This window comes from Pongo pygmaeus, chromosome 23, assembly GCF_028885625.2.
Source record: "Pongo pygmaeus isolate AG05252 chromosome 23, NHGRI_mPonPyg2-v2.0_pri, whole genome shotgun sequence".
Lineage (NCBI taxonomy): Eukaryota > Metazoa > Chordata > Mammalia > Primates > Hominidae > Pongo > Pongo pygmaeus.
The window spans coordinates 41245761-41308906 of NC_085931.1; the positions used below are offsets into that span (position 1 = coordinate 41245761).

The window sequence follows — 63146 nt, forward strand, 5'->3', positions numbered from 1 at the left end:
ACAGCCAATCAATCAGGTGATGGGTGATTCCAGGCCGGCAGGAAACCACCGCCCACTGACACAGGGACTGCACCATCCATCCTCGGTTTGCATGGTTCCTGCCATGCTTCCTGTACTACTGTTAAATACACCGGGCAGGCCTTTGGAGGATCCCAATGTTTTAAAAGGGCAATATGAATATGATTCTAATACATAAAAAGTATGAGGGCAGCAAGAATTTAGTTACAAAACTCAAAAATCCTCAAAGAGAAGCCACATAGCACTGTGCAGTGTTACTACTGCCTCGAGTCTGGACAGGGCACAGGTGACCAAGAGACAAGTCTTATTTAACTGATTTCACAAGAAGGGTCCGAGAGTTTTATTAGACAACCCATGTCAAGGTACAAAATGATTAATGACAATATCAGCCATATTCTATTAGCCAAGTGCCACTTGTCACTATGAAACTATCCTGTAGGACATCCCTGGGCTCTCAGTTGCTAATGGGCTGCTGAAGAAATGAATGCCCTCAAATCGAGACCCTAACACAAAGAGACTCCAGAAAGTGGCTTAGAAAACCCAGCTACTCTTACCAACGTGGGGAAAGGGTCAGGGGAATGAACCTCTACAGGACAATTTGAATTCCCAAACTGAGTAAGAGTGAAACAAATATGCAGGCAGGGCAAGGCCTCAGGGGGGCTCCTGGGTCTGGGGCAGGGGGTGGGAGACAGGAGAGGCAAAATGGCAGGGACTTGACAGCAGGTTTCTCTTGTCTACTTCTTCCTCCCGCCTCTCTCTTTGAGGGCCAGGTGGATGACTGCACCATTGGCCATGTTGTAGTAAGCCAGTGAGTTGGAATCTTTGATGAAGATACCCTGGAAAACAGAGAGCGTGCCTTAGCATGGGGCAACCCAGCCTTGGGCATACCACTGCAACCTTACAACTGTGCACTTGGTCTGTTTGCACTCTAGACTTAGCAAATACAGGAGCTTGTGAGAAGGTAGAGTGTTGGGGACTGGAGACCTCTCATTCCTCCCACTGTTTCCTTTCTTCCCACCAATTATGCTCCTCCCCTTTGTCAACATTTGACTCAAAAGCTCAACTCCCCAAAAAGTTGGCCTCTCACCAACTCCATGGAGCTCTGACTCTGAAATCACAAGACCTTTAGGGATCACTTAGCCCAACAGCCTCAATGTATAGAGATAACTGAGGCCCAGAGCGGAGATTTGTTCAAGTTCAGAGAAGAAGAACATTAACACCTCCATGTGACCTGGCATCAGGTGGGGCTAGACTATCACCTCCAAGTCAGACTGCCTGAGGTCATACTGGCAGGGATGGCCCAACCACTGGATCAGGAACCCACCAGAGCATGCCTAAGTCTTGTCCCTAAATCTCTATGCCCAGTCATTGAGGCAAAGAATCTTACAGATCCCACACAAGACTCTACTGTGACCCCACCAGAGCCTTGCATTGTTGGGCACACCTGCCCCAACACTCCCAGCCAGCATCATGACTTCTAGGATGGATTCAGATGGCCACACCCAGATATCACTCCACTCCCCTTTTAGCTTCCATGAGAGATTTAGCTTCTGTGAAAGCAGAGGTGTCAGGACCCAAGGGGCAGGTCTGTGGACAAACTGACTCACCTCATACTGTAGCTTCTGTTTCCCTGCAGGCATGCCTGTGGCTTCATGAATCTTCACCTTAATGACAGAGACCTATGGGATCAAGCAGCGGTCATTCAACTCCTTGGTAAGGCCAGATAGAGGAAGCTTTCCCCTGAACGCTTGGTTCCCATGCACCTGATGCCAGTTTGTGGCAGCACCCATACCTGGTCCGTGAGTGGGAGGGTGAAGACCAGCACCTGCCCATTCAGTTTCCATTCCGTCTTATCTTGCATGTTTGGCACCTGGACTTTGATGGACACTGGACCCTACAAAACAGGAGGTGGTCATTATGCCTAGGGAGCTCTGAGCCAATCAAGAACTATGCTCTGCTATCCCTAGGCCTGTCCAGACAATGTCACCTGTGCATCTGGGCTCCTGGATTCTGGCCTGATTCACCACTGATACCACTTGTGAGGTTGTACAAGTCACCCCTCTTTGCAAGATTAGGTTTCTTTTCTTTAAAACAATCTCTATCTTGTCTCTTGTTGAGTCTGGAGCTAAAGTGAAGAACTTTAGTGAAAATACTCTGCACACCCCAAGGGAAAAGAATATGACCTGCAGGGTCAAAAGACCTGGATTCCCAACTCAGCTTCCCAGCTAACAAGGTTTGTCTGAGCCTCAATGTCATTATCCACCAGACAGGGTTCATGACTGTTTTGAGTATTGAGAGGAAGTGTCTGTAAAGTGCTTAGCTCTATCCTGGTACTTGAGTTAAGCGTTTAAGAAATGGGAACTATTATTAAAAAACAAACAAACAGGGTGGGTGCGGTGGCTCACGCCTGTAATCCCAGCACTTTGGGAGGCCAACGTGGTGGATCACTTACGGCCAGGAGTTCAAGACAAGCCTGGCCAACGTGGCGAAACACCATCTCTACTAAAATACTAAAAATGCAAAAATTAGCTGGGTGTGTGGTGCACACCTGTAATCCCAGCTACTCGGAAGGCTGAGGCATAACAATCCCCTGAATCCGGGAGGTAGAGGTTGCAAAAACAAAACGAAACAAACAATTTGGTCAAATACATTGGGAGAGCAGAGGCCGGGGCTGTTTCTTTCTCTTTACTGCAGCCTGACAGCTTCCCTAGGGACTGGCAGTGACAAGGTCCCCACCTCCCCTTATTCCAGGACCCCAACAGGATCCCACCCAACAGGCAGACCTCCTAAGGGCTAGAGCCAGGGAGGAAGACCACAGTAAATTTTAAACCACCACACACAATTTCCTCTAGGGTCCCTCTCACACGTGAGTTGTGCTGCCCGTGCAACTGGGTCTCCCTGTTGGCCTCTGTAAGTCTACACCGGAGGGACCACCACAGTCACCACCTCTGCCACCACTACCATCACCATCACCACCAATGCTCTCTGCTCCTCCAATTGTTGGCCCCACATTCACTGTGTGCTCAGAAGCCCTTAGATGTCTCCAACAGCTGACCTAGGCCCCGGAAGCCAAGACTGGGAGTGAAATAGGGTCAGTTTTGGAAGTGTACGACAGGGGCGGGACTAAACCCTCCAGCTAGAAACTTCAGCAGCATTCTGAGATTACATACCTTGTTTCTGCGCAGGAACTCCTCCTCTGGCATGAGGCTGTCCTCTGTCTTCAGTTTTTTGGAGGTGGGCTCATCTTCCATGGGAGGTGGGGGATGAACAGGGGGCATTGGGGCTGGAGCTGGGACAGGTGCCACAGGTGGAGCAGGCACAAAGGCTGCAAAGACAAGAATAAGCAGCCCCATGAGATGGCAGAAGGGGCCCAGGACTCAGGGCTGCTAAGAAGTTGAGAGGGAAGGTTGCAAAGGTTTCCTCTAGTCAGAGGTGTCAAGTGCTATTTCCTGCTGAGTCTGGCAGCCAGCAGGTTCCCTGGCAGGGGGACCTGGGAGGCTGCCCAGGTTGGACAGCAGAGGACTGCAGGAGGGGCAGGACTGATGGATGGAGCTAGTGCCAAGCAACAAGCATCTCTCAGGCCTCTGAGCCTGTCAGGGACCTGATCCCTGAATGCACAGACACTGGCTACACCATTTCAGCCTCTCATTTCTATCAGGAACGGTGGCTCCCAGCTCTAGGGTTGCGGATCTTTCAATGGGAAGCCAGGGCTCTCCTCTGGGCTGGATACCCTGCTGGAACAGCTGGCACTAGCATCAGCCACTGCTCTGTTGACAGTACTTGGCCCGTGGTCCCTGAACTAATGGCCTGGAAAATGATGCAAGGGATACTGACCTGTTGGCACAATCATGGGGGGTGGGCGGGGGGCCATGATAGGAGGGGCCGAGGGAGGCATGGGCACCACGTTGATTCTGGGCGCGTGGATGATGGGCGGCATAGGGGCGATCACTGAGCCTGGGGGCAGCCGGACCACAGATGCCATTGGGGGCCGGGGCATGACGGGTACTGCGGAGACAACTGTAGTACGAACTGGAGGTGGCATCTGTGCAGGAAAGAGACCCACAGGTTACAGGAAGCCAAAGTTGGACTCCAAGGGCACACACAGTTGGCAACTGGCCACCTGCAGCTCTGAGGATGGAGGTTAGACAACTCCGTCCTGGCCCCCTGGGACTGAGAAACTGTGGCCTCACACTGGGCGTCCAATAGGAACTGAGCTGCTGAGAGCCCGAGGATGACACTCTCTCTACTTGGGACTTGGCGGGTCAAACTCGACCAGCTACTTTGGCAAACACTGAGAGAGTCACTAAAGAGGCTGAGACCTTGGCTGGGCACAGTGGCTCATGCCTATAATCTCAGCACTTTGGGAGGCTGAGGCGGGCAGATCACCAGAGGTCGGGAGTTCGAGACCAGCCTGACCAACACGGAGAAACCTCATCTCTACTAAAAATACAAAATTAGCTGGGCATGGTGGCACATCCCTGTAATCCCAGCTACTTGGGAGGCTGAGGCAGGAGAATCACTTGAACTCGGGAGGCGGAGGTTGCGGTGAGCCAAGATCATGCCATTGCACTCCAGCCTGGGCGACAAGAGCAAAACTTCATCTCAAAAAAAAAAAAAAAAGAGGCCAAGACCTCGACTTAAGTCTCCTGGAGACAAGCCAGCAGTCCTCAAAGACCTAATAAGCCCTGCAGCCCTTCTCTGACGCTGTTTCTCATATTTGTCACTCACCTCCCTCCCTGTTCCAACCCCCCTCCACAAACAGATCAAGATAGAGGTTCCCATTTGCATTTAAAGGGCCCTTTCTCTTTCAAACTGACCCACCCAACACACTCAGGCCCCACTATAAGGCAGCTGCCCTTCTCAGCCAACAGTGTCCGACCTCAAGAATGAAGCTCTAAAAAGTCAGTTCCAGGGTAGATGCTGGCTTACTGTGGGTGGTCGGGGCACTGAAGTGATGGGTGGGGCCGAGCTGGGGATGTTGGTGGCTGAAGATGGTGGTGGTGGCTGTTGAGGGATTTCATTGGGCTTGCTGGGGCCAATCTTCTCTTTAGTGTCATCCTCTGGCACCAGGCCTTTGGCCTTGTGAATGGCCTCAATCTGCTCCTGGAGGGTGATGTTGGCCTGGGCAGCCTGCTGGGTCCGGGCCATGCTGCCTGAGTGGCCATCCCAGGTCACCTGCAAGTGAAAGCAAAGCCACAATCCTCCTGGAACTAAGCCCAAGTGTGGAAGACGGGAGGCAGACAAGGCACTAGGTTCCACTTTAGCCGTACCTTTTCCTCTGGCTTCTGGATCTCCTCCTCACCGATCTTCTTACCAATGGCTGTTTCCTCTACACCGAAGATGTCAGTACGCCGCTCAGCCAACTGCTTCAAGCTGCTCTCAATATCCAGACCTGTACAGTCACAAAACAGAGGCAGAGGATAGAAAGAGAAAATAAATCAGGTGTCCTGACAAGAGAGCAGCTTTTCTGGTGTGCAGGGAGGAGGCTGGTCCCATGGGATGAGGGTGACTCAGGGCCCCAACTCTTGCCCTCTGGGCTCAGGGAAAGCTGCCCAATCTAAGCCTATAAACCCAGTGCTTGTGCAACCCCTCTGACTTATAAAAGAACGGTAGGCCAGGCACAGTGGCTCATTCTTGTAATCCCAGCACTTTGGGGGGCCAGGGCAGGAGGATCACACCTGAGGTCAAGAGTTCGAGACCAGCATGGCCAACATGGCGAAACCCCGTCCCTACTGAAAATACAAAAATTAGCTGGGTGTGGTGGTGCGTGCCTGTAATCCCAGCTACTTGGGAGGCTGAGGCAGGAGAACTGCTTGAACGTGAGAGGCAGAAGTTGCAGTAGCCAACATGGAGCCACTGCACTCCAGCCTGGGAGACAGAGTGAAACTCCGTCATTCATAAATAAAATAAATAAATAAATAAGATGGTCAGAGAGGGCAACTGTGTGGAAAGGGCCACATGGTGTAAGTGGCAGTCAAAACTAGAAGCCCAGTCTCCCACCTGTGGCACAGTTCCTGCCCCATTCCAAACAGCTCAGGGTACTCCAGCCATCAGTGCTCTCCTTCTAAACAGCCACAGGAAGCCCTCCCAGCTAAAGCCAGAGCTTGCTCTGGGATGTCAACAGGCACATGGCATCTCCTTCAGGTCTGCCTTTGGGGAATTTCTATGGGGAGTCCTTCTGGAAAGTGGGGAGTTCTCTTGCAATATCATAGAGTGCAAATCTCCTCAAAAGCTTTTGTTGACCTCAATTGTTGCTTTCTATGTTTGCTTAGAAAAAGTTAACTGTAATACGGAGACCACCATGGGCTCTCCTGGAACCCCCACCTCACCTGGTGCATACACCTCATCATCACTCTGCTTCTCACGGATGGAGCGATCCCGCTGCTCCAGCCAGCGAGGGTCAAGAAGTCCAATGCGCATGTGTTCCTGCATTTTGCTGGCGGGGATCTTCTCCCCAGTAATGGGGGACACAAGATACTCATCTGGAGCAGGGGCTGGAGGCAAGGGCTTGGAGGCTAAAAGGAAACAGATGTTTCAGTAAGAACACTGGTGGTCAGCCACCTGAGTTAAGAGGGTGGTATTTCATGCATGCATCATTCATCAAGGCATCTATTCAGTGCCACTCTTGTACCTGGCACTGTGAAAGGCACTAGGGCACCAGAGATGACTGGGCCCTGTTCCCAACATGAAACCTGTAACAGACGGGTTTGCAATGCTTTCACAATAAGCTGCACCTCAAGCCCTCCTAGAAAGACGGGTGTGAGGAACACATGAGGGCACACAGGACCTTCCTGGGCAGCCCGAGGGTTGGGAAGCAGGCCCTACCTTTGGGATCATAATCCTTTCGGACAATGACTTGGTCTGGAGTTGGGGGCAGAGGTGGAGGCATGGGCGTTTCTGGGGGTGGGGGCACTTTCTGCCCTTCTTCTTCATCATCTGAACCCTGAAAAGCAAAGCAATGGCAGGACTCAGAGAGGGGCTGAGGCCACCTCCCTGTAGCTGAGCCTGGCAGCTCTCTGGGTGGCAAGGAGCCTTGGCCTCTGCCAGCCAGCATCCATGTGCTAAGCCTCCCAGGGCAGCTGAGGCCAGCCGGCAGCAGGCCAAGCTGCTTCCTCACAGCATGAATGGGAGTGCTGGGGCCATGGTCCTAGCACTCCTCCCAGGCATTTCCAGCAGCTGGCACCAGGCAGTCCCAAGAGGCCAAGGGCACTTAACATGCCGGGGGGGGCAGTGCCCGGGGGGTGGGGGCGGCGAGTCGGCAATCAATGGTAGCCGCTCACACAGCAATGCTGGGAGGGACAGAAAAAGTCATTTCCCACCGACAGGGGCCCTTTCTTCTCAGGCCGTGCACAAATTATTTCCGAGTGGGGGAGAACAGTCTGGTTCTGGAGACTCCATGCCTGCTTGGAGGGCCTGGCTTGAAGGGGGTAGGGATGCCTGAAAGGAAGCGTGGGCTACATTTAGAAAAGCTCTGGGAGCTTGGAGCCCAGCTGACAGCTCAAAACAGAACAGGGTAATGCAGTGAGTTCCCTGAGGGCTGGCACGAGGCAGTGAGAGCAGGCTGTCCGGGCCAGGGAGAAGGCCACAGAACAGGTCAGCACAGCTTTTAGATCCTTGCCTATGAATGAATCTTTGTTGCCGGAGCTGGAAAGAGGCTCTGTGCTGCCTGGGCTTGGGCAGCTATATGGCCTTGTTCAGGACCCACGCCTCCTTTCAAGGCTCACAAGGGAGCTGGATCTGACTGGTGGAGAGCACTTTGATCTCCTGGGGCTTCAGAGGAAAAGGTCATCCCGCAGGTCTGCCCAGCAGCTTACCTCATCCATGTCTTGTACTTGGGTGTCCTGGTCCAGCTGGGAAGGAGGCTCCTCCGCCTTCTCCTGTTTGTCATCCTCCTCATCAGACTCGACCTCCATCTCAACTTCCTCACTCTCCCCAAACTTCTCATAGCGCTCCTGAATGAGGATTCGGGCCCCCAGCTCCTCTGGCGTGGTGGGGGGAGGGAAGTTCCCTAGAGGGTGAGCCAGAAGCAAAGGTATACATTATCAAAGGGTCCTTATCAAAGACCCATCTATTTGCCCTGTCTGAGCTCCCCAAGGGCTGGGGCTATGTCTGTTTTCTCTCCAGCTATCTCCAGAGGCCCATCTAGGGTCTGGCAAGTACGTATTGAATCTACGCTGGGCAAAGTGGTAGAACTGAAGTCTTTTGGGAGCAGGGAGGAAACAGCACTGATAAAGCCCTCTGAGAGATTCTGCTGCTCTCTGGGAACACCTGCACAAGGTCTCCCGGGAAGTCTCAGAGTTCCTGGCTCCTCATCTGGAGTCACTCCTCACAGACCTACCTTGCTCATTGGGTTGGAAGTCCACTGTTTCCACCACCACAAAATCATGCCAGTCGATCTGAGCATAGGCCACCCGCTCCTTCTCCTTCTCCTCTTCTTCCTTCTTCCTCTCACGTTCCTGGAATTTGGCCCATTCCACTCGGTAACACACCTGCAGAGATGGGAAACAGCTCGGTGCTAAGCTGAAGCAGGGTCTGCTCCTGATGAGGCTACCACCTCCAGGGCTTTCATCAAAGTCAGTGCCTCCTTCGGAACAGAATGGCAGTATGGTTCCAAACTATGGCATTTGCACCTGGTTCTACCCAGATGCAGAGTTTGGACAGAATGAAAATTCCACCCTCTGATCTGCTTGGGAGCTGGCCTTCTGCCTTCTAGCTAGAGTGGAAAAGAGGGAGATATATTGAGGCTGAGAGCAAAGCAGAAAGTTGTGGTATGTTGGGAAGCATCCGGACTCCAGGTTTCTTTGGCCTTTGTAGCCAACAAAGCCTTTTCTCCCACCATTCCCATGACTGGAACATAACAAGGTCCTGCCTCAGAGACTGTTTTCAAATATAAAACAGAACCCACCACCAGTAACTGGTTGCAAGAAATGCTATTCAGTTTACCTGATCCAAAACTTCTCGGGGGTTTTCAGCCTCTTTCTTGAGCTTTGAAAATAAACCTTTGGGTGGAATCAAGATCTGAAATACAGAAGAGTTAAAGCAACTGTCAGTGCTTTACAACGCAGTACAAAGAGGCAGCCTTCCTGGGCCTGTGATAAAGCACAGGAGATGAGGAAGCATGGGATTCTGTGTCCCAATCCCAGCTCCACTTGGCTGTGGGACTTTGGGCAAGTTACTTAACCTCAGTAACTTGATTTCCTTCTCCAAAATAATGGCACCACCACTCAAAGTTGGCACCATGAACTTAAAAAGGTGGCTTCGAGGATTAGCAGGAAACCATGCAAAGCACTAGCAGATTACCCAGAACACGGTCAGTACGAGATGGCTGCCTTCATGACATTGACTTGCTCTTATCCTTTCAAAAACACTACGCAGATCTCCCCTGACTATCCTATTTAGAACCGTAGCCTACCTGCCCCACCTCCCTCTATTTCTGCTCCCTGCTTTCTCTCTATAGTATTTAGCACCATGTAACAGACACTAACAATGCACTTGACTCCTCCTCACTAGACTAGAAACTCCACGAAGACAGGGATTTCTCTTTTGTTCACGATTACATCTCCAGCCCCCTGAATAATGTCTGACAATGTATATTTACTGAGAGAACAAATGCTGCCTTTGTTCTAAACAGCCCCAACAGCTTCTACTGCCACTGGCAAAGTGGCTCAGCCCTATCCCAATCCTCCTTCTACCTCTACCCCAAGAATCTATCTGCTCAGTCTTCCATGGCTAGAAACAGACAGCAGGAACCTCAAGTCACAGTGGTAAATGCCAATACCCAAGTTCTGAAGAAGAAAAAACAGGAAAGTAACAGAACAAAAAGTGATCTGGGACCTTTAACCCTGGAAGCAGTCCATTGGGAGAAATTAACCCAGGGCTCACTTAAAATTGATATTGCATATTTATAGTAACCCTTGGGCCTTGGGCCTTGAATGACTGTTATTTTAGCTACCATACTAGCTTCTGGATTTGGTCATTTTCTAAACACACGCATTTTTACAATTCTAATTATGTACTTAAAAGTGAGTAGAGTTAGGAAATTCTCAAGTCCTTTCAAGTCAGATCTTTGAGGTGTTGTTTCTGGATATGAAGAAGAGATGTACAGACCATCCCACTGAAAAGGGAAGGAAAACAACCTCCATGATATGTGTAGCAAGAAAAATGTGCCACAGGCAAAGCTATACCAATGCACTTTGCAATAAGTTAATAATCTGATTATTTTAAATGCCCAAACTGACTTCTCCTGATTCTTGACTGCAGCTCTGTCAAATGAATTGAGTTTTTAGGGTCTGGAGTAAAAATGCCAGAGCTCAAGCCCCAGCCCTGCCACCTCCTAGCTATGTGACCCTGGCCATGCTAACTTCACTGCACCTCAACTTTTCTCTTCTGTAAAGTGAACATAGCAATAGTGGCTACCTTATAGGCTACTGGAGATTAAATGAGAAGATGCTGCATACATAATTTCTTAGTGATGTTAGTTATACTGACTTATATGACATCAAAGTGTCTCTCAACGCCTATTTAAACGCTATTTCCAATTTAAGGCACTTTATAAGCTGAAGAACCAAAGTTTTAGAGTCAAATATGGTTTAAATCTCAGCATAGCTACTTACTAGCTGACAGACCTTGAGTACGTGACTTCACCTTTCTGAGCCCGTTTCTGCTTCTAAAAGATGTGGGGAAAACACCTCATGGCTTCTTGTGAGGACTAAGTTAGGTAAAAGGAGGCAACTGTTAAAGGTTGGCTTCTTCTCAGGGCCTTACTAGGCAACTGAAAATGGAAATGTACTTAAAAGCAGCAAGCACCACATGTCCTTGTCACATAGCAGGCAATCGCCTAATGGTAGTTAGCAAGCATGTGTTTCCCTTCTCTTTAGAAACCAGCAGTCTGTGTTGCACTTAAAGAAATAACTGAATAGAAATCAAGGTTTTACATTAAACTGGGATTCAAAACATTTGCTCAGAGGCCCCATGGAGAAGCGATGTGCTTGTAGACAGTGAGTGGACACAGTGCTTCCAAGGGTAAGATGTTTTCCTTCCCTGGGCCCAGGACCCCAGCCCCATCCTGTCCAGGCACCTTGGTGTACTGTTCCACTAGCTTTGTGAAGTAGTTGAAGAGGCTGTGCTGTGGGCGGAGAAAGTCAAACTGGTAGTTGCGCTGCTCCTTCTGCATCAGCTGGGTCAGAAACTGGCGCCCATTCCTGGCCACAAACTGAGCCGTCAGCTTCACCACATCCAGGTCGAAGGCTGAGATGGAGGGAGGATCAGCAATGAACTCAAACTCAGGAGGAGGCTCTTTGGGCACGATGGTCTCTTGGATTACTTGGGCTTGGACCTAAGATGCAAAGGGAGTATGAGTCGAGAGGCGCAGGGGTGAACAGGCTCCAGGGGAGGGGAGGGGACATGGGCATGCACCCCTCAGCAGGATGCTGTGAACCTCTAGACTTCTGTTAATTATGCACATAACACTAGTACTTGGTGTGAGAGAATTCTAAATCACAAGAGCATTGATTTCCCAGGCAACTATGGCCTCAACTTCCTGAATGGCTGAGTGAGAACCATTCCCCTCTGTATCTCTGCTCCTGCCTTGAAATTGAGGGCCAAAACTGGGTGACAGAAGATCCAACAGGAATATGACTTATTAAATCCCATCCAAGAGGGATGGATGTGCAGAAGGCCTACATGTATGCAGAAAACCCCACTGTACAAAGTGTTTCCATGACCTCCGCGTGAACCATGAGGCAGCACAGGTACTGTGAATCCTCTTTATAGATGAAGAAACTGAGGTAGCCTGAGGCCCTAGGCCTCACTGCAACGCAAGGTCTTAGAACCTGACTTCAACCTTTATATCCCATTGCAAAAGGAGGGGCTGCCTTTTCCACCATGGTTCAGGAGTGCAGAAGGCAGGTCTGGACAGGAGGAAAAACATGTCAGCCTCTCTCTTCATTCACAACCCTAATAGCCCCTAGTGCTGGGCCTCAGCACAGGGAAGGTGGTATTAGGGGAGGCCAGATGGAGGGGTCCTGGGAAGAAGAGACAGAGGGAAGGGATGGCACAAGGAGGAGCCCACAGGCCACACTGCATCCTTCAGCACAGCCAAGTAGGAAGTGCTGCCCTCACATCATGGCACTGCCCTCACACCCTGAGCAAGGCCTTGAATAAATTACACTTCCCCCAACTCTCAGATTCCTCATACAGCCTCTGTGAGGAGTCAATGAGACAAGACTCCTTAAGTACCAAGCACAGAGCTTCACAAGCGGTGCTTGGGAAATGCCAACTAACATTAGTACTTTGCTGTCTGGGCCTCAGTCTGCCTCTGAGAGATGGGGATAACGACCTCACTTCTCTCCCTGGGTGGTTGTGAGGTTTGGAGTTAATTGTGTACCCCCTCCTTATCCCTGCTTCCCTCTCAAGCCCTGCGTAAGTGAAGGGGGCACTGGGCTCCAAACCTTCTGGGGCAGCTGCTGCTGGGTGGCCTGCTGCTGCTGCTGCATAACCTTGGGGATGGCAGCGGACGGCTCCTGAGCCTTCCCCTCCTTGAACTCGCTGACCTTGTGGCGGTAGTAGGCATGGTAAGGGTCATTGGGGTTCAGAAAGTTGAACTTGGGGTTGTTGATCTCATTCTGTCGGATCCTAGCTTCAAATTCAGGCCCGTTTCTGGAGGGAGAAAAAACAGCAAGAATAAACACCACTCCCTCGTGCCTGCTGAGATCTAGAACACCGCCCATTGGAACGTCCTTCTTACCACCCACTGCTCAAACCAGCCCAGCCCTCAGCAGACATCCTCCTCTAGCCTCCTGGCATCGATGATCAGTGCCGTCTGCCTCATTCAGCTTGAACCAGGCCGCCTCTACCACAGGGTCTCCCTGAACCCAGTCATTCCTTAGCTCCTTTTCCAGTTCTGCCATTTCCAAAACCATCTAGGCTATCGCTCATTTCTTTTAATAAAATTTACTTTAAAAAAATCTATTTAAAATGGAGAATACATATTACTACTTCAAATAAAAAAAATCAGTATGCCTTTATCAACAAAAGGTAGTCAAAAGTGAACATAATGCAAACAAAGTAATACCGTCAAAGTTTAGTTGGAAGTTTGCTGAGACTAATTCTCTTAGTTCAAAGGGGTAGCAAGTGCTGGAGAGGTGTAAAAGGTACATGAGCACCAAACCTAGACTTTGTCCTCTGAGTAACGAGAAAGACTGAAAGACATGAAAATTTAGTTGATTTGAGCCTGGGCAACAAGAAAAGACCCTAACTCTACAAAAAAATATAAAAATAAATTAGCTGGGCATGGTGCTGTGTGCCTCTAGTCCCAGCTACTCAGGAGGCTGAGGTGGGAGGATCACTTGTACCCAGCAGTCTGAGGCTGCAGTGAGCTAGAATCGTGTCACTGTATTCCAGCCTGGAAAACAGAGTGAGACCCTGTCTTTAAGAAACAAAAACAAAAAAAAAAACAAATAGTTGGTTTAATGCCTTGCCCAAGTACTCCCTAAAACCACCCCAATTATACTGGTGAGGCCCACACAGGAAACATGCTCAGCAAGGACCCAGACTCGTACAGCTGTATAAGGCACCTTCAGATGACAGGGGTGTGGTAAGATCAGCAGGGAGGTCTCCAACCACTGTCTGTACCTGGGATGGTTCCCCAGATATGCCCCATGTCCCCAGCAAGCCTTCAAAACCTCAGGATAATGAAAAAACGTCCCTGTAATGATGTTTAGGGAACCCTCATTTTAAAAATGTCCCAACAGTAATATTCAAAGTGCCACACTTATATACAACACCTGTGTCAGTCAGAAAGTGCACGGACCTTAAAGACACAAGATATGAACACATTCAAGTCTCAGGTTCACTACTGACTCACTCTGACCCAGAGCAAGTTACCAAACTACTCTTTGCTTCCATTTTCCCATGTGTAAAATGCAGCTAACACCAGTTTCCCTTTCTACCTTGAAACATTATTGAGGAGATGCCAAAGTCTTTTTGTTTTAGAGACAGGGTCTCACTCTGTCATCCAGGCTGAAGTGCAGTGGTACAATCTCAGCTCACTGCAACCTCCACCTCCTGGGCTCAAGGGATCCTCCCACCTCAGCCTCCTGAGTAGCTGGGACTACAGGCATACGCCACCATGCCCGGCTAATTTTTTTCTTACATTTTGTAGAGATGGGGTTTCACCATGTTGCTCAGGCTGGTCTCAAACTCCTGCGCTCAAGCGCCTTGGCCTCCCAAAGTGATAGGATTACAGGCATGAGCCACTGAACCCAGCCCTCAAAGTCTTTTCAAATCATACAGTGGCCTGCAAATGCAAGGGGCTAGGAGGGGTTGTTCCATAAACATTGTCTGTGGGGTCTTCCATTGCTCCTCTGGCGAGAACCTTGTACTTAGAACTGCCCCAAACACACCAAGGCATGGCCCCGGCATCTGGTGCCAGCCAGCTGGCTCCACTCTCTTCAGACTTTCATATCCCTGGCCTGTGAGTTTAAGAGGGGGTGGGAGCCCGGCACAGTGGCGCACACTTGTAGTCCCAGCTATACTCAGGAGGCTGAGGCGAGAGGATCACTTGAGCCCAGAAGATCATACCCAAGCCTGGGCAACAAAATAAAATTTCATCTCTAAAAAAAAAAAAATTTTTTTTTTTTTAAATTTTTTTTAAGAGAGACAGCAGGAGACAGGGTGCAGGCAGTGCTGTGCCCCAGATCAACCACCACAGCAATATGTGCCACACTAGTGATCGACACCCAGGCTGGCTCCTCAGCAAGTCATGGTCATATCCTGCCGTGTAACTAACACCATGAGGTCTCAATTTGACAGTATATTAGTCTAACCGGAACCTTATGCTTTGGAAAAAAAATTCTCCCTACTCCTTAAATAATGTAAACCACACATAAGAATGAAGGTGAATGCACACTTAAATCCTGCTAAACTAGGCCACTATACCCAGCAAATGCCTCGGGCAGACAAAGGGCTCCTGGAAAAAGGGGCCCTGGTTGTCTCCTGTACCATTGCCTAAGCCATAACTTTACCCCATCTGGGAACAATCTGAAAAATAAAACAATGAGAAGGCTTGGCATGTTCATTCCAAGCTATTCTGTTGCTTTAAATTAGCTTAACGTTAATTTTAGAATCATACTCTCCACCAGAAGGAATAGATTTCAACAGAAAAAGACATGATTCTGACTCAACCCAGCTGGTGGGACTTTTTAAGGGTAATTTCCACTTCAGTTTCTTGACAGGAACATGCAGGAAACGAAAAGGCCTAACCTAGTGAAAAAACTTTTGGAAAACCGCTCAGTTGTGCATTTCTACTGCATGCTCCATAAATACACGTGAACCCAGGAGAAGTGAAGCACAGAGTTCTGCATGCCTGCTTTAACTCGGATATTGGTCTCTTTGTTGCAATGTAAACGATAAGTTCGCAGATTTTATTTATTTATTTATTTACTTTTGAGGCAGAGTCTCGCTCCGTCACCCAGATGGGAGTGCAGTGGCACAATCTTGGCTCACTGCAACCTCTGCCTCCTGGGTTCAAGCGATTCTCCTGCCTCAGCCTCCCAAGTAGCTGGGACTACAGGTGCCCGCCACCACACCTGGCTAATTTTTTGTACTTTTAGTAGAGACAAGGTTTCACTATGTTGGCCAGGCTGGTCTCGAACTCCTGACCTCAGGTGATCTGCCCACCTCAGTTTCCCAAAGTGCTGGGATTACAGGTGTAAGCCACCACACTGGCTCACAGATTTTAGAAATACCTACAAAAGCAATCACCGTAGCTAAAAATCAATCTAGGGATGTGCATGGTTTTGGATTTTTCTTTCCTTTTTTTTGAGATAGGGTCTTGCTCTATCGCCCCAGGCTGGAGTACGCTGGCATGATCATACCCTTGACCTCTCAGGCTCAAGTGATCCTCCCAAGTGGCTAGAACTGCAGATATGCGCCACCATGCCCAGCCAATTTTTTTATTTTTTGTAGAGACAGGGGTTTCACTATATTGCCTAGGCTGGTCTCCAAGTCCTGGGTTCAAGTGATCCTCCCACCCTGGCCTCCCAAAGTGCTGGGATTACAGGCGTGAGCCACCTAACCTGGTCATACATATTTAAAGGGACCTTGGACGTACTCTTATTTCTTTAGCAGCAAAGGATGGCACAAAATTATTGGAAAGCTACTTGGCAAAATGTTTAAGAAATCTTTTAAGGATGCTCTTTTAGCCAATAATGAGCCACACAGAATTTTCTTTTAAGGAAACAATCTAAAAGGGAAAGAAAATGCTCAGAGATATCCCCACAGCTTAATTTGCCAAAATGAAATGTTGGGAACAGGCCAGGTGCGGTGGTCACTGCCTGTAATCCCAGCACTTTGGGTAGCTGAGACATGAGGATCACTTGAGGCCAGGAGTTCAAGACCAACCTGAGCAACACAGAAAGACTCCATCTTTACAAAAAAACTAAAAAAAAAATAAAATAAAAAAAATTAGCTGGGTGTGGTGGCAGGCACCTGTAGTCCTAGCTATTCAGGAAGCTGAGGTGGGAGGATAACTTGAGCCCAGGAGTTCGAGGCTGCAGTGAGCTGTTATCATGCCACTGCACTCCTGCCTGGGTGTCAGAACAAGACTCTGTCTCTAAAAAAGAACGTTGGAAACCTCCTCCTCTAAGGAAAATACAGAAATGGTGGCCAAGCCAAGGAAAGCCTTTCACCTCTACATGGTGCATCCCCTTAATAAAGGACCCCAGGGCATTATGAAGACCATGGAGCAAAATGGAAAAATGCTTACAACACAGAGTGGAATATCTTTACTAGTATTACAAGGATCTAAAAAAGGATGGAAGGAAACAGAAAAATGTGAAAACAGCTGGTAGACACTACTCTGGTAATGAGAATATGGTGATTCTTCACCCAACTCCCCTTTTCTGTATATTCTGTTTTTAAAATATCAGGGGAAAAGGGGAGGCATGAATCTGCTAAGAGCCATTAAACATTTATCTTAAACACAACAGTGTCTAAATCTGACATGACCCAATCATCATCATCACAATGTTCAATCAAGCACAGAGCAGCTTTCAACCCAATACTCAAGGTAATCAAAGCCCTTGAAATATAATGAGATGAATCTGCAGAGCTGACACAGTGAAAGTCTAACCAAAGTAGGCTGGTGCCGTGGCTCACGCCTGTAATCCCAGCACTTTGGGAGGCCCAGGTCAGGGAATCATTAAGTCAAGAGATTGAGACCAGCCTGGCCAACATGGTGAAACCATGTCTCTACTAAAAATACAAAAATTACCTGGGCGTGGTGGCACACACAACGAGTAGTTGTCCCAGCTACTCGGGAGGCTGAGGCAGGAGAATCACTTGAACCCAAGAGGCAGAGGTTGCAGTGAGTTGAGATTGCACCACTGCACTCCAGCCTGGCAACAGAGTGAGACTCCATGTCATTTAAGAAAAAAAAAAAAAAAGAAAGTCTAACCAAAGTAATCTTTATGTTTAATTTTATTAGGTTGGGAAAGGAAGGAACACCCGTTAAATGATGCATACTGACTGAGACACTGCCTCAGGGGAGTGACGTGGTCCCTGGAGAACACATGCTGATTGAGCCTGCTTCCACACATGAAGGAACTGTCCAGAAATCCAGACTGATTGTGAAATCTCATTTTTACTTGTTTTTTTTTGAGACAGGGTCTCAGTGTCACCCAGGCTGGAGTGCATGGCTCACTATAGCTTCAACCTTCTGGGCCCAACTGATCCTCTTGCCTCAGCCTCCTGAGTAGCTGGGATCACAGGCCCATGCCACCACAGCCAGATAACTTTTTATTTTTTGTAGACGGGGTCTCGCTATGTTGCCCAGGCTGGTCTCAAACTCCTGAGCTCAAGTGATCTTCCCACCTTGGGCTCCCAAAGTGCTAGGATTACAAGCAAGAGCCACAGCACCTGACCTCCTCATTTTTAAATAGTAGCAACAAATCTGAGTTTCGAAAAAATTACTGTGAGGACAAACAAAACATCTGTAGGCTGGACATGGACTGAGGGCTGCCAAAGGAATACCTTAAATACCCTAGAGGATGTACTGACCTTTGGAGTCAAGGGGCCAGTAAAAAAATTCCATCTAAGGATGTGAGGGTAAGTACAGTGGGGAGAGACAGGGGGAACTCGGAGCAATGCCCATTCCATCTGAGGCGGCGGCTAGCACCTGTGTGATCTGTGGGGAGAGACAGGGGGAACTCGGAGCAATTCCCATTCCATCTGAGGCGGCGGCTAGCACCTGCATGGAACTGTGGGGAGGGAGAGGAGGAACCCGGAGCAATGCTCATTCCATCTGAGGCGGCGGCTAGCACCTGCATGGAACTGTAGGGAGAGAGAGGATCTCTGACCAATGCCCATTCCATCTGAGAAGCCAGCTAGCACCTGCACAGAACTGTGGGGACAGACAGGAGGAACCTGGAGCAATGCCCATTCTATCTGAGGCAGCGGCTAGCACCTGAATGGAACTGTGAGGACAGAGAGGAGGAACTCGGAGCAATGCCCATGCCATCTGAGGCGGCGGCTAGCACCTGCGTGGAACTGAACTGCATGCAGCCCCATGACCTCGCTCCTGCCTCACAACAACTCTGAGATGGCATTTTGTTCCGTTTTGCAGATGGGTCATTTGAGGCTCTTGGAATGTGGTCTTTGTACAATGAGAATAATAAACTCCCCTTTTTATCTTCCTCAGGCCAGCAGCTCAGGCACAGACACACACCATCTGTGACGAAGCAGCTTTCCAGGCATTTCCTCAGGCCAGTTTTGGAAGCAGAGGCTCCTGGTGACTGTGGGGCTAAGTGTGATTCTCACTTTGGCCACTGCTATGCTGTGTCAGGGACACCAGTCCTACCTATTGCCTACCCCAGTCCTACCTATTGCCTACCCCAGTGCCATACTGTGGTTTTATGAACTAAAAGGCCCAAGCCAACAATGTCTCTTTAAAAACCCTTGTGCTGATTCAGTGCTGAAATCTCTTCATGCTGAAACCCACCTCTGACCCACCCAAGTAGCTCTGTTACCTGGCCACAAAGCTGGCAGTCTTGTCAACAATATTTCTGACCTCTGGAGGAGGGTAAATAATCCCCACAACTGGCTTAGAAGGTGCAGAATCCTCCTTTGAAGATGCTTCTTCTTCTGTGGGCTGTGAAAACAGGAAAAGAAATAAGGTTTTAAAAGTCCTTGGTTCGGAGCAGGTTCTCCACTGTTAAACTCCTCTAGGATATCACTCAGAGCAGACTTTCATTCACAGACTTCCCTCAGGTTAGAACCCTCTGCTTCAGAAAAGCAGTTCTCTTAAGTTCACTGCACCTGCAGGGGCTGCTCCTGGGGACCCAGGGAGAAGAGCAGCTTCCCTGGCTCCTCTCTAGCTGGACTATCTCAGTGAGACCAGGAATCTGCATTTTTACTATGGTATGAGACCACCACTTCTCCTGTTGTCCTTCCCAGTTTCTCCCCAAACTCCCCTTTTCCCTAGTTTATAAGACAGGAGAAAAGGGAGAAAGCAAAAAGTTGGAAACAAACAGAAGTAAGATAAATAGCTAGACGACCCTGGTGCCACCACCTGGCCCTGGTGGTTAAAATAATAATAATATTAACCCCTGACCAAAACTACTGGTGTTATCTGTAAATTCCAGACATTGTATGAGAAAGCACTGTAAAACTTTTTGTTCTGTTAGCTGATGTATGTAGCCCCCAGTCACATTCCTCACACTTACTTGATCTATTATGACTCTTTCAAGTAGACCCCTTAGAGTTGTAAGCCCTTAAAAGGGCTAGGAATTTCTTTTTCGGGGAGCTCGGCTCTTAAAACACGAGTCTGCCGATGCTCCCAGCCGAATAAAAAACCTCTTCCTTCTTTAATCCGGTGTCTGAGGAGTTTTGTCTGCGACTTGTCCCGCTACATTACCAAATGCCCAGTTGATTCAGATGCAGGGACTCCGACTACATTCTGAGAAACCATGTTCCAGAATCCAGGCCATGTCTGTAACCCTGCACCCAGCGATGGGCTTGGCATGGAATTTTTAATGACTGTTTGCTGAATAAAGAAATGGGAAACTATCTGCTGACAAATTATGCCCTGAATGCCCTCTCTGCCTCTACTCCACTGTCTTAACCAACACTCAATGCTCAAGTGTTTTGTGAAATTCCACTGGAAGGCTCAGCATTAACTATCCCGTAAGTACCAATATTTTTTCACCAGCAGCTTCTTCCCCTTAGTAAACAAAGGTTCAAGTCTCTTATCTTAGAAAAATGAAGTTTCTCCTCCGCCTTCATGTTCCTTTCTGCCGCTGCCTTCTCCCACCCCTTCCTCTGGCAGCTAAGCATCCTGAGTTCTCTTCAGTCTTGCTGGTCCCACTTCCCTGCCTCCCATCTGGTCCCTATTCATTTTAAGTGCTCTTGACAAAGTCAGAAACAACTGCCCACGGCCATTATCTGGGTGTGAATGGTAACCACTCCTTCACAAAACTCTCAACTCCTAGGCCCCATTCTTGCCTGTCTTCCCATCTTGCTCACCATTCCATTCAAGTTTCCTTCCTGACCCGTTTCACCTCCTGCACTGTGAAGCTGGAGATCCCCGCTCCCGCCGCCCAATTCTGTTCTTGGTTCTCTTCTCAGTTTTTGGTGTCCTCCACTTCCCCTCCCGCCTCTAGACTAAACAATCTGGCCCAAACTGATGTCCCAGAACACTCTTTTGTACTGAAAAGCTTCAGGTCCAGCTAACTACTGGGCACTTTCATCTGTAACCTCTTTCCTCAGGAATAGCTACCCAGTCATCCACGCCAGAAAGTTGGGGGCTCCTCTCTCTTCCTTAGCTTCCACACTTGATGATAATAACGTTTATCAAGTTGGGCACAATGGCTTGCACCTATAATCCCAGTGACTCAGGAGGCTGAGGTAGGAGGATTGCTTGAGCCCAAGAATTCAAGGCTGCAGTAAGCTATGACTGCACCACTGCATTCCAGCCTGGGTGACAGAACGACACCCGGTCTCTTAAAAAAACTTTTATCAAGCAATGAGTAGATCCCAGGTATTTTTCCCAAGCACTTTAAATATATTAACTCTTATAACCTTTATAAGAAGCCTATAAGATTAAGTACTCTTTTTTTTTTTTTTTTTTTTTGAGACAGTCTCTTGCTGTTGCCCAGGCTGAAGTGCAGTGGCATGATCTTGACTCACCACAACCTCTGCTTCGTAGGTTCAAGCAATTCTCTCCCAAATAGTGGGGATTACAAACATGCACCACCACACCTGGCTAGTTTTTTATTTTTAATAGAGACAGTTTTGCTATGTTGGCCAGGCTGGTCTCAAACTCCTGACCTCAAGTGATCTGTCTGCCTCGGCCTCCCAAAGTGCTGGAATTACAGGCGTGAGCCACTGGACCCGGCCAAGAACTCTTAATATCTCCACATTACAGATGACAAAACTGAGAGATGGAGAGCTTAACGTCCAACTGGCAGAACCAGGATTCTAACACACCACTCTGGCTGGAGAGCCCGCCTACCCGCTCTGCCCTAATCTAGGCCAGGCCTTCAGCCTCTTTGGAATAGCGTGACTGGCCTCCCCTCCTCGTAGTGATTCTCCACGTCTGCCTACCCGAATTTCTGAAACACAAATGTCACTATTTGGCTTAAAACCCTCCCTTTTCTTCCCATTGTCTACAAGGAAAAGTTCAAATCCTAAGTAAGAATCGCCATCTCCTGCCACCACGCTCTTAAGTCTATGCTTCAACATTGTTCATTTACTGTTGATCAGAGACACCGTTTGATTCTTACCTCGGTGTCTTTGCGCATATTATCTGGCCATTACCTTATTTTCCCCCAATGCCTGGGAAAATGCCAGGGACACAGGGGCACTTAAATATTTGTGGAAAAGGCACGGCTTCTTCAGTCACGTCCCCCCCCATCCCTTATTCTGAACCCAAAGCAATGATCAGCGTATGTGCTCAATAAGTATTTGCTGGATGAATAAAGGATGCTATTTCCCTTCCCTAGTCACCTACCTGGCAAACTCCTATTCTTTCTTCTAAAAGAAATTTACCTCTCACTCCTGTGGACTTCCCTACCTTAATATCCCTTAATACCCCAGCAAGCAATGTTCATTAGATTTGTACCTGAAACTTCTATCACAAGGCATATCACACCACACTACAATGGTTTGTGCACATTAGAAATTGGAGAGCTTTATTAAGGGCGGGCTGGCACTGTATCATCGATGGCCATTGGCACAATAAACATTTGGTGAGCATTCTCGTATGTCTGTCTTCTCGTTAGCCTGTGAGCTCCCTAGGCAGGGACTATGCCCCATTCATTCCGGTAATGTGGGAGCCTGGCACGGTGTCTGGCTTGGGGCAGACACCGAAATAGATGCTGACAATTAACATCCAAAGATGTACTGTGCAGGCTGGGAAATTAGGCATTACTGGGGAAAGGCTGTGGCCGGCGGCCCCAACTGCCACATAAGATCAGAGGATGGGCTGGATCAGCGCCTCTCACACTTATAAATCAATCACCTTAGGATTTTGTTCAAATGTAGATTCCTATTTAAAAGATCTAGGGCGGAGACTCCACATTTCTAAGAAGCTCCCGGCTCGTGCCGACTGGGCTGCTCCGCGGACCACTTTGAGAACCCCGTTCAGGGTGGCTCACTTCGCTACCAGAACACCACCATAGCGCGGGAAGCGCGCAGCCTCTTGGGACTTGCAGTCCCTCCAAGCCCTTCATAGCGGCCGCTTATTCCTGTGCGAGTAAGGAGCGCCCAGGCCAATGCTCCGGCTGCAGGCTGAGGCGCGGGGGGAGATGTACCTGTTTGGGCTCGGTGGCCACGGGCGGCGGCGGAGGCACCGCCTGCACGGGTCCGGCCGGCATGACTGCGACGCTCAGGGCTGCCAGTCCGCCTCGGTGTCGGCGAGCGGTGCCGCCTCAAGACAGCCTCCCCGCTCGGACAGTACGACCAGCTCGTAAGATGGCGGCGGCCGAGAGAGTTGTGGCCGCGAAGGTAAGACTGACGCACTTCCGGGACCGCCCCCTCGCCGTGACGCGCTTCCCGCCCCTCGCCGCGGGCACCGCTGCGTCCGACGCCGTTGCCAAGGCAGCGGTCTAAGCGCCCGACTAGGGCTTTCCGGGGATCCCGGTAGCCGCAGGCTCGCCGGGGGCAGTTCCGGGAGCCGACCAGACACGGAGGCTGAAACCGCGACGCCGAAGACAGGTGAGATGTTGTACGTCACCCGCCGGACCCCCGCCGCACTCACCTCGCGGCTCCTTTACTCCAGAGGCCGGTACCTCGCTCCCTTCGACCCCGCCTTCCAAGAGCCCAGCTCCCTCCCATTGGTCTCTCATTTAGGAGAGCCCCTGTCCCCTCAGCCTCGCCGCCTCAGAGCCCCACTTCCCTACTCCCTTAGTCCCCCCTTTCAGTTCAGACCCACATCCTCCAAGCCCCTCTTCCAAATCCTACGCCCTTAATTCCCTTTTCCCATGGACCTGCCTTTTCTTGCTTCCACCCCCTGCCTTCCGTAGTCCCGCCCTCAAGCCCCACTGGGGCCTCCCTCTCAAATCAAGGCTGCTGCTTTCTTTTTCTTTCTTTTTTCTTTTTTTCTGAGACAAGGTCTTGCTCTGTCACCCAGGCTGGAGTGCAGTGGCGCGATTTTGGCTCTCTGCAACCTCCGCCTCCCGAGTTCAAGCGATTCTCCTGCCTCAGCCTCCCGAGTGGCTGGGACTACAGGCGCCCACCACACCCGGCTAATTTTTTTTTTGCATTTTTAGTAGAGACGGGGTTTCACCATGTTGGCCAGGCCGGTCTGGAACTCCTGACCTCAAATGATCCGCCCGCCTCGGCTTCCCAAAGTGTCAGGGTTACAGGCGTGAGCCACCGCGCCCAGCCAGTTTTTAAATTTTTTTTTTGTAGAGACATGGGAGGACGTCTCCCTATGTTGCCCAGGCTGGTCTCAAACTCCTGGGGTCAAGCGATCCTCCTGCCTTGGCCTCCCAAAGTGCTGGGATTACACGCATGAGCCATCACGCAGGGCTGCTGCCTTAGGCTTCACCCCTCACTCTCACAGGTGCGGCCCTGCAGGCTATGCGGCTCGCTCCCCAGAGGCCTACCTCGGAATCCTGCCGGCTTCTCTCCCTCTCCTGCGATTCTCCCCTCTTTCCTTCCTCCCCTCCTCAACTCCGGAAAGCGGGGAGCTGGCTCCGAACCTGTTCCCGGACTTCAGTTTCCTCACCTGTGAAATGAGGGAGTGATAGGAAAGGTTGCTCTCTCAAGTCTTCCCACTCCCCCACACACATCGTAGCTGTGTGTCATGGTTGTTATTAATGTAGAATAATGATAGCTGGGATGTATTGGTCATTTACTATGAGCTGGATACTGTGCCCAACACTTCATGCGTTACATCATTTATTCCTTATAGCAACCTATTTACAAATGAGGACAGTGAAGTTTGGAGTTGGTAGAGTGGGAATGCAAGCTCAAGCCAGTCTTATTCCTCTACTAGTGCAGTTAGTTATTTTGTCCTCCATCCCTTCAGTGTCCCCAGGGATCTAGGCAATTAACAATCTCATGTTTGAGACTGACATCTGCCACATAGCTGGTTTTAGAGTTTCCCGTGTTTTCCTGGTGGTGACTTTGAATCTCAGCAGGCACCCTGGCTGGGAAGTAGGCATCATCTTTACCGAGTAGGATTAGGGTACTAGTTCTCAGAGAGAGAAGGCGCCTGAATGTTGAACAGAAGTGTAGGAAAGGCTCCTGCTCTTCTCTGGGAGTCAGAAGTCCACCTTGAGCCCCAGGAAATTGAGGAGAGGCAGAGATAGCTGCTGCTCCTCCCTAAGGGCTCAGTTAGTGCTGTCACCTCTGTGGTCATGGGTACACTGCAGGGCTGGCAGCTTCAAACTGAGGGTCCCATTCAAGACCCAGGAATTACAGAAAGAGCTCACGTCAAGTGCTTCTTCGCTTGACACGCACGTAAAGTACTTCTTAAACCATGCTTGTATCTGCATGACCTCAGTTTTCAGAACAAACAACATAAGGTCATCTTGGATTTTCCTAACACTTGGGCATTTGCTGCTGCTTATCTGAACCAGGATCTAGTGGGAGTTGATATCCAAGATGGCCCTATACGGCAGCTGTAGTTATTTGAAGGTGAACAGATCAGTGTTTCCTGGTGCCTTCACAAGCAAGCTTATGAATTCCAGATGCTTTGCCACGTGAATACACTTCCTCCCGGGTTGGGGCTTCTTGATTTATTTCTTTCGTGCCCATTCCAGGAAGGAAACCCAGAATACTTCCGTGTGTTATTTTGCCTTTGTTTCTGCCTCCCTCCTTGGAGACATAAAATCTCTTGGGCAGCAATAGTTCATGAGAGGCAGTTGCCAAGACAACAGGAGTACAGGATGTGGGCATGTGTGTTGTGAGTGTCATGGGGCAGACACGTATCCCTTGGGTGATATCCCATGGGTGAAACTGGCACACACAAGCTTACCCCTTGCAGAGACCCTCAGATATCGTTGGTAGTTCCTGGAGGACAGGGCTCCTTGTGCCCTGCTGTGTTCCTGGTCTTGACATAGTACCTGGTATGGAACAGATACTCAGTCCTCATTTGCTGAATGCACACACAGCATCTGATCTTGTGCACCATCCAATACAGTAGCTACCAGCCAACACAGATTTTGAACATTTGAAATGGTTTCTGGTCCAAATGGCCATGTGTTGTCAAACACGCATTAGATTTTGAGACTTAATACCATAAAAATGTTAAAAATCTCCTTAATAATTTTATATTGATATGTTGAAATGATAATGTTTTAGGTATATTGGGTTAAATAAAATATGCTGTTAAAATTAATTGACCTTTTTTTTTTTTTACTCTTTTTAATGTGTAGGGGAGAAAAAGTAATATATTTTCCTCACTCATTGCAAGTTTAATAAAATATTAAGGTGTCTCATGCCTATAATCCCAGCACTTTCAGAGGCCAAGACCAAAAGATTGCTTGAGGCCAAGAGGCCAGGACCAGCCTGGGCAACATAGCAAGTCTCTGTCTTTACAAAAAACAAAAAATTAGCCAGGTGTGGTGGCACCCACCTGTAGTCCTACCTACTCAGGAGGCTGAGGGGGAGGATCACTTGAGCCCAGGAGTTCAAGGTTACAGTGAGCTATGATAGCACCACTGCACTCCAGCCTGAGCAACAGAGTGAGACCCTGTCTCTAAAAAATAAACAAATGAAATAAAATTTTAAAAACAGATTAACAAGAGAAAAGCATACAAATTTAATAAAAGTTTTCCAGCCGGGCGCGGTGGCTTACGCCTGTAATCCCAGCACGTTGGGAGGCCGAGGCGGGCAGATCACGAGGTCAGGAGATCGAGACCATCCTGGCTAACGTGGTGAAACCCCATCTCTACTAAAAAATACAAAAAAATTAGCTGGGTGTTGTGGCGGGCGCCTGTAGTCCCAGCTACTCTGGAGGCTGAGGCAGGAGAATGGCGTGAACCCAGGAGGCAGAGCTTGCAGTGAGCCAAGATCACGCCACTGCACTCCAGCCTGGGCGACAGAGGAGACTCCATCTCAAAGAAAAAAAAAGTTTTCCCTGACACGGAAACCTTCAGAAATGAAAACCCAAAGAAACAAGGAAATCTGTGTTTTTATGGTCAGTATGCAGAATTATGATTGGTAGACCCAAAGGTATGATCTGGCGGGGCACGGTAGTTCACGCCTGTAATCCCAGCACTTTGGAAGACCAAGGTGGGTGGATCACCTGAGGTCAGGAGTTGGAGACCAGCCTGACCAATATGGTGAAACCCTGCCTCTACTACTAAATACAAAAATTGGCCGGGCACGGTGGCTCACACCTATAATCCCAGCACTTTGGGAGGCCAAGGTGGGCGGATCATGAGGTCAGGAGTTTGAGACTAGCCTGACCAACACAGTGAAACCCCATCTCTAATAAAAAATACAAAAATTCGCCGGGCATGGTGGCACGTGCCTGTAGTCCCACCTACTCAGGAGGCTGAGGCAGGAGAATCACTTGAACCCGGGAGGTGGAGGTTGTAGTGAGCCAAGATTGCACCACTGCACTCCAGGCTGCGCAACAGAGTGAGACTCTGTTTCAAAAAAATAATAAATACAATTAAAAATTTTAAAAATAATAAAAATACAAAAATTAGCCGGGCGTGGTGGCGTGCACCTGTAGTCCCAGCTACTCAGGAGGCTGAGACAGGAGAATTGCTTGAACCCAGGAGGCGGAGGTTGTGGTGAGCTGAGATTGTGCCACTGTACTCCAGCCTGGGTGACAGAGCAAGACTCCGTCTTTAAAAAAAAAAAAAAAAAAAAGGTATGATCTAATAGTAATACATGAGGGAGGGCCTGGATTTAGCAAGGCCTGTTTGTTCAGATTCTTCTTGGTGTCCCTGTGTGACATTGCTTCCCATCTGGGTATGGGGCAGGACACCTGTCACATGAGGGTCTTCAGGGGAGAAGGAGGGGAGAGGTCACAGACTGACCTTCCTGGCGGCCTGCTTCAGAGAAGAAGGATGAGGGGAAGATGAGAGTGGCTTTCCTGCTTCTGCAGTTTTTTGCATTTCTAAGGTGCCATATTTTGGGGTAGCGTTTCCTGTACCCCATCTGTGGCTAGTAGAAAAACCTAAAATCCCATGTGTGGCTTGTAGTATATTTCTTTTGGACACTGCTGCTCTAGAAGTAGCATGGCCTGAGGACAGAGCAGAGATGGTGGACTCAGAATCTCAGCTTCCTGAGTGACCTTGGGCAAGCTCCCTAACTTTTCAGAGCCTCAGTTTCCTCCTCTGTAGAAATGAGGCAGATTCAGGGAAGTGGCACACAGTAGGTTCTTCAGTCAAAGCCAGCACTATTGAAGAGTGCCTTCTGCTCAGGCTGGAGGCAGGCAGCCCACCTGCCCCTTCTCTCCCCTCCTTCCTCTAGCCTGGAACCCCTTCTCCTTCCTGGACAGCCTTCCACCCTGCTCCCAGGAAGCCGTGCCTGACTGTGCTTTCACTCACTGTCACTGTCATCCCTTCCCAGGGTCTGAAGAGCTACTCAGGGCCAACCCTGCACTGGAGACAGGAAGCTGGGCACCTGGATGAGCCTCTGACCCAGAGCCCTGGAGCCCACAGGCTCATCTGAGAACCAGACACACTTAGTCACTCCAGCTCCACGGGCAGGCACCTGCACAGAGGTAAGGGGAAAGCCCTGTCTTCTGGGAGGGTGAAGAGTCCACCCCTCCCCTGGGTGCCTCTGAGCTTCCCAGCACCTGTGGGCACAGGCTGGCCCTTAGTCCTCTCAGCCCAGGTGACCAGGTCATACCACACGCTCACAGGGAGACAGGCTGCCAACCACAAATAACTTCTCAAATAATGATTCGATTCTGGCGGTGGTGTGTGCTGGGAAGAAAAAGAACAGGATGCTCTGAGAATGTGTGACAGGGAACCTCGCCTAGCCTGGGGCCCTGGTGAGCTTTCCTAAAGAGGGGATGTTTGGCGGGGGGCCTGAGGGAGGTGTCTTATCTAGAAGAAGTGTGGGGAGGGGCGCATTCTGGGTGGGGAGACACTGAAGCTGGGGCAGGCCACACAGGGCAGGAGCCCCAGGAAGCGGTCCAGTCTTGGTGCTGTAGAAAGAGAGGAAAAGGCTCCAAGCAGGGGTGGGTTGCCTTATTAAACAATCGCTCTGGTTGCCATGTACAACCAGGATGGACCAGGTGGTACAGGGCAGAAGGGAAGTGGCTCACCCCTCAGGGAGGCTCTGGCAGTGTCTGGGGAGATGATGGGGTAGGAGCAGTGTTGATGGAGAGAAATGCTGGGTTCCCAGTGTGGTCTGGATGTAGGATCGGCAGCACTGGGTCCTGGGACATGGGGGTAGAGGGAAGAGGGAACTCAGGAAATGCCTAGGCAAGGGCCAAGCCAGGTACACTCAGTGGGGTGCTGTTTTCTGAGATGAGGGAGGATAGGTTTGGGAGAACAATTTTTCAGCCAGCCCTGGACTTGCTGGAGGCAGAAGGGGCCATGGCCTAAATGCTGCCCAAGCAGCCCCTGCTTCAGGGAGGGGCTGGTGCAAGGAGGTACTTCCTGCTACTGAGAAATCCACCAAGGACAAGGGGCCCCTGCTGGCAGGTGGGGAGGAGCTGGAGCTCAGCATCCGCATAGCTGCCTGACTCCCAGCAGAATGCTGGCTCTGAAACCAGCTGCCGACTCACACCCCAGCCCTGCTGGAGGGTGATAAGTCACAGGAGGGACCAGGGCAGTGTCTCGCTTCTCCACCTTCTGAGTCAAGGATCATAGACTGTTCATCCAGATCACCGCCTTCAGATGTCCACAGGCGGCAGAAGATGGACCCGAAGCATTCTGTGTGGGCGGCAGGGGAACTGGGGAAGAACGGGAGCCAGGCCCCAGCACAAGACAAGGATGGGCTTCGCTGTGGTTACTGCTAATAATATTATTCATAATAATAATAGTTAATATTGCTTAAGAACTTCTACTGGTGCCTTGTATTGGACCAAGCACCTTCCTCATGACTCCTTTAATGCCTTCACATCAACCTGGCCTGCTTGGAGACAATGTCCCCATCTTACAGCTAGGCCTCAGTGACTTGCCTGAGGCCAGGAAGGGGCAGGGCTGGGATTCTCTGTATAAAAACGTAATGGCAGTCCTAGTGTTCAATAGGTCAGTAGGGTGACTAGTTTATAGTGATCTATTGTACATTTCAAAATAGCTAGAAGAAAATAAATGGAATGTTTCTCTCTTTTTTTTTTTTTGAGACAGAGTCTTGCTCTGTCACCCAGGCTGGAGTGCGATGGTGCGATCTCGGCTCACTGCAACCTCCACCTCCGGGATCAAGCAGTTCTCCTGTCTCAGCCTCCCAAGTATCTGGGATTACAGGCACCCGCCATCATGCCCAGCTAATTTTTGTATTTTTGTAGAGATGGGGTTTCACCATGTTGGCCAGGCTTGAACTCCTGACCTCAGGTGATCCGCCCGCCTTGGCCTCCCAAAGTGTTGGGATTACAGGCGTGAGCCATTGCGCCTGGCCTCAAAAGTTTCTTAGCATAAAAAAAAGGCCAGGTGTGGTGGTTCTCACCTGTAATCCCAGCACTTTGAGAGGCCAAGCCTTTCAGAGAGGACGGCTTGAACCCAGGAGTTTGAGACCAGCCTGGGCAACACAGTGAGATCCCGTCTTTACAAAAAATTTTTTTAAATTGCCAGCTCAAGATGTTACCCCCCCAAAATAATAAATAATTAGCTAGGTGTAGTGGCACATGCCTGTAGTCCTAGCTACTTGGGAGGCTGAGGCAGGAGGATCACTTTAAGTCCAGGAGGTTGAAGCTACAGTGAGCTGTGAGGGTGCCACTGCACTCCAGCCTGGGTGACGGAGACCATGTCTCAAAAAACAAAACAAGGCCGGGCACTGTGGCTCACGCCTGTAATCTCAGCACTTTGGGAGGCCGAGGCGGGTGGATCACGAGGTCAGGAGATCGAGACCATCCTGGCCAACACAGTGAAACCCCGTCTCTACTAAAAATACAAAAAATTAGCTGGGCACGGTGGCGGGTGCCTACAGTCCCAGCTACTCGGGAGGCTGAGGCAGGAGAACGGCATGAACCCGGGAGGCGGAGCTTGCAGTGAGCCAAGATCGCCCCATTGCCCTCCAGCCTGGGCGACAGAGCGAGACTCCATCTCAAAAAAAAAAGACGAAAGGAAAAAAGAAAAGACAAATTTAAGGTGATGGATATTCTAAGTACACTTATTTGATCTTTACAAATTATATGAATGCATTAAATAATCCTGAAACTATGTACCCTGAAACTATGGACATCTATTATGCATCAGTGAAAACAAAAATTGTTTTAAAAATATATATAATGGGGCTGGGTGCGGTGGCTCACACCTGTAATCCCAGCACTTTTGGAGGCCAAGGCGGATGGATCACTTAAGGTCAGAAGACTATCCTGGCCAGCATGGAGAAACTCTATCTCTACTAAAACTACAAAAATTAGCCAGGCCTGGTGGCGGGCACCTGTAATCCCAGCTACTCAGGAGGCTGAGGCAGGAGAATCGCTTGAACCCAGGAGGCGGAGGCTGAGGTGGAGGCTGCAGTGAGCTGAGATCACGCCACTGTACTCCAGCCTGAGCAACAGAGCTAGACACCATCTCAAAAAAAAACACCAAAAAACCTATATATATAATGGCTTCTCTGTCACCAGCATGGTGACAATAGGTCTCAATGCAAGTTTTCATGTTTTCCTCTCTTACACTTTAGAAGTCAAGTGCATTTTAAATTTTCTTTGCGATTCTTTTTCTTTTCTCCATTCAATCACTCAGTCATTATTTGCCAGTGAGCATCTACAATGGGCCAGGTCCCTGGCTGGCCACACTGGGGATACCACAGGGACTAAGGTGGCTCAGAGAGAAGGCCGTTCCAGCAGAGAACAATCACAGCTGAAATGGGGGAAGCCCAGAGGGATTATCTAAGCCAGCATGTTGGGTGCTCAGGGAAGCCTTTTTGGAGGAGGTAATATCCAGGAACCCTGAAGGATGAGAGGAGTTAGCCAGGTGATGGGAATCGGACAGGGGAGCATGATTCAGGCAGAGGGGACAGATGGGCAAGGATTTAGAAACAAGTGCCTGGTGTGCATGAGCTGCAACTCGTAGCTGATGGTGGTAGGAGGGGAGACTGTCAGGTAGAGGGGAGGGGACTGGAGAGAGGTGGGGTGAGGGATATGTCTGGAGGTGGCTTTTCTTCCACAGGCCACAGGGAGTACCCAGGCATTGTGGCCAGCATGACATGGTCCAACAGAGTTTCATCCAAATCTCTGGAGCCCAAGTTGTTCAGATTGGAGAGGGCAGGTCTGTGACCCAGCTAGAACCTGCTGCAGTGGTCTAGGCAGGATATGACAGTAGCCTGGTGTGGCCCAACACTCCCCATCACGCTGTAGCTATAACTCTCAGTTGTGTGTGCCCTGTTCAAGGGTTCACTTTGGGAGGAAAGGATGGTAGGCATGTTCTTGCCCATAGCTGTATCCACCCAGCCTTGAGCAGGGGACCCGACATACACAAGCCCTCAGGAAGGACTTGTGGAGTGATGGACTCTGCAGTATGTGCAGTATGTGCTTGGGGTAGGGGAACTGAGAGGCTGGTGAGGCCACCCAGAACCGGGTCCGAAAGGCCTTGTCACCTGGGGCTGGGAAACAGACTTCTCCCCAGGGTCTGGGGTGAACTTCCGGCCTAGCAGCTCCTGGGCAGATGAGGGTTTCAGGGAGTTTCTTCCTGCAGCAGCCACATGGCTCTGGCTGGCAGGGCTCTTCTCTGCTCACCCCAGGAGCTGTGAGGATGGCGCACCTGCTGGGCAGCCAGGCCTGCATGGACAGCCTGCGCACAGACCTCACCGACCTGCAGGGTGCCATCGTAGACGTCTTCTCCCGCGCCGGGCCTGTGCGCTTCCCCTCCTGGAAGTTCCCTGACCGCATGGCCTGTGACCTCGACATGGTGGCCCTGCTGGAGCACTATGACCATGTTCCGGGTGACCCCGAGTTCACGCAGCTGTCCCATGCTGTGCTGCTGGAGCTGGTTATCGACAGGTGAGGGCCTTGACCAAGCCTGGTCATCTCAGGATGCCAGCACCTGCCCCTGAAACCAGTGGCAGCTACCGAAGCCCCTCCAGAGGCAGGGGTGATGTTGGAACAACAGTCACCATTGAGTACCTGTCGGGGCCACATCAGCTGAGGACTTTCAAAGTGGTCTTACCTTTTATCATGTGTCTTGTGTTGTGTGCTGTGCTATCCTGTGTTAGGCTCTCCTAGCCTGTCCACCTCAGGCAGTTGATTTCCATTCCATTGGTCTCTGTGGCGCCACAGCTGTGGCCACGGTCTCTCAGCCGCTCCCAGCTGCCTCCTCAGGGTTTCTGTGTCGGGGACCCCATAGTTGCTTCTCAGAGTTTCCATTCCGGGCTCTCTTTCCTGTTGTCCTGTGGGTTGTGCTGTTCCCTCTGCATATCACAAGGCCAGACACGGGATGTGTTTTATCAAATCCTGACCCGCTGGGAAGAGCCTCGCGGATTCTCCTGCAGCCCCATCACTTCTAAGCTATCATTAAAATTAACATGGTTGGCCAGGCATGGTGGCTCACGCCTATAATCTCAGCACTTTGGGAGGCCAAGGCGGGTGTATCACTTAAGGTCAGGAGTTCAAGACCAGCCTGGCCAACATAGTGAAACCCTGTCTCTACTAAAAATACAAAAATTAGCTGGGCATGGTGGTGCGTGCCTGTAATTCCAGCTACTCAGGAGGCTGAGGCAGGAGAATCACTTGAATCTGGGAGGCAGAGGTTGCAGTGAACCAAGATCATGCCAATGCACTCCAGCCTCAGTAATGGAGTAAGACTTTCTCAAAAAAAAAAAAAAAAGTGAAAATAAAAATAAAGTTAACATGGTGTGCTTGGCACAGTGGCTGACACTTGTAATCCAAGCATTTTGGGAGGTTAATGGGAGGATCATTTGAGACCAGCCTGGGCAACATAAGGAGACCCCATCTATACAAAAATATTTTAAAAATTAGCTGGGTGTGTTGGTGCATGCCCTTTTTTTTTTTTCTTTTTCTTCAGAGTTTTGCTCTTCTTGGAGTGCAGTGGTGTGATTTCAGCTCACTGCAACCTCCACCTCCTGGATTCAAGAGATTCTCCTGCTTCAGCCTCCCAAGTAGCTGGGATTACAGGTGCCTGCTGTCACACCTGGCTAATTTTTTGTATTTTTGGTAGAGACGGGGTTTCATCATGTTGATCAGGCTGGTCTCAAACTCCTGACCTCAGGTGATCCATCTGCGTCAGCCTCCCAAAGTGCTGGGATTACAGGCGTGAGCCACTGCACCTGGCTGGTGTGTGCCTATTGTCCCAGCTATTTGGGAGGCTGAGGTGGGAGGATTGTTTGAGCCCTGGAGATCGAGGCTGCAGTGAGCCATGATCATGCCACTGCACTCCAGCCTGGGCAACAGAGCAAGCCCCTGTCTCAAAGAAAGAAAAAGCAAAGCTAACATGGTCACCAGCCCTTCACATCCTGGAGACTGTATCCCAGGGTCCTAGCATTCAAATACCTTAAAAATGGTCAGGTGCGTTGGCTCCCATCTGTAATCCCAGCACTTTGGGAGGCCGAGGTGGGTGGATCACCTGAGGTCAGTAGTTCGAGACTAGCCTGGCCAACGAACATGGTGAAACCCCGTCTCTACTAAAAATACAAAAATTAGCCGGGCGTGGTGGTGCCTGTCTGTAGTCCCAGCTACTCTGGAGGCTGAGGCAGGAGAATTGCTTGAACCTAAGAAGTGGAGGTTGCAATGAGCTGAGATCGTGCCATTGCACTCCAGCCTGGTGACAGAGTGAGACTCCGTCTCAAAACAAACAAACAAACAAACAAAAAACAACCTTAAAGCCATGAGGGCCAAACAGGTGGCAAAGAATGTGAGAGAGACTCCAGTGGTTTCAGGATGACCTGCCTAGGGACGGAGAAGCCAGGGTTACCACTCTGAGGGCTGGAGGAGCCCTTGGTACAAAAGCAACATCTGTAACCTCTGAGCAGCTGAACGTGTATGAGCACAGAACACACCTTCCTTTCTCCGTGACTTTATGCATTACACTGTCCCTCTGCTAGGAGTGTCCTGCCCATCCATCATGGCCTGGTTTACCCAGCCGCTTCTCTGTGAAGCTGTCTCTGACATGCCGTCTGCCCTACCTGACCCCTCTGCCTGCCTCTGGCTGAGTTAGAGTGGTGTAGCATTGAGCTGCTCAGTTCGTGGCAGGGGTGGGATCACGGCTAAGGCTGCAGACAGCACCACAGTCTCCCGCTGCGAGGGTCAGTTGGTCTGAGCAGACGGATTGCTCTGCCAAGGCCATGCTCTGTCCTCTTTTCAGATGCTTTCCCATTCCCCGGTGTTGCTTGGCTCCATGGCAAGTGCTGTTGTCCCTGTTTGCAGAAGAGGACACCTTGGCCAGAGAGGGGCAGGGCCTGGAGACAGTTGGCACCTCCTCCCCCAGGCCCTCTCTGCCCAAGGCCCTACAGGTTTTGGGATGACCCTCCTGCATCTGCAACAAGCTAAGTTCACTCATCTTCCTGGTGTGTGTTGTAAACACAATACTTCTTTAAAACAGCTTGGTTCCCATGCAAATGCAAACTTAGCTTTTTATTATAATACTCCTTTTTCTTACAATTCATGCCTGACTGTAGTTTTAAACTTGGAGGTTAGGACAGAGACCCAGCTGTCTTGACACAGGTCTCCACTGTCACAGAAGCAGCTCACCCTGCAGAAGCCCCTGACTAGCCTCAGGAGACTGTACACACTCCCTGCTCTGCCCTATCAAGGTGTGGCTGTGGGCAAGCTCTTCTCCTCTCTGGGTCTCAGCTCTGTCATCTATCAGGTGGAGGCTCTGGGCCACTGGATATAAGGCAGCCGTTCACCCAGAACTTTTCAAGGACTCAGGATACAACTGAGGCAAGGCCAGGCCTGGCTTCACAGAGCTCCCTGGTCCAGTGGAGAAGAGCCAGGCAGAAATGTCACCCAGGAGACACAGAAGAGGCTCCCAAGCTGAGGTTGTGGCCAGGGAGGGCTTCCCAGAGGAAGTAGCCCCTGGGTTAGGTTTGAAGCTGGCCCAGCAGAGCATATTCTGAGACTCTCCAAGCTCTTGATGCCTGGGCCAGTTCCCCAGAGCCAGAGCTGCGGTCGTATGGTCTGAGGGTATGTTAGCACCAGCCTGGGCCCCAGCAACCTAGCATCTCTGCCTGCAGGCTCCTGCTGCTGCTTCAAAGCTGCATGAGCTACTTGGAGAACCTTGGCTCAGAGCAGATGATGCCCCCTGCACAGGCTGTGGGGCCCTGCATGTCCGTGGGGCTCACGGTGCGGCGCTTCTGGGACAGCCTGCTGAGGCTGGGCACATTCCACCAGCAGCCACTCCCACAGGTGGGTCCCAGCCTCTGTCTCAGGTGGGTCAGCCTCAGCCTCTGTCTCCCCACTGTAGTGGCCTTCACACCTCGCCCCAGCTCTGGCTTCCTAGCCTACCACTATGTGTACCACAGCCTTCACTGGCTCCCACCGCCCTCCCAATCAAGCCCCACGCAGTGTGGCGGTTAAGAATGCAGGCCTTGGGGGTCATGCCTTGCTCCTGGCTCTGACATCCTTGTGGGACTTTGGAAAAATCTTGCCTACTTTGAACCTCAGTTTCTTCATCTGTACAACAGAGGTCATGTGATCCCTGTTTGTTATGGGCTATCCCATAATCCACACAACCACGCACTGGGGAAGGACCACTGTCCCCATGATGGGAAGGAAACTAAAACTGAGAGTGGTTATGGTGACACAAGAGCAGGCAGGTTCAGTAAGCAAGAGCCCAGTAACCAGCAGCTGTGACCGTCACCATCACCCTCCCAACACCATGCATACAATCAGATCAAGCCTGGAGCTTGGGGTGCGGGCCGCAGAGAGGAGACCTGGGTGTGGGGGTGCGGGCCGCAGAGAGGAGACCTGGGTGTGGTAAGCTGAGTCAGAGTAAAAGAGGGAGAAAGTTCTCTCTTATTCATGTCGGTGTCAGAGAACATCTGAGGGTCTGAGTGTCAGGCAAGGCTGTCACACTGTCCACAGAACATCCCCCAGGGAACCAGTCACCTCCCTCTCTACTCTCTCCCTCACCTGCTTTCCCTCATCTTTTTCTGAATACAGAAAGGGGCAAACCAAAGGGAGACTCCCACCTCCAAGCCCACCACCAAGGGCGAGCCAGCCAGGAGCCCTGAATGTCTGACTGCCAAGTTCATCAAGCCCTCCTCCCCAGTGCTAGGCTTGCCCCAGACCTGCCAAGAGCCAGAGAGCATCCCTGTCAGAGCCTCCCTGCACTTCCCAGCCACGACCTCCAAGAACACCAGGAGTGTCCACTCCCAGACCATTGAGACAGCCCTGGTGCCCTGTGACGCATGCGCCAGCGTCCAGGGAAGCCTGCAGAAGGTGGGCAAGGCGGTCATCAGCCTGTGTCAGCGCCAGAACCTGCCCTCGTCCTTAGGCCAGTTCCAGCAACTGGTGCAGGACAGCATGGGGCTTAGGCCACTGCCGGCTGCCACTGTGGGCCGCTGGGCAGCAGAGCAGAGGAAAGACCTGACACGCCTCAGTAAGCATGTGGAGGCCCTCAGGGCCCAGCTGGAGGAGGCCGAAGGGCAGAAGGATGGCCTGAGGAAGCAGGCGGGCAAGCTGGAGCAGGCGCTGAAACAGGAGCAGGGGGCACGGCGGCGACAGGCGGAGGAGGATAAGCAGTGCCTGTCTGAGTGGGAGCACGACAAACAGCAGCTGCTAACAGGTCTGTGCCCCAGAAGCCAGACGCCTGGTGCCCAGGGCCTCTGCCACAGCCTTTGCATGGATGTTTGTGAGACAGGGCTTCCAGGGCAAGTGGTTTGTGTGGAAGAACCCAGGCTGGGACACAGGCAAGAGGCAGGGAAGGGAGGGCAGCAAGGAAGGCTGTGTTCATCCAGTGATGACACTGTGATCTCAGTCCCGCTGGGGCCACCAGGAGCTGGGCTAGGACACTTGCCCAGACTCGTCCCTCGGTCAGGGAGGGAACCGAGGTATGTATCCACTTGCACTGTCAGTCACTGAGGGCTACTTCCAGAGAGTTATTCCCCTGGCACTGCCAAGCAGAGCAGCCTCTCTGGTTTTGGCAAAAGCCATTAGAGACAAAGTTCCTGGCACCAGAAGTTGGCCAGTGCCCACTGATGGGAGGCCTGAGGAATTTGCCCTTTCTGAGCCTCACAGTTGCCTCCATGGATGACACCAAGGCCCAGAAAGGTGTAGACACATCACAGCCAGCCCATGAGAAGCAGGGTGGATAAGGGCCCAGCCGCTTCCACCAGCCTCCCTAGAGCTCCTCCCATGGCCGCAGGCGGCCCCTCTGCAGGCGATGGGCTGCCTTCACTCCACGGGGCACACTGGGCATGAAGGCCACCGGCCAGGTCCATGGGACCCTCTGAAGGGCCTCTCTCTTGGCTGCCATAGAAACAAGTGACCTAAAGACAAAGATGGCCACCCTGGAGAGGGAACTGAAACAGCAGCGGGAGTCCACGCAGGCTGTGGGTAAGGAACCCCGGCATAGGCCCCCATGCCACATCTCAAGCCAGGGGTGTGGCTGGATGAGCATCGTCCATCTCTGTCCCCTGAGCATCCAGGGCAAAGATGAAGGGAACCAGCCACAGGAGGGTGGGCCTGACCAACCATACTATTGGTGATGACCAAACTGGGGTGCCGCCTCCTACCAAGAAAGCACCTTCTATTTTCCAAACCCACCTCAGGTGGGGTCTAGAGCCCCATTTTGTGGCTGAGGACTCTGAGGCCCAGAGATGGGATGTGAGCTCCCATCCTAGATCTGAGGTAGTACAGCGCTCCCCTGCCCTACCTCATCCCATGTCCACTCGATGCTGCAGAGGCAAAGGCCCAGCAGCTGCAGGAGGAAGGCGAGCGCAGGGCGGCAGCGGAGAGGCAGGTGCAGCAGCTGGAGGAGCAGGTGCAGCAGTTGGAGGCTCAGGTGCAGCTGTTGGTGGGTCGGCTGGAGGGTGCTGGCCAGCAGATCTGCTGGGCCAGCACGGAGCTGGATAAGGAGAAGGCCCGTGTCGACAGCATGGTCCGCCACCAGGAGGTGAGGCCAGGGCCCTCGCCAGCCTGGGCACCTGCAATGTAGGCTGCAGGGAAAGAGGGCTCCACTGTCAGGGAATGGAGGATCATCTGTATTGGGCATCTGCTCCCTGAGATACCTCCAGGTGTGGGGGTTGACTCACCTTTACAGAGAGTCTACCCTGAACCAGGCACTGGGGGAACAGTGACCCAGGGACTGATACTGCCCAGTGAGGCCTCACTCTGGAAGAGCGCCCCACAGGCAAAGAAGAGCAGGTGTGCCACACTCTCCTGCCAGATGGCTAAGGGGTGCAGGGAGGGATGGCCACATCTGCCATGGGAATCCAGAATGGCTTCTAGGAGGAGGTGGCCTTTGAGCTGGACGCCCATGACAGGCAATTAGTCCATCAGCCAGAGGAAGGATAGGGCGGGCAGAGGGTGAGCCAGGGCCCAGGGCATAGCTGTGCTCTGGGCAATGGGGCCTCACAGGAGTCCTCAGAAGTGTGGTTGAGGGAGTAGGTGACCTTTGCCCAGTGAAAGGGGCAGGTCTGGGGGCTGTTCTGGCTGGGTCTACCCTCAAAAGCTCAGCAAGGAGCCAGGAGTTCAGTTGAAAGTCCCCAGGGTCAGACATGGGCCCAGGGTAGGGGAAGCCTTTCTACCCCAAGTGGGTGCTGTTCTCTGTGCCTTGCAAACTGTCACAGCCGCCATGTATCAGGTGTCTGCTGTGACCAAGGCTTCAGGCGCCACAGCCTCTGATGCTTATTCCTCGCTACAACAACAGGAGGTAGATACTCTTGTCACCCCCATTTTACGAATGAGGAAACAGCCTTATTGAGTGAGGTTAAGGAAGTTGCTCAAGGCCACACAGCTAGTGAGAGGTGGAGCCAGGACTCCGAGCAGTCCAGCATTAGTTCTTCCTGCTTTCCATTCAGTGGGTGTTAGGAAATGTGGGCTTCAGCGACATGGGATGATGTGACACTGGAGACCTGAGGAGAAGAAAAACTTAGTTCCCAGAATTCCTCTCCAAGCGGGGTCTATGTGTGACTGGAAGGAAGTGGGGGTGAGACTCCCAGAGCCAGCCAACTGCGTTCCAAGGGCCGGGGTCTTCAAGCTGGGGTCCTGGCCTTGACCAGGTCTGGTGTGCATCTGCCTGCTGCCAGCTTCCCCCAACCCCTACCCTTCCACGCGTGTGACCAGCGTTCCCTAGACACAGACACACACCCCAGGGGGGTAGCAGCGGGGGGTAGTAGATACTGCAGCCTCCTTAGTTCCACATGGCTGGGCCTAGCCCTGTGGGTCTCACAGCCTCCCCGCTTGTCCGTTCCTGCTTAGTCTCTGCAGGCCAAGCAGCGAGCCCTGCTAAAGCAGCTGGACAGCCTGGACCAGGAACGTGAGGAGCTGCGGGGCAGCCTGGACGAGGCTGAGGCCCAGCGGGCCTGCGTGGAGGAGCAGCTGCAGAGCGAGCGGGAGCAGGGGCAATGCCAGCTCAGGGCCCAGCAGGTGAGGGTGGGGGTCTTCCTTTTTGCCAGAGAAGTCTCCGGCCAACTGAGTGCCTGCAGGCCTGTCCCGTGTCTTGTCTCAGGGGTAGGGACGGTGCCCCGGGGCGCTGAGTGCCATGTGGCTCACTCAGGAGCCAGGCCTGAGCCTCCCCCTGCCCCAGGAGCTGCTGCAGAGCCTGCAGAGGGAGAAGCAAGGCCTGGAGCAGGCGACTACGGACCTGCGGCTAACCATCCTGGAGCTAGAACGGGAGCTGGTGGAGCTGAAGGAGCGGGAGCGGCTGCTGGTGGCCTTCCCAGACCTGCACAGGCCCACCGAGACCCAGATCCATGGTAGGGGACTGGGGATGGTGCCAAGGGCACGCTGGGGCTCAGGGCCAGCAGCTGAGGGCTCGTGTGGGCAGGACACTGGGGACTGCAGCTCCCTAGCCTGCAGCAAGGGTGTTAAAGCCAGGCGTCCAGCAGTGCAACCCCTGTGGACCCACCACAGCACGCAAGTGCTTCATGCGTCATCCACTCTGCATAGATAGGGACGTGAAAGCCCAACAGTGATGTGACTGCCTCTAGTCACAACAGCCAAACCCAGACACAGGTCTGGTTGTCCCCACAGCCTATGCTCTTCACTACATCACATGCTAATTCTTGCTCGACTTCTCTGTGTCTCCCTTCTTGGTTCTTGGAATGGGTCCCCAAACCACACCATGGGACTAGTCCCAAGGACACAGCCTCCAGCTGCCCACTGTCCTGGACCCCATGGCATAGGAGTGCTAGGTACCCATCTTGGCAAAGGATTGGATATCAGGTGACCTGGGTTCTCCCAGCCCCTCCAGACCCCTAAAGCGCTGGGGCAAATCCATTTGCAGAGCTGGCAGGAAGATCTGCAGTTAGCTGCTCGTGAGACATCATCCAGGCCCTTCTGTCCCCTTCTCAACCACCTTGTGAGGCAGGTCATAGCCCCATAGCTATTTCCCATAGCAGGAAACTGAACCAGAAGGGGCAGCAATTCCCCCCGGGCTCATAGAGCCAGGAGGAAGCATCCATCACAAAAGCAGGGGAAGAGTAGCCTCGCGGAATTCCTGCCGTTCCCGCGCTTGAGCTGGCCGTGTGACCTTGGACAGCTCACTTTGGCTGTAGCCTGTCCAAAACAGGGGGCCTTAGAGATTCACTCTCCTCTCATGCTTATTTGCTAAGTCTTTTTTTTTTTTTTTTTTTTTTTTTTTTTTGAGACAGAGCCTTACTCTGTTGCCAGGCTGGAGTGCAGTGGCACAATCTCGGCTCACTGCAACCTCCACCTCCCAGGTTCAAGTGATTCTCCTGCCTCAGCCTCCCGGGTAGCTGAGACTACAGGGGCCTGCCACCACACCTAGCTCATTTTTCTATTTTTAGTAGAGACGGGGTTTCACCATGTTGGCCAGGATGGTCTCGATCTCTTGACTTAATGATCCCCTGACCTGGGCCTCCCAAAGTGCTGGGATTACAGGCGTGAGCCACCGCGCCCGGCCTTGCTAAGTCTTTTGAGAGCTCTAGGTCCCACCCAGCTCTCAGATTTTATAATACTATGGTCATCTTCCCCACAGGTGGGGGGACAGGGAAGGGGGAATAAGGCCTCGGGAGAAGGAAGATGAGCTGGGAGGCCTGGTGCACTACACAGCTCCCTTGTGCCTGCCGGGCCACCTGCCCAAGCTGGTGTGCCTCCCTTCTAAGGTTCTGTCCCATTGGGCACAGGAGGCAGATCCAGCAGCGTGGAATCCCAGATAACATGTCCCACAGACTCTGGCAACGTCACAGATCACATGGAGAGGCAAGTGCAGGCCAACGACATCCGCATCCGGGTCCTACAGGAGGAGAACGGGCGGCTCCAATCAATGCTGTCCAAAATCCGGGAAGTGGCCCAGCAGGGTGGCCTCAAGGTGGGCCTGAGAGGGTGGGCCCTTGGGGACCAGGAAGAAGCCCCTACACAGCAGAGGTCTTCAGACTCTGCCCCGGGAACTTGTGGAGAGCCCACCTCATCACATGAGGCCTTAGGCTGTGCTTTTGTGAAACATTTTTCACATTTCCAGAAGGCATGAGGATGTTACGGATCCAGTACCTTCCAGTCCCATATCCCCTCTATAGCCATCATTCCTTTAAGTGCAACAAGAAGCCTCGTTGGGCCGGGCGCGGCGGCTCATGCCTGTAATCCCAACAATTTGAGAGGCTGAGGCGGGCAGATCACTCGAGCCCAGGAGTTTGAGACCAGCCTGGACAATATAATGAGACCCCGTTTCTACAAAAAAAAAAAAAAGAAGCCATGTCAGAAAGAAACCTCCCCACACTTGCTGCCTACCCGAGGCTCTGCAGCTGAGAATAGGCCCTGGAAGGCTTCCTAGGCCCTGCCCCTAGGTGGAAGGGCCCATGGGTATGCGCCCGGCCCTTCCCTCCCCATCCCTGGCTACGACACCCTCTCTGTACAGTGGGGAGGGGACTCCTGGGCCCTTATAAGACTGGCTTTTTTTTTTTTTGTAGCTGATCCCGCAGGACCGGCTCTGGTCCCCTTCCAGCAAGGGAACCCAGGGAGCAACACCGCCAGTCCAGGCCCAGAGCACATCCCCAGTCCAGGCCCAGAGCACGTCCCCAGGGTGAGTGAGGCTTTACTGGAGGTGGGGCAGGCAAGTGCAGTGTCCCCCGCACTCACAGGGGATCTTGGATCTGGTTTTCCTTCAGGCCTCTGGGCAGACAGCACCTTCCTAGCAGCAGGACGGGCAGGACCCTGCTGGGCCAGCCCTGCACATCCCCACCTCGGCAGCCCTGCGCATCCGCATCTCAGCAGCCCTGTGCATCCCCACCTCGGCAGCCCTGCGCATCCCCACCTCGGCAGCCCTGCACATTCCCACCTCGGCAGCCCTGCAGCCAGCCCAGCAAGTCCTTGCTGGAGGGTGTGACCCACGTGGACACCTGCACCCAGAACCCCATCAAGGCCTTGGTCAGACTGAGGAAGAGACTGTCACCTGGCCGGGGACAGGCCAGCTCTGCACACCAGCCCCAGGAGCGGCCCATGTAGCCTGTGGCCCAGGGCTGAGGCTGGATGAGAGGTGGCTGGCAGCCCACCCACTATAATAAAGCCCCAGCCATTGGCCCACAGCAATCTTTGCCTCACAGTATGACTAAGCCAAGGAAAGACCCTTCCTTCCCTGTCCTGGGCAGGGGCCACTGAGTCCCCAGCCATGTAGTTCAGTCAGTCAGCAGAGTCCTGGCACTATGGGCCCTCAGTAAAAGGGGCCTTCCTGCTTCCCTCCCGGCAGAGGCTGTGGGATAGGAGAGTACACCCAGGGCAGAGGAAGCTCCTAGGACCCGGGCCAGGTGAAGGGCCGTTTTTCTATCCCCAGAGCAAGGGTCGAGGGGTGAACCTGGCCTCAGTGGCCCACATCGACTCAGAAAGGGCTCTGGTGGGAGGGGACAGAGGAAGGGCCGGTGAGGAGGTCTGAAGCAGGCAGAGGGCAGCAACGCCTTCAGCCTCCCACTCGGGCTCTGGACCTGCGCTGGGCACATTAAGGACCCAAGAGGTCAGGCCTCCTTTCACTGAGGAACTCCTTGCCTTTAGGAAATGGTGACCGTCATGAAGGTTTCTCTAAATCCTGGAGGTCATAGCCCCAGGAGGCCACTGAAGGCGGGGCAAGGCCTCCCCCAAACAGAGGACACCGTGCCAGCCCTGGCTTTCCCATCCCTGTCCCTTGGGGGTCTCTTCAGCCCAGGGTGCCATGCGGCCAAGCATCTGGGGCTCTGGTTTTCCTCATGAAGCCACCAGCCTACCCTGAGCCACCTCACCTGTGAAGGACAGTTTCCAAAACCTTGCTGAGGCCTTCTCAGGGTGCACGCTCCCAGATGCCTGAAGCATTTTCCCTTGGTGAAGAGGCTGTCAGGTAGGGCACCTCAGTTCACAGAGAAGGGTCAAGAGGGGCCATGTATATAGCTGAGCTACCACAGCCTTGGTCAGCCCAACTTCCTGCTTCTGAGGGGCCTGGGAGTTCCTGAGGGAGGCTGGGGTGCCCTGGGCACCCCCCTCACAGGGGAGCACCATCCCTCAGCACCCTGAGCCGGAAGGCCTGTGCTCAAGTCCAGGGGAAGGACCTCACAGCTGAGCAGCTCTCTCAGGCGCCCATCAACTCCGTGGCCATGTATTCATTAGCTCCCAGTTCTGGCGGCAGAAGTCCGGGTTCTGTGTGGCTGGGTTTTTTTGCTCCCGGGTCCCAGAGGGCTAAAATTGAGGCATCTACCAGGTTGCGTTCCTTTCTGCCAGTTCTGGGGAAGAATTGGCTTCCAAGCTCCACTTGTTGGCAGAATTCCGATCCTTGCGGCCGTGGGACTGAGGTCCCCGTGTCCTCACTGGCTGGCTGTAAGCCAGGTCCTCTCTCGGCTCCTAGAGGCCGTCCACCTTCCTTGCCATGGGGCTCCCTCCATCTTCAAGTCAACAACAGAGGATTTCTCATGTGCTGAATCCCCCACATGCTTCAATTCCCTGACTTCCTCCTCTTCTACTAGCAGAAAACTACTTTGAATAGGCTCATGTGGTTAGGGCAAGGCTCACTCAAATACTTTCCCTATCTTCAGGTCAGCTTGCCATAAGACAGGACCCAACCATGGGCGTAAAATCCCTTTGAGAAGCCAGGCGCGGTGGCTCACGTCTGTAATCCCAGTACTTTGGGAGGCTGAGGCAGGCGGATCACCTGAGATCGGGAGTTCGAGACCAGCCTGACCAACATGGAGAAACCCTGTCTCTACTAAAAATACAAAATTAGCCGGGCGTGGTGGCGCATGTCTGTAATCCCAGCTACTTGGGAGGCTGAGGCAGGAGAATTACTTGAACCCGGGAGGCGGAGGTTGCAGTGAGGTGAGATCACGCCATTGCACTCCAGCCTGGGCAACAAGAGTGAAACTCCATCTCAAGAAATAAAAATAAAATAAATAAATAAAATCCCTTCAAGTCCCAGTTCCAGAGATTATATTAATGCAAGGCATGTTCACGGCGGGTGGTAGTGGGAGACCTTGGGGGCCATCTTAGAATTCCATCTACCACAGGCAGTAGAACCTAAGGTAACTTTTTAAAATCTTAAAGCACCCATACACATTTTACATCTTATGTTAAAATATAGCCATGTTTATTTTACTATTAAACCTTCCCTACTCCAACTCTTTAAAAAAAAAAAAAAAAAATGGATGCCCCTGGATGAGGCACCACATTGATCCTGCGGCTTCGAGTATCCCAGTCGGCAACACAAAGCCGCAGCCAAGGAGTCCAGAACAGGATGGTTTCTAAGGCCTCTGGTCCTAGCCAGGCCCAGGAAGGGAGCCAGGCTGGACAGGCAGTGGGACCCATGACTCCCAGTGCTTGAGGACCAAAGGCAACAGGCAGACAGCCTTGACAAGAAGTATCCTGAAAGATGATCAGGCCAGGGTACCCCAAGGCCAGATAGCTCTTCCCTCAACCCACCCCCCAATAAATAAGCACAAAACCTGGCCACTGTAGTCTCAGCCCCCAGGGATTCCCAGACAGGCCACAGGGAGCTCCCAGAACCCTGGCGACAGCTACACTGGCCTCATATTCTCTTTCCTTATTGACCTGGGAGCTGCCTGTGAGGAGGGCGGACTCACGTCACAGGATTGCAGAGAAGGTCCCAAAGTGACCTCTCTTCCTTGACTGACTGGTCCCAGCCATAGATCCTCAGTCTGAAGCTGTGGGGCCCTCCTTCCCAGTGTGGACATGGTGGGGCCCTCATCCTTCCACCCACCCACTGGGCTTGCTGTCCTGTCTGTCCTGCTGTCCCATCCTGTCCTGTCCTGGGAGCCCAGGCTGAGGACCGGGGTGCAGGCAGGAAGGGTCCATCCCCATGTGCAGAGTCCAGCTGGGCAGCTAATCATCGGGGTAGCGGTTCCCTGCAGGGGAAGGGAAGAAGAACAGGGAGAGAGGCATCAGGTGAGGAGCAGGCGGAGTAGGCCGAGGGCCCCCGCCCCTGGTGCTCACCCAGGACGTTGAATTTGCACAGCGGGCAGGTCTGCTGGAGCATCAGCCAGGGGTCCACACAGTCTCGGTGAAACTCGTGCTTACAGGGCAGCACCCGGAGCCACTACAGGGGTGGGGGAAGAAGGGCTCAGGCCACCGAAGCAGGACTCCACGTGGGGGTGCCTGGTCCCATGCCCCTCGCCTCAGCTGGGGAACTGAAACCTCACGGCTTCCCCCAGCCCCCTGAAATTCTGCTCTGTAGCCCTGGGGGCTGAAGGAGAAGGGCCTGGTGGGGCTGGTTCCGAGGTCCCAGGAGTAAAGGTGGGAGGCATCACAGGTGAGCTGATGGCTGGTCTCTACCCCGGGCACTAGCCTGCTTGTTGCAGAAGTAGTCCAGGCACACGGCACAGGTCTCAGCACCCGGATCCGGGAGGCCCGGCGCTGCCCTGCTCAGCCGGCAGCGCCGTGTCTTGAGGGATGCCAGTCTCCGCACCACGCGGCGCTTAAACAGGTCCACCTGTGGGGAGAGGACGGGCACAGTCTTGCAGGCCCAAGGGCTGAGGGCACTGGGGCTCCCTGGGGCTGGCTCCCACCTGGCCTCCGAGCTCCCGCTGGCTCTGCCGCGACGCCTGCCGCTGGGCCTGGACCACGAGGCCTGTGCACAGGAGCATGGCCACCAGCAGGATGGCGTTCCACAGCTGCTGCAGGGGCTTCTGGAGAGGGAAGCAGTCATCAGGGACACGGGGCCACCCCCACACGCCTCCCTTAGGAACATCTACCCCCAGGAACGCCAGGGAGCAGGCAGGTGAGGCGTGCTGACGGCCTCTGTGTCCCTGCAGTCCCCAGCTTCCTCTTCCGAAGGCTCCGTCCCTTCCATTGTGTGCTTCTCAGGATCACTCACTTTGCCCTACAAGTCTTCCCATCCAGCTCCAAGGAGAGCCACATCCATTCCCAGCCCAGGGCTCTCTGGGCAACAAACCTGATGTTTTGCACACACAGAAGCTTCTATCTGGTAGCCTCAGAGACTCCCCAACCTAGCACCCAGCAAACCAGCACCCAGCCTGGGACCCGCTCACTCTCCCACCCCCATTCTCTACTTCCTCCTGGTTGGCTTTCTCAGGCCCTGCCATCACCCACTCACCCATCCAGCCTGAACGTTCACACCCCCCAGTACGGGAGGGAGCCAGCCCCCAAGGCCTGTTGCTGCATTCTCCTGGGTGGGGGTGGGTCTCATGCCCTCCTTGCCACCCATTTCCCACCCACGGCCAGAGGGTTCTCCCCTGCACACCAGGCCCTGCAGCTCCCCTGCCTGAGCTCCTTCCCTGTAGTGCCACTTGCCTCCTCTCAGTGTCTGTGCCTTTCCACACTGTTCCCTGTCTTGGGAACCCTCTTCCACCTTATCCCTTTCCTCGGCTACTGCCTCCACATCTTGCTCTAGAAGTTCCCTGACCTCTTATGGCTGGGTGAATGTGCCCCCCTAACCTGCCACTGCACCAGCCTCCTCACACCCGCTCTACCCAGCGTTCCCTTGCAGCTGCCCTTGGGGGTCTGTGCACTCCCATCGGTGGGAGGCAACCATGGCTGATGTGGTCACCACTCTAACCCAGTACCTCCCACCATCTTTGTGGAATGACTGAATTTGGAAAGGAAACATGACTAAGAGAACACTTTAAAGCCTGGGGGCCCTGGGCCCCTGGGCAGCCTCATAGTGACTGAGGGAACCACAATGATCTTGACTCAACTCGCCCCAGATGCGGTGTGGCTGCTGCACTCTGACTACTCAACAGCTGGCTCAGGAGATGGCGCTGCGGAGTAAGCAAAACACAGCACGCTCCCTCCAGGTGCGCCTCTGCACAGGGTCTGTGGATGTGTTAGGACTAACACATGCATTCACTTCAAAGCTCTCTGCAGCTGAGTGCTGCTCTGCCATGGTGTTCTTCCCCGACCGATGCTGAAGCTCATCTACTATCATGTGGGGAAGAGGGGCTGAGAAATGATCTGATGTGAAGAGGCCACCGCTCTAGACAAGCCTGGGTGCTGCTAGTGCCACAAGCCATCGCTCTGCTCACAGTGGAGGTGCTCTGGGGGCCCTCACTGGGAAGTGTCTGTGAGCCCCAGCTCCCCTCTCCGTCCTGCCCTCTTCTCTCCTCCAGCTGCAGCTGGGCAGTGCCACCTGTTCTAGGAAGCTGTCCCCAAGCCCCAGGCTGAGTGCCTTTATCATGCCCTAGAGGGTCCCGGGGCCACCACCAGCTCTGTGCCCACCCCAGCAGAGTGACAGCGTGTCTCTGGCCTATCTGCTCTCCAGACTGGACCCCCATGAGCCCAGGGCTGGGGCAGCCCACGTTGGCCAACACCTGCTGGGGGCTGCACACCAGAAGACCGGGGCATCACTGCCTGGCAGAGAAGTAACTCAAGAAATGCTTGTGGGCCGGCTGCAGTGCCTCATGCCTGTAATCCCAGCACTTTGGGAGGCCGAGGTGGGCGGATCACCTGAGGTTGGGAGTTTGAGACCAGCCTGACCAACATGGAGAAACCCTGTCTCTACTAAAAATACAAAAAATTAGCCTGTGTGTGGTGGTGCATGCCTGTAGTCCCGGTTACTAGGGAGGCTGAGGTAGGAGAATCGCTTGAACCCGGGAGGCGGAGGCTGTGGTGAGCCGAGATTGCGCCACTGCACTCCAGCCTGGGCAACAAGAGCGAAACTCTGTCTCAAAAAAAAAAAAAAAAAAGCTTGTGGACAGAATACCCTTGAATGTCCTTGATGCCAAGTGTTGGAAATCCAGAGATGATAAAACACAGCCCTGGCTGTCAGGAGACAAAGTGACACTCCCCTGAGCCCCATGCCAGGACTAAGTGGCCATTATGGCATAAGCTCTCCAGGGCAGAGCCTGCTGTAGAGCTCCATGCCTCAGAGCAGCCAGCTGGGTGGGGTGAAAGTGTGGCTGGCCTGAAGCTCCGCTGCAGGCCAAAGACTCAGCCTCCCCAGGCTCATTGCATCCTGGGGAGCCCTATGTGCCCCAGGTTCAGTGCATCTTGGGGAACACACCTTGTAGAGCCCCAGGTGGGGATGGAGGGCAGGATGGGAGCTTGCCATCAGAGCAGTAAGGACCGTTCATTAGCTGGGCATGCATGGTGGTTCACACCTGTAATCCCAGCACTTTGGGAGGCCGAGGTGGGCCGAATGCCTAAGCTCAGGAGCTCGAGACCAGCCTGGGCAACACAGTGAAACCCCATCTCTACAAAAAATACAAAAATTAGCTAGACATGGTGGCATGTGCCTGTAGTCCCAGCTACTTGGGGGGCTGAGGTGGGAAGGTCACTTGAGCCCAGGAGGTCGAGGCTGCAGTGAGCCAAGATCGTGCCACTGCTGTTCATCAGACCTTCCTGATACATGGGTGTTGCTGCTCTGGACTCCCAGAGGCTGGAGGCACAGTGACTGGGCCCTGGGGTCAGGACTGAGAGCCAGATGCCCATCAGGCCAGCCACTGAGATGCTTACTCCAGCCACCCTTCAGACACTTTAGCGGCCATGGCCATCCAATACTTGGGCTGGGACCACCTTGACCTCGGCCTGCAGCCTGGCCAAGGCTGCTCAGGTCTGCCCTCTGGAGCAGCCAGACCGACCTGCAGACTGCGCACAGCCCCACCCCGGGCCTCTCACCAATGCCTGACCTGTCCAGAGGCCTGTGTGGGCCACCCGTGACAGGTATACACAGAGTACCGTCCCTGTTCGCAAATGAGAAACATGAGGCCAGAGAGGTGAAACTCCCAGCCTGAGATCAGTCAGCTAAGGTTTCCAAGCCAGGATTTGATCCCAAGATTGCCCCACTTGAAGCTGCCCTGCACAGCCCACAGTGGCCAACACCTGCTGGAGGCTGTACACCAGGAGACCAGGACGTGACTGCCTGGCAGAGTAGGGACCCAAGAAATGCTTGTGAACAGAATACCCTTGAATGCCCTGATGCCAAGCGCTGGAAATCCAGAGACGATAAAACACAGTCCTGGCTGTCAGGAGACAAAGTGACGCGCCTCATCACATGCAGGATGGGCTGTCCCAAGAAGCTCAGGGACGGCCTGACCATGCCTTGTTGTGATACAAAAGAGGGAGAGAGGGGACTTCAAGCTGGGGTGTGAGGGAGGCTTTCCAAAGAAACGTGGCAGGATGAGTTGTGAAGGTTCTAGCTAGACTAGGACGTGTGGACACAGAGAGAAAAGGTGTCCACGTCTACAGCCAGGTGTAGACAAGGCCCAGTGGCAGAAGGCCAGAGCATGTGTAGTCATTGGTACAGGGTGGCCAGAGCATAGGAAAAAGGACTAGAAAAATACAGTGAGTGAGTGATGCAGAGAGGTGGGAAAGCCACGCAGAGGGGTCTGAACTTTACAGGCAGTGGAATAAGGCTTCCCAATGCCTGCAGAACGTGAGGAGGGCAGCTAACACTGACTGCATGTGACCTGGCCCAGGCGCCCCACTGAGCGCCCACCTACACCATGTCTCTGAACACTCACAGCACTCCTGTGGGGTGGGAGAGGCCGTCCCTGTCACTAAGGTGGGGAGAAGTGACAGGATTTGCAATACAAGGCCATGTATATGACCCCACGAGCCTCCTTTCCCTAGGCCCCGTGTAATCTGCTAGCACCCACCTGCTCCTGGGCACGACTGCCTCCCAGGCAGACCAAGTCCTGCCATCCTCCATAGCCATCCTTGGAGAGGCCACAGGTGGTCCACAAGGTCAGTTTCCACTCGATATTGGCAGACAGGGACTCTCCGCTGGTGATCTCAGCTGTGACCTGGGTCCTCCTGGGAGAGAAAGTCACCAGGACCAGATGGAAGGACTCTTGGGAAGGGAGGCCCAGACCCACCCACCCCAGCTCTGCAGGAAAAGGATACCTACGACTGTCGCCCCTGTTGGCCTTCCACTTTGCCCCAGGCCTTTTCCCTCTATTGGTTTTTCCAGTTTTCACACCAGCCAGGCCAGGGAAGCCTGCAAGTCCATCTTCCTCCTTGCTGGGGCCAGTCCTCTCTGCCCACAGAGCCACCTCCTTGCTCCAAGCTCCAGGCTCTGGCACCTCCTTCCCATCCCCTCACCCATTTTTCAGCCTGGGACACGACAGTCTTTTTTTTTTTTTTGAGACAGCGTCTCCCTTTGTCACCCAGACTGGAGTGCAGTGGCACAGTCACAGCTCACTGCAGCCTCTACCCCCGGGGCTCAAGTGATCTTCCCACTTCAGCCTCCTGATTAGCTGAGACTACAGGCATGTGCCACCATGCCCAGCTAATTTTTGTATTTTTTGTAGAGACTGAGTCTTGCCATGTTGCCCTGGCTGGTCTCAAACTCCTGGACTCAAGTGATACTCCTTCCTCGGCTTACCAAAGTGCTGGGATCACAGGCATGAGCCACCATTCCCAGCCGAGAGGGCAGTCTTAAAGCTAACAGTTGGCCGGGCGCAGTGGCTCACGCCTGTAATCCTAGCACTTTGGGAGGCCGAGACAGGTGGATCACAAGGTCAGCAGATCAAGACCATCCTGGCTAACACAGTGAAACCCCGTCTCTACTAAAAATTCAAAAAAATTAGCCAGGCGTGGTGGTGGGCGACTGTACTCCCAGCTACTTGGGAGGCTGAGGCAGGAGAATGGCGTGAACCTGGGAGGCAGAGCTTGCAGTGAGCCGAGATCGCACCACTGCACTCCAGCCTGGGTGACAGAGCAAAACTCTGTCTCAAAAAAAAAAAAAAAAAGTTAACAGTTAGGCCGGGCCCTGCCAGGCCCAGCCACAGTGGCAGCAGGGGCAGTAGCAGGAGCAGTGGCAACAGGGGCTCATGCCTTTAATCCCAGCACTTTGGGAGGCCAAGGCAGGTGGACCTAAGGTCAGGTGTTCAAGACCAGCCTGGCCAACATGGTGAAACCCTAAAAATACAAAAAATTAGCTGGGTGTGGTGGCACATGACTGTGATCCTAGCTACTTGGGAGGCTGAGGCAGGAGAATCACTTGAACCTGGAAGGCAGAGGTTCCAGTGAGCCGAGACTGAACCATTGCATTCCAGCCTGGGCAACAAGAGTGATACTCCATCTCAAAAACAAACAAACAAACAAACGCTAACAGGTAAGGCCCTGGTCCCAAGCCCCCTCAGTCCATGGGAGAACCAGGGGCTGTCTGTACCCAGGGTCAGTCCTTTGAAGTCTAAATGCCAACTCACTGCAGCAGTGCATCCAACAGCTTGGTGACGTTGGAGGAATAATGGAGGACGATCACTGGCCTGAGCAGAAGCTGGGATACGTCCAGCTGCAGGGAGACAAGGAGGTCAGCAGGCCTGGGTCCCCCTTTCCCCAGCTTGCTTACCCTCATGGGCTGGTCCGATTTACCTCTCGGATCACGTTGTGGTTCAGGATGAGGAGAAGCAGGGCAGAGGCTCCCAGGAAGAGGGCCCGCCGCATCTGCGGAGGGATAGAAGGCGAGAGGCTAGCATATACCCTGCCTGCACACCTGCCTCACCACCTGCAGCCCTAGCTGCTCTTAGCTCCTGGCCCTGCACTGAGCAAAACTCTGGACAAACTAGCCATAAGCTCCTTGAGGTCAAAGGTGGAAACTGCTTCCTTCCTCCTGCCTCTCTTCCAGATGCGCTGTGCCTTCGCCGGTCCTATCAGGGCAGTCCCCGCAGTGGTCGCCAGCAGCAGCTCCCCCATCCCATACTCTCAGAGCCTGGTCAAGCTTCCCAACCTTTCTCTGGCCTCCTCTCACCTCCCTGCTTCGAAGCCATACTGACTCCATTCTTCAAACTGGGGTGCCCTGACCCACCAGGCCTAGGGCTTCTCTGCAAACTCTTAAGGGCCCATCTAAGGAGGGCCTGGCTCTAGCAGATGCCTTGGAATCCTTTCCTCCAGCTGTCTCCCCCACAGACATCCCCTGCACCTGCTGGACCAGGGCCTTGGGATAGGCCTGCGGGCCACTGCCCTTATTCTCCTGGTGGAACTGGGCCGCCTGCTCCTTGCCCACGTATGCCACTGCAATCCAGCCTTCCACCGGTGCCTCCTGCTCGGCATCCACGATGTCCATCTGTGTGGCAAGGGGCCATGAGCAGAGGGAGGCAGGGTGTGGGGGAGAAGGGAGCCGGGGTCATCACAGTGGATGCAAGGCCAGAGTTAGGAGATCATCTGGCTCCCAGGTTTGGGAAGCCTGAATGCTGGGGGCCTGGGGAGCCTGGGGAGCCTGGGGAGGGGCGCTGGACTGTCAGGGCTTGGTGGAGGTTGAACGTCGGTTCAGGGTGCGGGGTCTCTAGGGAGGGTTGGGAGAGGGGTTTAGTGATGCGGCCAGATGGCTCAGCAGCGCTCACCAGCAGCAGACGACCGCCCAGCAGGGGCGCCGGGTCGGCTTCGGAGCCGATCCTGACGCCCTCCAGGACCAGAGCGTCCTGGCGCGGCAGTCTCACGTCCACCCGCACGGCGCGGGCTCCGCCCCGCCCCGCCCCGGCCGCTGGCTCGCTGCCGTCCGCCGCGGCCCCGGGCCCCGCCAGGCCCAGCCACAGCGGCAGCAGGGGCAGCAGCAGCAGCAGCGGCGACGGGGGCGGAGGCGGAGGCGGCGGCGGCGATCTCAGCGCGGGGCGAGCGGCAGGGCCCATGGCCGGACCCGGCGAGCTAGCGCAACAGTAGGGCCAGGGGTCCCGGGCGCTGGGGGGATCGGAGGGAGCGAGGCCGCTGCCGGACGGGCGGGGCGCCGGGAGGGGCGGGGCCGCGGCCGGACGGGGCGGGGCACCAGGAGGAATGGAGTGGGCGCTCGGAGGCTCCCGCGCCCAGACTGGGCCGCGGGCGCCCCCTGGTGGCCGAGGAGAGCTCAGGCGCCGGCGGCCGAGGGAGCTGAAGAGGGGCGAAACCGGGGTCGCAGCGGGAAGGCGGGAAGTCAGAGAGAGGAGGTGCTCCGGGAGCGGACGAATCAGTGGGGCAGACAGGAAAATAGTTGGAAAGGGCGCCCTGGGGGAGCAGAGACACGATCAGAGCCCGAGAAGGGCAGGAGCAAGGGATGTCTAAGGGGCCTGGTGGCAGGCCCTTGTTCTGTGGCAGCCCCGTGGACCCACGGGGTGGCCAGGGCCAAGTCACGTCCCTCTCTTCCCCGGTCCTCCCTGTCTCGACCCCACTAAACAGCAGGAGGCAGAGAACCAGAGACTGGCGTGGGAAGCCGACGGGGGAGATGGAGGGGCAGGGGAAAGGGGCTGGGGGGCAAGGCAAGACGAAGCAGGCAGGGACTCAGTTCCTCAGTGGGACTGAGAGGCTGGGTCACTTCCCTCATCTGTGAAATGGGCACCATACGCCGGGCGCGGTGGCTCACGCCTGTAATCCCACCACTTTGGGAGGCCGAGGGGGGCGGATCACCTGAGGTCAGGAGTTCGAGACCCGCCTGACCAACATGGAGAAACCCCGTCTCTACTGAAAATACAAAATTAGCCGGGCGTGGTGGCGCATGCCTCTAATTCCAGCTATTCGGAAGGCTGAAGCAGGAGAATCGCTTGAACCCAGGAGGCGGAGGTTGCAGCGAGCCAAGATCGCACCATTGGAATCCAGCCTGGGCCACAAGAGTGAAACTCCGTCTCTAAATAAATAAATAAATAAATAAATAATAAATAAATAAGCACCATGTAAAATCAACACTGCCTCACCCCCAGCAAATAACTCAAATGTCTACTGGAATGTGGAAGTACCACTACTGTTCCAAAACCTGTCCGTTTCTCCAAGGGTTGGGGCTGCTGGGAGCTGGCTCAGTCTGAAACCTGAGCCTTTAAAAATTGTATGGTGGGCCGGGCGCGGTGGGTCACGCCTGTAATCCCAGCACTTCGGGAGGCTGAGGCGGGCGGATCACGAGGTCAGGAGATCGAGACCATCGTGGCTAACAAGGTGAAACCCCGTCTCTACTAAAAATGCAAAAAAACAGCCGGGCATGTTGGGAGGCGCCTGTAGTCCCAGCTACTAGGGAGGCTGAGGCAGGAGAACGGCGTGAACCCGGGAGGCGGAGCTTGCAGTGAGCTGAGATGGTGCCACTGCACTCCAGCCTGGGCCAGATGAGCCGCAACACTCTTTTTTCTCCAGAAAAATTGAAAGAATTTTACAGTGAACACCTGTATGAACACTGATATGGGATGACCAAGTTGCTCCTGAAGAAGTGTGAGATGGGAATATAAGACAGCCCCCGATACTAGCCTAAATGGAACATGAAATAGGCCAGAAACTGACCCACACATCTAAAGATGGTGTACGTCAGAGGAAACATTGTGTTTGTGGAGATAGAAGGAGGCAGTATCATGGACTGTTTGGTAAATTGTGCTAAGAAATTGAATTAACCATTAGGAAAAGAAATTAGACCCCTATTACATATACATCATATACAAAATATGAATTCCACATAGACTAAAGACCTAAATAAGAAAAGTAAAACTTTAAGCATTAAAAAATTATTTATACATTTGTTTATTTTTGAGACAGGGTCTCTCTCTGTTGCCCAGGCTGGAGTGCAATGGTGACTTCTCAGCTCATTGCAACCTCCACCTCCCAGGGTCAACTGATTCTCCCACCTCAGCCTCCAAAGTAGCTGAGACCACAGGGGTGTGCCACTATGCCCAGCTAATTTTTTTTTTTTTTTTTGTAGAGACAGGGTTTCACCGTGTTGCCCACACTGGTCTTGAACTCCTGGGCTCAAGGGAACTGCCTACCTCAGCCTCCCAAAGTGCTGGGCTTACAGGCATTAGCCACTGCACATAGCTAGATTCTCTATTCTGTTCCATTGGTCTATAGTAGTCTCCCCTTACCTGAGGTTTTAGTTACCTTCAGCCAACCGAGGTCCAAAAAAATATTAAATGGAAAATTCCAGAAATAAACAATTCATAAGTTTTAAATTGCATGCTGTTCTGAGTAGCGTGATGAAATCTCTTGCCTTTCCTCTCCATCCCACCCTGGATGTGAATCTTCCCCACGCTGTAAATGTTATCACGTGTTAGTCACTTAGTAGGCCTCAGAGTTATCAGATTGAAGAAATACAGTATGTGTTCAGCACTACCTGAGGTTTCCGGCATCCACTGAGGATCTTGGAATGTATCGCCCAAGGATAAGGGATCACTACTTGGATATGTTACTAATGTTTTCTCATATGTATGAAATCACTCTTCATAAGCTACAAAATGCACTGTGGAAGCCCCGTGGTGCCTGTGGAGAGGCTTGCTTCTCCAATTCTGTGATTATCCCAGCCCACCTGTCAGCCCCAACAACAGGGTTGCAAGGACGCACCCTGTAATCAGCCAGGTCTTTGGCTCCATGTTCTGCCTGCCCTGTCCCCACTTTCTCCCTATCCCTCACCCCACCGACCTAGTCACCCCTCAACATACACACTACAACCAGATGCAGGTCCTTGTTCATGCTTGTCCCCCACCTAGAACACAGTTCTGCTTCCCCACAAATATCCACATCCTAGCCTTCCATCAGTGGGAGTCGGAGCCCCCTTGCAAACTTGGTGGGTAACCAGTTCCCTGTGGTGTGTTCTTCCATGGAGTAACCCCTGGTTATTGCAGAAGGAACAAGAGCTGGAGGATGTTACCTCAATGTGGGTGGGTGTAGCTCAGCCCAGCCAGGGGCCTTCTGCTGCTTTGGGGTGAGGAGGGTTAGGGGGTGGGTAAAGAAACAGTAAAGATTGGAGCCAATGCTGGCAGGGGGCAGAGTGCAGTGTAAGCCCAGGAAGTGAGGCAGCCAAGGATGGGAGATTGACGGCAAGGAGATGAGTAACCTTGAGGCCCTGCCTAGGAGTGGAGTATCTGAGGAGGAGGGGACTGGAGGACCCCAGAAGCGGGGGAAGGGATGCCAGCTAAGAGACATGCAGGCACCCTGCTCCCAGGGATGGACAACAGGACCCTCAGCCCTGTGGGCTCTCTCTGGAGTAGCCCAACCTGCAGATCCAAACTCCCAAGAGAGGGTGAGGAGCTAGAGGGGACAGGGCTGTCACTCTCTCACCATGGGCCTCTGGGCAAGCCACTTCTGTTTTCTTGGCCTGCGTCCTCAGTTGTAAAATGGGAGCTTGGACTAAAGGACTTGGGAGGGCCTTTCATCAGACATGCTGTGATTCCAAGTAGCTTGTTTCTTGGGATACAAGGTTTCCTGGCCCTGGGCTGGGCAGAGACCTGCATGGAGAAGGCCCCAATTCCTCTGTCTCTCCTTATTCTGTAAAGTTGCAGGGGGACCTAGGAAGAAACAAAGCTATTAATGAAAGTGTGAGGCATGGAATATGTTACCTCAGTGGTGGAAGGGGGTGGTGATGAGGATGAAATATTTTAGAATTGGTACCAGGAATGGGGTGTACGATAAGGCCCTTGAATTCCGTGAACCTGAGCCCTCTGCTTCTCTTCGTTTGCTGTGAAATGAGTTATTTGGTCACACACCAGGCTGTGCAAATGCCATAAAAATGGATGAGGCATTCCGTGAGTACGCAGATGGTGCTGCTGGCAGAAGGATGAAGGGCAGGGAAGGCAAATCCACATCTAGAATATGTGTCTATTCCAGTGAGCATGAACCTGGGCCCCACCGATGAGGAAGAGGCCAATGTAATCAAGCTGCCACCAGGTGGCAGGCTGGTCCCCGGGGAATGTGGCCACATGGGGACCAGTGACTTTGTTTTGTACAAAAAGGGCCTTGAAGAAGACAATGCCTAACTCACGGAAATGTGTCACCATCAGTGGGGGCTTCAGGCCCAGTGGCAACAGGGACGGCTAGGCCTGAGGTGGTGGTATTTTTAGAACGTGGAGGTCCCTAAGATCCCTTTACCTTATGGACATGAGCCCCAGCACATAAAACAAGTTGTGTTGGAAGATCTTAAAGTGTCCCTTGATTGCCTAGTTCCATCTGCCACCTCCCTCCACTCACCCAGATGCTCAGAGGGTCGATGACTCACTCAAGATCACACAGGGCAGATGCAAAGTAGCCGCAGCATAATTGTGGCATGGGCTGTAAAGTGGAGGGGGTCCTGCTCCTTCCTTGGGCCCAGCTCTCAGGGACGGGGTGAGTGTCATGCCCACAAGTGAATATCAAAGGCCTTCTCGGTGCTAGGTACTGGGCATGGAGCAGTGACCGTGACCAGCAATGGCTTCTGCCCTTGGGAACAGATAGAAAAGCATAACCACATACACAAGCAAGATCATTTCAGGCCACGGTAGGTGCCACAGGAACGAGATAAAATAGCATCAGAGAGGGGCTGGGGGCCAGAGGCCACTTCAGCCTCATCACCAGGGAAGGGAGACCTCTCTAAGAGGTGGTGTGTGGGCTGGCACCTGAATGGCAAGAATATTCAAGAGAAGAAACAGAGTGCAAGTGAAAACAGCTGATACCAGCTGGGTACAGTGGCTCACACCTGTAATCCCAGCACTTTGGGAGGCCAAGGTGGGAGGATCACTTGAGGCCAAGAGCTCAAGACCAGCCTGGGCAACATAGTGAGACCCCCATCTCTACAAAAAAAAAAAACCCACAAAAAATAAAAAAAAAAAAACCAGCCAATAGCTTTACAGTGTTCCAAGTACTCTTCAACATTTTTTTGATGAATTAGCTCATTTAATCTCATTCCAATCATATGAGGTAGTAAGATTATCACTGCCATTTTACAGATGGGAAATTGAAGCAGAGGTCAAGTAACTTTGCTAGGTTATAGAACCGGGACCCAAACCCAGGTAGTCTGGTTCCAGAGTTGGTGGGCCCACTCCTATGCTGTTCTGCTTTGACAGGTCACTGGCGTGGGAACAAGCTTGCCTACAGAATCTGGACTCTATTTTAGCTCTATTTGGGGTGGAAATGGCAACCCATCCTTCCCAAGGGAAGTCCCCAGGCTCCTGCCAGCTAGTGCCAGAGCCATAGCAGGGGCCCCAGCACCCCTCCGGCCCTCCCCTCCCCTCTGGGGGACTCCTGAGGTCCCAGCTCCCTGCCCCCAGCCTCTGTGCTCACAGCTATCTGGGCCACCTCATTCTAAAGGGATTTGGCTCTTGGAGACAACTGGAGACTGGTGAGAAAGGGCTTAGGGATTAGACAGTGATATCCAGGAAGGTAAGGGACTTAATCAGGGGTTCGAGTGTGGGAAGTGGGGTGGGGAGAGGATTTTGTTTCTTTGCAAAGCCAGGCTGGACTGCAGAAGTGAGGAGGAAGTGGGGCTCGGGGGAGGAGCCAGACAGGCTTAGTTTCTCACTCTCTGTTGTGCCTTCAGAAGCAACACGATAGTAATAATAATCCCTCACCTGTGTGCGCCCACCACTTTCCCAGCCATTATTTCACTTGGAATTCTCACAGTGGCGGGATTAGTTCTCTCCCCAGATCACAGACACCCAGAGGAGGCAGGTGACTTGAGGCGGCCGCAAGCCCCACAGGGCTGGGCTGGGAGGAGGGGAGGAGGCTGGGGCCAGGGCTTTTCTGCATGGCTGCCCACAGGCACAAGGGCTTTCCAGAGAGTTCGTGCTGCCCTGGCCCCATGGAAGTAGAGTGTTCCACAAATATTTGTTGAAGAGTTTAAAAGACTGTTCTTTCCAACTCTCAAATCACAGTGCCAATCTCTGTGCCACCCCCTTCCCCCTGGCACCACAGATTCTGAGGCCAGGGCACGCAGGAGGCCTCTGATCTCAAGGCCAGTGCCCTCATTTTAGTGAGGAAACAACCAAGGTCTAGAGGGCACAGGCCAGCAGCCCTGAGGAGACCCCCAAATGTGTGCCTTGCGGAATAGTCACGGCAGCACATTAAGCAAGAACGTGGTCTCCAGCCCACACACCAGACTCCCAGTCCAGTGCTCCTTCCTGTGCCCAGAGCTGCCCCCCAGAAGAATCTGAAGCACAGGGCTCTGTCAACACTAGGACTGCCACCCCAACGCTTCTCCTAGATCTCTGCATGCCACCAGCCTTCTTTAAGTTGTTCACACTCTGTGTTCCCCTAACCAAAGTCCCCAGCAAGATATACCCGGAGCAACACACCCATCACAGAAGGCTCTCCCCTCCAGCCTGCCTGACCCGGGAGGCCTGGTTCTTCCTGTTGGGCCACACTGTTCCCTGATAGTTGCCACTACCACGCAAAATAGTCCATATCAAGGCCAGGAAAGGGGACTTCTGGTTGGCAGAGGTCGTGTTGCATTGGGTAGCTCAGGGAGAAGCTCCTGGAAACAGTATTTGATGAGAGTCTTGAGGGCTGGGGAAGACCTGGCAGGAGGATACAGGACACAGCAGCAGCTCTCACAGAGGCAGGAGGGCAGAGGTGTGTCTAAGGGACAGTGGGAAGCTTTTCAGATTGAAATGAAGTGTGTGGAGAGGGCAAGTGGCCATTGGTGCCACAGGGAATGCTGGGATGGGGTGAGGGTAGGCCTCAGATGCAGATCGGTGGGATTGAGTCGACTCAGGAAGGAACCAGGGAGCCGTTGAAGATTCTTGAGCAGGTGTGCAACATACCTAGCAGGGAGAAAGAACTGTAGGGCAGGGATTAGGGGATGGAGAAAAAGTGGGGATGGGAAGGAGGGACTTTCTCTCGGTAGCCAGCTCCAGGACTTCACCAGATTATTTATTTAGGTGTTTTTTTGTTTTGTTTTGTTTTGTTTTGTTTTTTAGATCGAGTTTCTCTCCTGTTGCCCAGGCTGGACTGCAGTGGCGTGATCTCGGCTCACTGCAACCTCTGCCTCCTGGGTTCAAGCAATTCTCCTGCCTCACCCTCCCAAGTAGCTGGGATTACAGGTGTCCGCCACCATGCCCGGCTACTTTTTGTATTTTTAGTTTCACCATGTTGGCCAGGCTGGTCTCAAACTCGTGAACTCAGGTAATCCACCCGCCTCAGCCTCCCAAAGTGCTGGGATTACAGGCGTGAGCCACTGTGCCTGGCTAGGTTTTTTTCTCTTTTCTTTTTTTTTTTTTTTTTTTTTGAGACAGAGTCTTGCATTGTCGCCCAGGCTGGAATGCAATGGTGCCATCTTGGGTCACTGCAGCCTCCACCTCCTGGGTTCAAGCAATTCTCCTGCCTCAGGCTCCCAAGTAGCTGGGACTACAGGTGTGCACCACCATGCCTGGCTAATTTTTTTTTTTTTTTTTTTGTATGTTTAGTAGATATGGGGTTCACCATGTTGGCCAGGCTGGTCTTGAACTCCTGACCTGAGGTGATCTGCCCACTTCGGCCTCCCTAAGTGTTGGGATTACGGGTGTGAGCAACCAAGCCCAGGCCTATTTAGGATTTATATGATCAAATTAACTAGCTGATTTATGGTGGGCCAGAGGTAGGTTAAGTCTCAGTGGAGGAAGAAGAAAGAGGCAGCTGTTGAACCTGGGAGGGGCAGGCCTGGGGAAGGGTACTTTACCGAGGCTTTTATTTGGGTAACTTCAGATGCGGGAAGGGCTGTATCCTGCTGGGTGAAGGTGACCTTGTACTTTCCTGGGTAACTTTCTCAGGCAGTTCCCAGGCCCAACCACACCTTGGCCTGGGAGCATACGGCCTAGAAACCACAAACTTGGGTTTAACTCCCAACTCTGCACATGCCCACCTATGACCACCTCTCCCTCAGGCTCCTCAATAAGTCACCTGACCTGCCCACCTTAGAGGATTGTCCCACGCTTAAGTGAGAAGCTAGATCTGAAGGTAACTTGTGAACTCTAAGTTGCTGAACCAATATAAGAGGCTGTGCTTCTTGTTTTTACTTTTTGTTTGTTTGTTTGTTTTTTAGAGGGAGTCTTGCTCTGTCGCCCCAGACTGGAGTGCAATGGCGTGATCTCAGCTCGCTGCATCCTCTGCCTCCCGGGTTCAAGCAATTCTCCCGCCTCAGCCTCCTGAGTAGCTGGGACTACAGATGCACACCACCACGCCTGGCTAATTTTTGTATTTTTAGTAGAGACGGGGTTTCACCATGTTGGCCAGGCTAGTCTCAAACTCCTGACCTCAGGTGATCTGCCGGCCTTGGCCTCCCAAAGTGCTGGGATTATAGGTGTGAGCCACCGTGCCCAGCCAAGATGCTGTTCTTCTATAATAGTTTCCTTTGAGTAGGCTCTACCCTGGAAAGAATATCCTGGCCCTGGAAGGGTCTTATATAAAGATCTTAGCCATGTATCCAGTAAGGAAGGCAGCGCTGTCCTGCCCCAGGCCAGAAGCCAGCGAGCCTAACTAGGGCAGAACTGCCTGAAAACTCTCTGTAGAGGTGGGCGTTGGGGGCCTCAACCCTCACTCTGCACCCTGCAGCAGGCCTCTATGGAGGGGGCCACACCAAGGGCAGAGCAAAGTCCTTAAATGTCTTTAACAGGCCTGGTGCCTTTGCCTCCGGGTAAGGAGAGAGACTAGGGACATTCTGCTTTGTCTCTCCCAGAGACTTGAGTGTTGAGGAGGCCGAGGCATGGCTCTGGGAGACGAGATGCCCACAGACTCCTGGGCCTAGTTCTGCATTAATTCCAGGCCATAAGCGGAGGGCACAGCTGAGCACTTTCCATGTGCCAGGCAGTGGGCACTCCACATTTGTCATGCCACTAACAACTTTGGGCAAGCCATGCCTTATCTGGGCCTCAGTTTCCCTAGCTGTTAAATGAAGTAAGTTGCATGATCCCTGAATGATCTATGTTTCTCTCTCCCTCTCAGGGTTCTGCCAGCCCCGGGATCTGTGTCTGTATTGGAGCATTTCTTACATTCATTCATTCATTCAGGATACATTTATTAATAATCCCTGTAGGCCAGGTGCCGTGGCTCACACTTGTAATCCCAGCACTTTGAGAGGCCGAGGCAGGAGGATCACTTGAGGTCAGGAGTTCAAGACCCGCCTGGCCAACATGGTGAAACCCCCATCTCTACTAAAAATAGAAAAATTAGCTTGGCATGGTGGCGTGCACCTGTAATCCCAGCTACTTGGGAGGCCGAGGCAGGAGAATAGCTTGAACCCCGGAGGCGGAGGTTGCAGTGAGCCGAGGTCGTGCCACTGCACTCCAGCCTGGGTGACAGGGTGACAGAGCGAGTCTCCGTTTCAAAAAAAAAATTTAAAAAAATGCAAAAACAATCCCTGTGTGCAGGATGCTGTGCTGTCCTGCAC

General features: G+C 52.8%; 3 protein-coding genes across 6 annotated transcripts; 1 reads left to right on the forward strand and 2 right to left on the reverse strand.

The window, feature by feature from the left end:
- Positions 1 to 334: 334 nt before the first annotated feature.
- On the reverse strand, positions 335 to 23021 carry SF3A1 (splicing factor 3a subunit 1). Its single transcript, XM_054470306.1, has 16 exons — positions 22827 to 23021; positions 19044 to 19165; positions 12468 to 12675; positions 11096 to 11353; positions 8962 to 9036; positions 8357 to 8507; positions 7833 to 8026; positions 6844 to 6961; positions 6348 to 6533; positions 5289 to 5410; positions 4948 to 5193; positions 3853 to 4060; positions 3189 to 3343; positions 1811 to 1912; positions 1626 to 1697; positions 335 to 854 (listed from the first exon to the last, which is right to left on the reverse strand). The coding sequence occupies exons 1-16, from the start codon at positions 22887 to 22889 to the stop codon at positions 753 to 755; spliced, it is 2382 nt and encodes a 793-aa protein (XP_054326281.1). The 5' UTR covers positions 22890 to 23021; the 3' UTR covers positions 335 to 752.
- Positions 23022 to 23049: 28 nt separating this feature from the next.
- On the forward strand, positions 23050 to 43261 carry CCDC157 (coiled-coil domain containing 157). 3 transcript variants are annotated; one of them, XM_054470308.2, is made up of 12 exons: positions 23050 to 23229; positions 28051 to 28204; positions 32292 to 32596; positions 35785 to 35956; positions 36713 to 37337; positions 38030 to 38107; positions 38455 to 38666; positions 39974 to 40141; positions 40302 to 40470; positions 41863 to 42047; positions 42643 to 42755; positions 42841 to 43261. In XM_054470308.2, the coding sequence occupies exons 3-12, from the start codon at positions 32349 to 32351 to the stop codon at positions 43175 to 43177; spliced, it is 2307 nt and encodes a 768-aa protein (XP_054326283.1). In that variant the 5' UTR covers positions 23050 to 23229; positions 28051 to 28204; positions 32292 to 32348; the 3' UTR covers positions 43178 to 43261. The 3 variants fall into 3 exon arrangements, with proteins under 3 accessions (XP_054326283.1, XP_063519220.1, XP_054326282.1); XM_063663150.1 differs by having other exon boundaries at positions 32316 to 32596; XM_054470307.2 differs by having other exon boundaries at positions 23056 to 23229; positions 32338 to 32596.
- A 1987-nt stretch (positions 43262 to 45248) lies between these two features.
- Positions 45249 to 53824, reverse strand: RNF215 (ring finger protein 215). Of its 2 annotated transcripts, XM_054470311.2 has the most exons (9): positions 53443 to 53824; positions 53022 to 53165; positions 52475 to 52546; positions 52309 to 52394; positions 50755 to 50911; positions 46708 to 46827; positions 46488 to 46631; positions 46136 to 46238; positions 45249 to 46047 (listed from the first exon to the last, which is right to left on the reverse strand). In XM_054470311.2, the coding sequence occupies exons 1-9, from the start codon at positions 53725 to 53727 to the stop codon at positions 46025 to 46027; spliced, it is 1134 nt and encodes a 377-aa protein (XP_054326286.1). In that variant the 5' UTR covers positions 53728 to 53824; the 3' UTR covers positions 45249 to 46024. The 2 variants fall into 2 exon arrangements, with proteins under 2 accessions (XP_054326286.1, XP_054326285.1); XM_054470310.2 differs by having other exon boundaries at positions 45249 to 46238.
- Between the last annotated feature and the right edge of the window lie 9322 nt (positions 53825 to 63146).

What these genes read in the sequence shown, in the direction of transcription:
- SF3A1 (XM_054470306.1), bottom strand. Translation starts at nt 22,889, where the DNA reads ATGCCGGCCGGACCCGTGCAGGCGGTGCCTCCGCCGCCGCCCGTGGCC. An exon ending in AAAGGATTATGATCCCAAAG is followed by an intron (nt 6,534 to 6,843) that starts GTAGGGCCTGCT and finishes GTTTCCTTTTAG; the next exon opens with CCTCCAAGCCCTTGCCTCCA. An exon ending in CAGTGCCCCGACCACCCACA is followed by an intron (nt 4,061 to 4,947) that starts GTAAGCCAGCAT and finishes TTTCCTGCACAG; the next exon opens with ATGCCACCTCCAGTTCGTAC.
- CCDC157 (XM_054470308.2), top strand. Translation starts at nt 32,349, where the DNA reads ATGGCGCACCTGCTGGGCAGCCAGGCCTGCATGGACAGCCTGCGCACA. An exon ending in CAAACAGCAGCTGCTAACAG is followed by an intron (nt 37,338 to 38,029) that starts GTCTGTGCCCCA and finishes TGGCTGCCATAG; the next exon opens with AAACAAGTGACCTAAAGACA. An exon ending in CCCAGCAGGGTGGCCTCAAG is followed by an intron (nt 42,048 to 42,642) that starts GTGGGCCTGAGA and finishes TTTTTTTTGTAG; the next exon opens with CTGATCCCGCAGGACCGGCT.
- RNF215 (XM_054470310.2), bottom strand. Translation starts at nt 53,727, where the DNA reads ATGGGCCCTGCCGCTCGCCCCGCGCTGAGATCGCCGCCGCCGCCTCCG. An exon ending in TGGGCGGTCGTCTGCTGCTG is followed by an intron (nt 53,166 to 53,442) that starts GTGAGCGCTGCT and finishes CTTGCCACACAG; the next exon opens with ATGGACATCGTGGATGCCGA. An exon ending in CCAAGGCCCTGGTCCAGCAG is followed by an intron (nt 52,547 to 53,021) that starts GTGCAGGGGATG and finishes ATCCCTCCGCAG; the next exon opens with ATGCGGCGGGCCCTCTTCCT.